Source organism: Rhinoderma darwinii, chromosome 1 (assembly GCF_050947455.1).
Source record: "Rhinoderma darwinii isolate aRhiDar2 chromosome 1, aRhiDar2.hap1, whole genome shotgun sequence".
Lineage (NCBI taxonomy): Eukaryota > Metazoa > Chordata > Amphibia > Anura > Rhinodermatidae > Rhinoderma > Rhinoderma darwinii.
In genome coordinates, this window is record NC_134687.1 from 249,358,483 (window position 1) to 249,430,571 (window position 72,089).

General features: G+C 44.6%; 1 long non-coding RNA gene across 1 annotated transcript; it reads right to left on the reverse strand.

Moving 5' to 3' along the window:
* Window positions 1–5,131: 5,131 nt before the first annotated feature.
* Window positions 5,132–38,738, reverse strand: LOC142740784 (uncharacterized). Its single transcript, XR_012880881.1, has 3 exons — window positions 38,660–38,738; window positions 38,269–38,368; window positions 5,132–5,239 (listed from the first exon to the last, which is right to left on the reverse strand). It is a non-coding gene; the product is annotated as an uncharacterized LOC142740784 (long non-coding RNA).
* Between the last annotated feature and the right edge of the window lie 33,351 nt (window positions 38,739–72,089).

Below are 72,089 nucleotides of genomic sequence, written 5' to 3' on the forward strand. Positions count from 1 at the left end.
TCGCGCCGCTTCCGTTGTTGAAAAGCGCTGATTGATGGGGCAAGTCCTTCTGCCCTGCCAATCAGCGCCTTTCTACAATGCTAGTGGCGTGATGATGTCATTGCGCCGCTTCCGTTGTTGAAAGGTGCTGATTGGCAGTCATTCTGCCCTGCCAATCAGCGCCGTTGTTCAACCCCAGCAGACCTGCTCAGAAGAGAGCAGGCCTGCATTGACACAGGACGGAGTGGGAACGGGATCAAGGTGAGTATGTCAAGTTTTTTCCACATAAAAGTGTGAGTGGCATTATCTACAGGGGGGAGCTATATGTGGAGCACAATCTACAGGGGAGGCTCTATGTAGGACATTATCCACAGGGGGCTATATGTGGGGCACAATCTACAGGGGAGGCTATATGTGGGACACTATCTAAATTGGGGGCTATATGTGGGGCACAATCTACAGGGGAGGCTATATGTGGGACACTATCTACAGGGGAGGCTATATGTGGGACACTATCTACAGGGGGGCTATATGGGGGGCACTATATACAGGGGGCGCTATATGTGGGGAGCTATCTACAGGGGGCTATATGTGGGGCACTATCTACAGGGGGCTCTATGGGGCACTATCTACAGACAGCACTGTGTGTGATTATGTGTGTGTGTGACAGTGTATGGTGCTATTATAATCAAGGACACAATGTATGGTGCTATTATAATCAGGGACACAGTGTATGGTGCTATTATAATTAGATGTGCAGTGTATGGCACTATTCTATTTAGGGGTACAGTGTGTGGCACCATGAGAATTTTGTGTTCATTTATAGGTGCAGAAATTTTTGAAAAGTGAGAAGCTGAAGTCACTTGAGCGGCAAACTGAAGAAATGGGCTGTGGCCGGGAGAAGTCATCATAGAGGTCTGGACCGGAAGGAGAAGAAAAGAGAAAAGAACAACTGGAATCTGAGATCGTCACCGGTGAATTACTTAATGTAAATGTTTATTCTACCTTTAATCAGTACTGTAGTCACTGTATGATCTGCAGCGAGATTATAGGTGTGTGTTTTTTCCCTGTAAAACAGCAACTCCCAGCATATCCTTACCATTGTTCGGTCCATGCTGGGAGCTGTAGTTTTACGCCGTACAAACCTATACGACAGGGGTTGCCTTAAATTCAACTGTATTTGAGATGGTGTTGTATTTATGTACTGAGCTTAGTTCTGGTGTTGTATTTATGTACTTAGCTTGGTTCTGGTGTTGTATATATGTACTGAGCTTTGTTCTGGTGTTGTATATATGTACTGAGCTTTGTTCTGGTGCTTTATGTATGTATTGAGCTTGGTTCTGGAGCTGTATGTATGTACTGAGCTTTGTTCTGGTGCTGTATGTATCTACTGAGCTTTGTTCTGGTGCTGTATATATGTGCTGAGTTTTGTTCTGGTGCTGTATACATGTACTGAGTTTTGTTCTGGTGCTGTTTATATGTATTGAGCTTGATTCTGGTGTTGTATTTATGTACTGAGCTTGGTTCTGGTGTTGTATTTATGTACTGAGCTTGGTTCTGGTGCTGTCTTTGTGTACTGAGCTTTGTTCTGGTGCTGTATATATGTGTTGAGCTTTGTTTTGGTACTGTATATATGTATTAAGCTTTGGCCTGGAGCCGTATATGTCAGAGCTTGGTTCTGAAATTGCTGGGTAGATGGAATTGTTTTCATTTCGTTGTATATTTAATGGGAACCTGTCAGGTAGTTTTAACCCATTACTATGCGGTAATACATGACCTGAAAATATTTTCAAACATTCTCCTGTATGTTTTTTTTCTAAATGCAGCAAAATCTATAAAATCAACTTTTAAAACGGCGCACACTATATGCTAATTACTCATTAAAGGGTCATGGGACGGTGCCACTATCCTGAAGAGTCACATAGTCCTGCCTCCAAACCCAACTTTCCATGTTTGATTGACATCCCCTGGCTGATATACATCACTACCAGTCTCCTCCAACTTTCTCAGATGCGCCATTGCCTTGTACTACTTGGGCCCACACCGTGCAGCGAGGTGTACTATGCCCGGCTGCACCGCGCATGCCAGTACGAGGCAATGGCGCATCCGCAAAAGTTGGAGGAGGCTGCTAGCGATGTAGAACAGCCAGGGGGATGTCAATCAAAATCTGGGGGGGGGGCATTTCAATTTTCGCCTCAGGCTGCAGAAAAACTAGAATCAGCCCTGCCTCACCCTAGTTCCCCTCCCGCCAATTTTTCGTTGCCATCCGAGTCCCCCCCCCCCCCCCCCACGCCGCTTTAACTGCATGGGGCAAAGAAAATTCTGATATATATAAATACATATAGACTTTATATCCCTTTTTGGCACTTCACTAAAGGTAATATACCACTTTTGATTTAAAACAATTGAAGACATGCAGGAGGAAATTTTTAGTTTTTAGGGCAGATTGGTTAATGCCTTATAGTTATTTGTTGTTTTTTTTAAAAAAAACAAAAACCTTCCTCTGGATCAATAGGGATAAAACAAAGTTCTATCATTTACCCATATCCCTTGCCTTTCTCCTAGTTCTTGTTGGACATATGTCTTTTTTCAAACATACTAACTATGTATTTATGTCAACCATTTTAATATGTATAGATCTTTTTTAAAACCACAGCAATAGGTTTTTACATCACTGCGTTCCGAGGGCCATAACTTTTTAATTCAATTTCCTGTCGATGTAACTGCATCAGGACTTATACCTTGGTGGGACGAGTTTTATAATTTTAATGGCATATAATGTATTGTATAACTTTTACAGAAAGAATTTCCGCCGTAGCTGTTTGGGCTTTGTTTTTACGGCATTCGCCGTGCACAATAATTTAGATCTTTTGCTTAATTTTGCGGGTAAGTACGATTACAGCTATATCAAATTTATGTCGTTTTTTTTTATAGTTTTGTTTTAGTTTTACTACTTTTGCACAATAAAAGCACTTTTTGTACAAAAATCATGTTTTCTTGACGCCATATTCCAAGAGCCATAGCTTTTTTATTTTTCCTTTGATGGAGAAGTGTGAGGTTGACGTTTTCATTGGTACCATTTTAGGGGCACATAGGACTTTTTAATTGCATTTTATTTAATTTTTCAGTAGGGAGAATGAACAAAAAACAGCAATTCTGGCATTGTTTTTTTTATAGTTCTTTTACAGTGTTTGGGTTAAATTGAGTTTGTACAACAGATAGTATTCATTGTGAAGAGAAGAGACAAATGCAAAGACAAGCAAAATGCCATTCATAGCTCAGAAAATTCATGTAATACCATTGATAAAAAGATTACAATCTAATTCTTACAAATCATATACGGAGGACAACCTTTTATTTCCATAATTTGCTCATTTTAAATGGTAATTTGATTGTAGCATTGATTTTTCATCATATTTCTTATTACATTGGAATAAGCTTCAATTTTAGATGCTAGGAACAAAATGCGTCCCCATAATTTAAGAGAATTCTCGCAGACTTCTTTTACACATGTACATGTACACAGGCACATAAACCAATTCCTTGTGGTAAACACATGACAACCAGATGGAACTTTTCCATAAGGTTTACAGCTTCAAAGAGCTTTACCTGGGAGCAGCTTTCTGAGTTGTCTGGAGATTCCAAGCAATCATAATTTCTGTTAACATTAAGCAGAATAGTATACTGCTTCTACTAAAGTTACATATATTTGGTGAATGCCACTTTGCTCAGCAGGTCACTTCATGGCTCTTGTTTTTGTCATTAAATCACTGTAAGTGTCACGATCTGTGGGTATGTGGACTCACTGGGCCGTACCGCCGTAGCGATATAGCAGCTGGCCAAACAGGGTACAAAGTCAATGTCTATAGTTCGGATAAGGTACCTGTGGCAATACAGACAGTAGCGATGGTTTACGCCCGGATGGAACTCAGGCAGCAGGCAGACAACAGGTGCGGTGAAACACAACGGGTGTAGTAGGCAACACAACACGACTCCAACACTGTTCAGCACAGGAACACGGTAGCAGGGGAAACAGGATACAGGTAGCAGGAACGGGAACACTGGGAACTGGAAAACACTCAAGGGGCCATTAGCAAATACTAACACGGGTATACACACAAAGTGCAGGCAATGAGGAAAGGGGCAGGGCCCTTCTTATAGTCCAGGGTGATTTAGGCTAATTGGAACATTACTCCTGGTGCGCGCGTTGGCCATTTAAGGCCAGGCACGAGCGTGCGAGCGCACCCTACGGGATGCTGCAGAACAGGACGGAAGTGAGCGCTGGCGTCTCCTGAGGAGGAGATGGGGGCCAGCGCTTGCAGATCCATGGGTGCAGGCCGTCTGGGGAGGAGTAATGCGGACGGTCCGCGCCATGGGTGTTACAGTAAGCATCCGTTCATTAGAGTTCACCTACAACACATCTAGCGGAATATATTAACTTTTCTACGCCACTTTTCTGGCGTAGAAAAGTTTCAAATTACACAAAACTCGCAATTTGCACCAAAAAATTGACTTTTGTGTTGGTTCCACAGCTCTAAAAAGAGGGCGAGACATAGTGGAAAGGACGGGACCACTAACGGTGCAACAATTTTACTACTATTTACACCAGAAAGTGGCGTAAATTATATTGCAAACCTACTCCAGCTCGTAGCTGGAGAGGGTTTGACTTTCTGGCGCACGGACGGCCAGAGATGCATCTTAATAAATTAAGTGCATCTTACTCCAGCGTTCTTTCTATTCATTCTTTAGCTTTAAGTTTCTTTTAAGTTTTTTTGCAGGATTGTTAGCAAGAAAAAGGGTGCATACCCCCAGTTGGAAACCAGGATAAGGGCTCACACACAGGGTCACAGAACCTGTAACCTGCAATGCTGGTGGACAATACCTCCGTACATCTAGAGTGTGATGGAAAATGCCACGTTTCAAATCAGAGACATATGGAGTTACAGTAGAAGCCCTATGTACCTCTAAGGTAGTCCTATTACGAACAAAACATGATTGGAATTGTAGTCCATATCACACATCTACAACGTTGGTAACTTGCACAATTCAAATTGAAAGTCCAGAATACGCTGCCACAGAACAAAAGAGAGGAAAAATGGCTTAACCACCAGATATGCAGATTTGGCACAAATCACTGACATTTATAGGGCTAAGGAGGAATAGTGACCTTATTTGTATCTGAAATATTAGTATTCTGTCTGTGAGGATAGTCTCTGGCAGAATTTCTTTGTTGATGGAATTTAGTTCCCAGAAATTGGTACTGCAAAAGACAAAAAATTTTGTAAATAGTAATATAATGTAATTTGATGAACGTATGATCCAGAAATGACAGACCACACATGGTATTCATTTAATATCACAGTGTGATATACTTTTGTAGTATATTTATGAGGTAATATTACTGCTATTAAAAATAATTTATATAGCACCATGATCGTCCATGGTGCCATACATTTTTAAACATTTACAGGTTATACAATAAAAATAATTAAAAAAACAAAACATGCATGCAGTATGCTATTCACAGTGTAGTACAACAAATGCAGGAACAGTAGGAAATAGAAAGAAAAAAAAGAAGCACACATGATTGACAATTCATGCGTCAATTTTACCATAAAATTAACTAATAAGGCAAAATAACCGACTACTTCATTGTATTGTACTGGAGCAGTATAATGGTGAATCTGCTGCAAATGAGTCATCAACAGATAGAAGTGAAGTCATCAACAGACAGATGTGAAGTCATAAATGGTCACTCCGTCTTTCTCTCTGGTATTAATAAAGTCATGATATGTCAAGGAACTTACTAAACACCCTTTCACAAGCTAACTGAAATCACAAAACATTCAAACATTTCTACTGACTTTAAATATTTAGCTGAGCTGCCAGCCTCTGGAGATGTGTTTCAGAACTGCTAGAAAGGGGACTCGATTTATGGAGTTATTCAGTGGTGAGATGAAGATTTTTAGAAAACATTATATAAATATATATTGATTCTAGTTTTGCCAAGCACTGTATGTACAATAGTTGTAATGTTACATTCTGCTATGACAAGATTTCAAATAAATCAGTGTAGTTAAAAGGAAAATATACATAAAAGACATAATTAACTTAAACAACAGGGTATGAGAAAGGGAAAGCATTGCTAGGGTGCTTATCTAGGGCGATGCCCTGGAAAATGGTTATGTGACCACATGAACCAACTATTTAAATTGAAAATTGATGGCCTATCCTCGGGATAGGCGATCAATAACTGAACGATAATAATAACTGATCAATAACCTCTCGCCGATCGGCTGTTTTGAAGGGGGTGCAGCGATTTACAGTATTGCAGCCTTCTCTCATTCACTTCAACGGCTGCAGTCGGACCACGAGCGATCAGCTATTGATGTACTATCCTAAGTATAGGCCATACATTTTTAGGGACTTCAAAACCCCTTTAAGAAAGTCATAAGACATCTAAAGCTGCAAGAATTTTTTTTAAACTTTAGCCTCGGTGTGAGGGCCTTTTACCATAGCTACAGGAAAGAATGGAATTGTAGTCTAGACACCTAAAAGCTACTAAATCTAGTAACAGTGTGTAATCTATATTTCTACCTATTTATCATCTATCCATCTCTGTTCTATACCTATCTGTTTGTAAATGCTGCGATCAGTCCAAAATCCAGTGTAAATACTGTTGTCAGTCCGCAGTCTAGTGTAGACGCTGCAGTTAGTCCACAGTCTAGTGTAAATGCTGCGGTTAGTCCACTGTCTAATGTAAATGCTGCTGTCAGTCCAAAGTCTAATGTAAATGCTGCAGCCAGTCCACAGTCCAGTGTAAATGCTGTGATCAGTCCACAGTCCGGTGTAAATACTGCACTCAGTCCATAGTCTAGTGTAAACGCTGCAGTTAGTTCATAGTCTAGTGTAAACGCTGCAGTCAGTCCATAGTCTAGTGTAAATGCTGCAGTCAGTCCATAGTCTAGTGTAAACGCTGTAGTTTGTCCACAGCCTAGTGTAAATGCTGCAGCCATTCCACAGTTCAGTGTAAATGCTGTGATCAGTCCACAGTCCAGTGTAAACGCTGTGATCAGTCTCCAATGTATTGTAAACTCTGGGGTCAGTCCATAGTCTAGTGTAAACATTGCAGTCAGTCCATAGTCTAGTGTAAACGCTGCAGATAGGCCAGTCTAGTGTAAACGCTGCAGTTAGGCCAGTCTAGTGTAAATGCTGCAGTGAGTCCATAGTCTAGTGTAAACGATGCAGTTAGCCCACAGTCTAGTGTAAACGCTGCGGTCAGTCCACAGTCTAGAGTAAATGCTGCAGTCAGTCCATAGCCTAGTGTAAATGCTGCAGTTAGTCCACAGTCTAGTGTAAACGCTGTAGTTGGTCAGCTCACAGTCTAGTGTAAATGCTGCAGTCAGTACATAGTCTAGTGTAAACGCTGCAATCAGTCCATAGTCTAGTGTAAATGCTGCAGTTAGTCCATAGTCTAGTCTAAACGCTTCAGTCCGTCCATGGTCTAGTGTAAACGCTGCAATCAGTCCATAGTCTAGTGTAAACGCTGTAGTCTATAGTGTAGTGTAAATGCTGCAGTTAGTCCATAGACTAGTGTAAATGATGCAGTCAGTTCACAGTCTAGTGTAAATGCTGAGGTCAGTCCATAGTGTAGTGTAAACGCTGCAGTTAGTCCACAGTCTAGTGTAAACGTTGTGGTTGGTCAGCTCACAGTCTAGTGTAAATGCTGCAGTCACTCCATAGTCTAGTGTAAACACTGTGGTCAGTCCATAGTCTTGTGTAAACACTGCAGCTAGTCCATAGTCTAGTGTAAACGCTGCAGTTATTCTATAGTCTAGTGTAAACACTGCAGTTAGTCCACGGGCTAGAGTAAATGCTCAGGTCAGTCCATAGTCTAGTGTAAATGCTGCAGCCAGTCCACAGTCCAGTGTAAATGCTGTGATCAGTCCACAGTCCGGTGTAAACACTGCACCCAGCCCATAGTCTAGAGTAAACACTGCAGTCAGTCCATAGTCTAGTGTGAACGCTGAAGTTAGTCCATAGCCTAGTGTAAACACTGCAGTTAGTCCACAGGCTAGAGTAAACGCTCAGATCAGTCCATAGTCTAGTGTAAATGCTGCAGCCAGTCCACAGTCCAGTGTAAATGCTGTGATCAGTCCACAGTCCGGTGTAAACACTGCACTCAGCCCATAGTCTAGAGTAAACACTGCAGTCAGTCCATAGTCTAGTGTAAACGCTGCAGTTAGTTCATAGTCTAGTGTAAACACGCAGTTTGTCCAGTCTAGTATAAACGCTGCAGTTAGGCCAGTCTAGTCTAAACGCTGCAGTCAGTCCATAGTCTAGTGTAAATGCTGCAGTTAGTCCACAGTCTAGTGTAAATGCTGCAGTCACTCCATAGTCTAGTGTAAACGCTATATTTAGTCCACAGTCTAGTGTAAATGCTGCAGCCAGTCCACAGTTCAGTGTAAATGCTGTGATTAGTCCACAGTCCAGTGTAAACGCTGTAATCAGTCTCCAGTGTATTGTAAACTCTGTGGTCAGTCCACAGTCTAGTGTAAACACTCCAGTCAGTCCATAGTCTAGTGTAAACATTGCAGTTAGTCCATAGTCTAGTGTAAACACTGCAGTTACGTCAGTCTAGTGTAAACGCTTCAGTCAGTCCATAGTTTAATGTAAACGATGCAGTTAGTCCACTGTCTAGTGTAAACGCTGCTGTCAGTCCAAAGTCTAATGTAAATGCTGCAGCCAGTCCACAGTCCAGTGTAAATGCTGTGATCAGTCCACAGTCCGGTGTAAACACTGCACTCAGTCCATAGTCTAGTGTAAACGCTGCAGTTAGTTCATAGTCTAGTGTAAATGCTGCAGTCAGTCCATAGTCTAGTGTAAACGCTGCAGATAGGCCAGTCTAGTGTAAACGCTGCAGTTAGGCCAGTCTAGTATAAATGCTGAAGTCAGTCCATAGTCTAGTGTAAACGATGCAGTTAGTCCACAGTCTAGTGTAAACGCTGCGGTCAGTCCACAGTCTAGTGTAAACGCTGTGGTTGGTCAGCTCACAGTCTAGTGTAAATGCTGCAGTCAGTACATAGTCTAGTGTAAATGCTGCAATCAGTCCATAGTGTAGTGTAAATGCTGCAGTTAGTCCATAGTCTAGTCTAAACGCTGCAGTCAGTCCATGGTCTAGTGTAAACGCTGCAATCAGTCCATAGTCTAGTGTAAACGCTGTAGTCTATAGTGTAGTGTAAATGCTGCAGTTAGTCTATGACTAGTGTAAATGCTGCAGTCAGTCCACAGTCCAGTGTAAATGCTGTGATCAGTCCACAGTCCGGTGTAAACACTGCACTCAGCCCATAATCTAGAGTAAACACTGCAGTCAGTCCATAGTCTAGTGTAAACGCTGCAGTTAGTTCATAGTCTAGTGTAAACACGCAGTTTGCCCAGTCTAGTATAAACGCTGCAGTTAGGCCAGTCTAGTGTAAACGCTGCAGTCAGTCCATAGTCTAGTGTAAATGCTGCAGTTAGTCCACAGTCTAGTGTAAATGCTGCAGTCACTCCATAGTCTAGTGTAAACGCTATATTTAGTCCACAGTCTAGTGTAAATGCTGCAGCCAGTCCACAGTTCAGTGTAAATGCTGTGATTAGTCCACAGTTCAGTGTAAACGCTGTGATCAGTCTCCAGTGTATTGTAAACTCTGTGGTCAGTCCTCAGTCTAGTGTAAACACTCCAGTCAGCCCATAGTCTAGAGTAAACACTGCAGTCAGTCCATAGTCTACTGTAAACTCTGCAGTTAGTTCATAGTCTAGTGTAAACACACAGTTTGCCCAGTCTAGTATAAACACTGCAGTTAGGCCAGTCTAGTGTAAACGCTGCAGTCAGTCCATAGTCTAGTGTAAATGCTGCAGTTAGTCCACAGTCTAGTGTAAATGCTGCAGTCACTCCATAGTCTAGTGTAAACGCTATATTTAGTCCACAGTCTAGTGTAAATGCTGCAGCCAGTCCACAGTTCAGTGTAAATGCTGTGATTAGTCCACAGTCCAGTGTAAACGCTGTGATTAGTCTCCAGTGTATTGTAAACTCTGTGGTCAGTCCACAGTCTAGTGTAAACACTCCAGTCAGTCCATAGTCTAATGTAAACATTGCAGTTAGTCCATAGTCTAGTGTAAACACTGCAGTTAGGCCAGTCTAGTCTAAACGCTTCAGTCAGTCCATAGTTTAATGTAAACGATGCAGTTAGTACACTGTCTAGTGTAAACACTGCGGTCAGTCCACAGTCTAGTGTAAATGCTGCAGCCAGTCCATAGTCTAGTGTAAATGCTGCAGTTAGTAAACAGTCTAGTGTAAACACTGTGGTTGGTCAGTACATAGTCTAGTGTAAACACTACAATCAGTCTATAGTCTAGTGTAAATGCTGCAGTTAGTCCATAGTCTAGTGTAAATCCTGCAGTCAGTCCATAGTCTAGTGTAAACACTGCAGCTAGTCTATAGTCTAGTGTAAAGGATGCAGTTAGTAGGCCAGTCTAGTGTAAACGCTGCAGTCAGTCCATAGTCTAGTGTAAATGCTGCAGTTAGTCCATAGTCTAGTGTTAACGCTGCAGTCAGACTATAGTCTAGTGTAAACACTGCAGTTAATCCATAGTCTAGTGTAAACGCTGCAGTTAGTCCATAGTCTAGATTAAACACTGCAGCTAATCCATAGTCTAGTGTAAACACTGCAGTTAGTCCATAGTCTAGTGCAAATGCTGCAGTTAGTCCACAGGCTAGAGTAAACACTGCAGCTAATCCATAGTCTAGTGTAAACTCTGCAGTTAGTCCATTGTCTAGTGTAAACGCTGCAGTTAGTCCACAGGCTAGAGTAAACGCTGAGATCAGTCCATAGTCTAGTGTAAATGCTGCAGTCAGTTCATAGTCTAGTGTAAACGCAGCAGTTAGTCCATAGTCTAGTGTAAGCTATGCAGTCTATAGTCTAGTGTAACGCTGTAGTTACTCCAAAGTCTAGTGTAACGCTGCAGTTAGTCCATAGTCTATTGTAAATGCTGCAGTTAGTCCACAGTCTAGTGTAAACGCTGAGGTTATTCCACAGTCTAGTGTAAATGCTGTAGTCAGTGCATAGTCTAGTGTAACGGTGCAGTTAGCCCACAGTAGGGCTGTGCAATTTTGGCCTAAATCAAAATCATGCTTACTTGAACATGTAACCTCGATCACGATTATTGAACGATTATTTAGGCCACACCTCTATTTGCATGCCACTCCCCTCCATTTGCATGTTACGCCATTGAATTAATATTAATCCCCTGAACCTGCTGTGAATTACTGTATATAATATACACCCTGACACTTCCCCCACACAGTATATTGCCCCCATAGCTGCCCCCACACATTATAATGCCCCTATTCTGCCTCCATACAGTATAATTCCCCTATAGCTGCCCTCCACACAGTATAATGCCTCCATAGCTGCCCCTACCGAATATAATGCCCCCCAAAGCTGCCACCACACAGTATAATGCCCCCCATAACTGCCCCCCACACAGTATAATGCCCCCATAACTGCCCTCTACACAGTATAATGCCACCCATAACTGCCCTCCCCACAGTATAATGCCCCCATAAATGACTTTCACATAGTATAGTGCCCCTATAGCTGCCCTCACACAGTATAATGCCCCCATAGCTGCACCCCAGACAGTATAAAGTCCCCCATAGCTTCCCCATGTTGTATAATGCCCCCACAGCTGCCCCCAATAGTGCCTAATAAAAATAATAAGATACATACTCACCTAACCCCGTTCCAATGACGAGTGGAGGAGATTCCTCTGCTCCTCTGGTTTGTGCAACTCGGCGCAGACAGGCTCGATGACATCACTGCCTCGCGTCCAGTGATACATAGTGAATGGTAGAGCAGGGACCTTACGGTCCACTTCTCTACCATTGGTTTCAACTGTATCTGCCCCTGAACATGCAGATACAGTTTAAATCGGGATAATTAATTGCGCTGAATTTTGATTAAAAATATTTTTCTATTAATTGCCCAGCCCTAGTCCACAGTCTAGTGTAAACGCTGAGGTCATTCCAGTCTAGTGTAAATGCTGCGATCAGTCCACAGTTTAGTGTAAATGCTGCGATCAGTCTACAGTCTAGTATAAATGCTGCAAGCAGTCGAGTGTACATGCTTTCTTGTTGATTTTAAGCAACCCTCCAGTCAAACGTGGAAATTTGACTATACATGACAGATGTATATGCGAAATATCTGATGCCATCCTCATGAATGATCCTGCTGCCGTTCCTGTGTTCTGGTCACCTTTTTCATTTTTTTAAAATGGCCTCCCCAGTTTTAGACTTCCCTGCCAACGTTTATACGTTCTGATCCCGTTTGCATCCTTGCAAAATGGTCACCACAATCTGAGACTTACCTATAAGGAGCGTTCTTAGAATGTCTGAAACAGCCCCCCCCCCCCCCCCCCACTTTACTGCCGTCCGATGGACCAGTGCCACAGTGTTATCAGAGCTCAAGTCAGCAGCGCTTGTCCATCAGAAGGCATTGGAAGGTGGTTTTCTCACAGTTCCTAAGAACGCTTTAAATAAGGAATTCTAAGACTGTAAGGTGCAAATAGAGAACTAGGACGCACGAGCGGCGGCAGGATAATTTCTGAGTAGGGCACCAGCTATGTTGTCTGAACATTTGCCATTTATAGTCAAATTTTCCATTTTGACTGGAAAGTTGCTTTAAATTGGTAGCCAGAAAAATAATAACTTGAATTTAAATTGTTATACTTGGTAGGCAAAAAAACAGGGCCAGTTGTAGACACAACCTGCTAGGGGTTCTGTCGGGAAGAATACAAGGAGTAGACAATAGGTGGCCTGGGGCTCTGGAGGTTAGGGGGGGGGGGACAATAGGTAGCAGGGGCTCTGTGGGTGAGTAGAGGGGCACGTAAAAAAATAATTGCACTGAAGCAGCAGTCTATAGGGAACACAAACAGGCAGCAGTTCAAGCTGCTCCCTGATCTCCCTTCCACAGTCACTCACCAAACATATAGCCACTGAACTATGAAGTCTGCTCAGCACCGCGGAGGAGCCCCTCATTATAGCAGCCACTTCTCCTGATTGTAGGGAGGGATAAAGGAATGCTGAAGACTTTCCCTCCTTCTCTCTTTTCCCCTTTGCTAGCAGCAAGGACCAGTCATACTGTCAGAGCCCCAGCACCTGTGTTCAAATACCACCAGGAGGCAGCATCACTGTGTGATGCTGCCACCTACTGGGCACAATAGTTATCTCTCCTTTAAGACAGGAGAGATAATTATTACAGCTTTCTGAGGCCAGGACTGTGTTTCCCCTTCCCTCCATGCCCCTGTGCAGCTACATGATGTCCGCCCCTGCCCTAGAGTGGTTGGACCACAGGTACAGCCACTGCTCTATTCTATTTAAGGCCTGTTTCAGCTTCTAGTACCTTGCTGCTCCTGCAAGGCACTGATGTTATCAGTCCGAAGCTGCAGTTCTGGTGGAAGCCCCTACTCCTCATTAGTAGTAGAGGCCCTGTGGCACGTCCAATGGGTGCCCTCCCTTTAAGGAGTGTCCAGTTACCAGGATAAGCCATCAATATCTCATTGGCCAGGGTTAGACTCCCGACATCCCACGCTGTTCAGCTGGTTTAAAGTGGTCGCAGCACTTGCACGAGTGCTGCTCTCCCTTCATTTTCTTTACTGCTCATACTGTGAATCGCCAACACACTTGTAGCGGCAGTTCACAGTATTACAGCCTTCTCCCATTGAAGTGAATAGTAGAAGGCTATAATACTGTGAACCTCTACAAGTGTGTCAGCAATTTACAGAGTGAGAAATAAAGGACATGAAGGGGTAGCAGTCCTCGTACAAGCGCTGTGGCCCCTTCAAAACAGCTGATCGGCAGAAGTCCCAGGAGTCAGAAACCAACCAATGAGATATTGATGGCCTATCCTGAGGATAGGTCATCAATTTCTTAGGACTGGAGAACTCGTTAAATCGAGCCATGGGAGTTGGGCCCCGGGCCTATCCTCCACTGTTCTGAGAAGACTTTCCATAAGCTTTTGGAGTGTTTCAATGGTAATTTGTACCCATTTAGCCAAAACAGAACTTGCAAAGTCAGGCACTGCTTTTAACCCTTTCATATATGGACAGTGATGTCAGGGGCTAACTCTAAAAGCGGAATTCCCTGCCTGAGCATCGGCAACGATGTGGCCGGGGATTCTGCTCCAGGAGTAGTGTCTGACTACACTGTCTATATATGGATAGTGACGCCAGGGGCTTCTCCAGTAGCGGAATCCCCGGTCAGAATGTCGGCCAGGGATTCCGCTCCAAGAGAGAGCCCTGTCGTCACTGTCGATATATGGATATTGATGCCAGGGGCTTCTCCACTAGCGGAATCCCCGGTCAGAATGTCGACCAGGGATTCCGCTCCTAGAGAGAGCCCTGTCGTCACTGTCAATATATGGATAGTGAGGCCAGGGGCTTCTCCAGTAGCGGAATCCCCGGTCGTAGTGTCAGCTGGGGATTCCTAGAGAGAGCCCCTGACAGTGGACAGTAACGTCAGGAGCTCTCTCTATAAGCGGAATCCCCGATACAGAGCGATCTGATATCGCGGATTCCGCTCCTAGTGGGAGTTTAGGTGGCGCTACAGGGGGTAGGGGGGTTCGATGGTATCTACAGCAGGGGGGGTGGCTTTCTACAGTGGCACTATTTACAGCGGGGATTTTGAGACGTCAGGGGCTCCCTCTAGAAGGGGAACCTGCAGCCAGAGCGCTGGCCGGGGATTCCGCTCCTAGAGGGAGCTTAAGTGGCGCTATCTACAGGGGCTTTCTATGGGGGTTGTGTGTGGCGCTATCTACAGTGGGGGATGTCTTAAAGCCCCGGCAGACATGAGAGTGCAGCGCTGTTCACATTGAAGCAGCATTGCACTTATTAAACCCCGTTCCAGGCTGCCAACGTTTATATACGTGACAACTGCACGGGACATCGGCAGTTGGAACGTTTATAGCCGTATGGCAGTTGTGAAGGGGTTAAACAGGGCCTGGCTCGGAATCAGCATTCTAATTCATTCCAAATGTGTTTGATGGGGTTGAGGTCAGGGCTCTGTGCAGGCCACTTAAGTTCCTCCACACCAAGCCATGTCTTTATGAACGTCACTTTATGCACAGTGTCATGTTGGAACAGGAAAGAGCCTTTCCCAAACTGTTGCCACAAAGTTGGAAGCATACAATTGTGTAAAATGTGTTTGCATTGCTATAGCATTGACAATATCCATGACTCAAATAAGTCGAGTCGCTTCTCCCCTTATGTAAATCTACCCTCCCAAAGCAGACACTGAAACAGAGTTGGATTTTAATGGCCACAGCAGCCGTTTATTATTTAAATAACAATAACTTTAAATACCATAATTTTTGAATCCCCAAAAAAGGGGATACATCATAACAACAAATAACCCACTGCGACCCTATCAGGGTCATAACATTATAAACCAACCAGAATGACAGGGGCAAGTCCTTGAAGCCACCGATACTTAAAGGCATGGTGTCGCCCAAAAAACATGTTATTTTTTTAAAATTTAAACATTTAGTGTGTGGGTGATAAAACGTTGTTCAAATTTTTTTTTATTTTTTTCGCGAGTCAGGAAATATTATAAATTTTTTCAAATTTATAATACTACCCATTTTTGGTCACTAGATGGAGCTGTTTGGAGCTAGTTCCCAAAATTGCAGCATTGCAACATTGGGTTAAAAGCTATCGCTCTAGTGAGCGCTCAGCATCCCCCCCTCCTTTATCCTGGCTAGTGCCGGGATAAACGAGGGGTTTGAAAGGTTTAACCTGCTACACTGTGCGTCGCCATTTTTTGAGGTAACCCACAGTGTAGTAGGTTTACATGCAGTAGTAAACACACACAAACACTAACATACATTGAAATCGCTTACCTGCTCCTGCCGCCGCGGCCCGTCCGCTCCCTTTGCTGCCGCTGTTCCATGTGCACTTGTCCGGAAGCCGCGACCGGAAGTAGTAATATTACTGTCCGGCCGCGACTTCCGGTCCACAGGAAAATGGCGCCGGACGGCGCCAATTTCGAATAGGACTGTGTGGGAGCGGCGCATGCGCAGTTCCCACACAGACGCCGTACACGGCAGTCAATGGGACGGGAGCCGTTCGCAGTCCCTATGGGACTGTGGCTGCCGTATTCCATGTCTGTGTGTGTCGTTAATCGACACACACAGAAATGGAACAAAAAATGGCAGCCCCCATAGGGAAAAAAAAGTGTGAAAAAAAGAAACAGTAAAACACAAACACACAAATGAAAATAAACGTTTATATTAAGGCACTAACATCTTTAACATATTAATAAAATATTTGTGATGACACTGTTCCTTTAATTTTGGCCATCTGCCCACAAATACCTTACCCCCAGCCGTAACCCGGCCCAGGAGCACCAAATTACCTTTTTGCAGATGACCACCATATATATATAAATATATATAACCCAGCTTTCAAAAGGGGTAACACCCTAAGAAGCCGACAAATTGGGGGTGCATCCCGTGATGCATTCCCCCCCACCACTTTTTACGACCTACTTCAAGGACTCCCCCCCGCAGCTGCAATGACAAAATTTAACCTCCCCCAAATACAAATGTCAATAAGCAAATAAACTTTGACGAGAAGAACCACCATCCGCAGCAACCTCTTGCCGCGGTCAACCGATCCACATCAGGGCGGGCGGGCGGGAACATGTTCCTGCTTCTGTGTCCTGGCGAAGAGAGGGAGAGCACAAACAGGAAACAGGTACATCCCCTTCAATCCCCACCCCTTCTCACTCAAGCCCTCCTGCTGTCCCCCCCCCCCCTTTCCTCTCATAGGCCAGCCAACTCTGTGTCCCTCCCATCTATTTTAGTCATGGAGGCCTTCCCTTATTCCTTTTTTCTTCTTTCAGTACGGCCTCTTCTTGACTCAAATAAGTCGAGTCGCTTCTCCCCTTATGTAAATCTACCCTCCCAAAGCAGACACTGAAACAGAGTTGGATTTTAATGGCCACAGCAGCCGTTTATTATTTAAATAACAATAACTTTAAATACCATAATTTTTGAATCCCCAAAAAAGGGGATACATCATAACAACAAATAACCCACTGCGACCCTATCAGGGTCATAACATTATAAACCAACCAGAATGACAGGGGCAAGTCCTTGAAGCCACCGATACTTAATTTTGGCCATCTGCCCACAAATACCTTACCCCCAGCCGTAACCCGGCCCAGGAGCACCAAATTACCTTTTTGCAGATGACCACCATATATATATAAATATATATAACCCAGCTTTCAAAAGGGGTAACACCCTAAGAAGCCGACAAATTGGAGGTGCATCCCGTGATGCATTCCCCACCACCACTTTTTACGACCTACTTCAAGGACTCCCCCCCGCCAAAGCGAAACAGGCCTTGACCACCTCACGCCTGCGAGCTCCTCCACACTCCCACCGCTCGCTCAATTCCATCGGTCAAAGCCAGACTCCACATATCCATCCCCACCTCATTGAGGTGCACACCGTCCTCTCTCCAGTAGCTGCCTGTCCCAGCCTCCAGATCCCAGTGGCGCACCGCAACCCCACCATTACGCGTCACGAAGCTCGATATGGCCCTATTAGCCTTAATGCGAGCCTTGTTAATTTTTCCCACAGAACGGGCCATCCGCCAGTTCTTCCTAGGGACCATCTCAGACCACACCGTCACCAATTTAGGATAAGTTGCCCATAAGCAGAGCAAATCATGCTTGACGTCCCGTACCAACTCCCGGAAAGGGCGTATACCCAAATCGTTGCCTCCCACATGCAACACCAGTACCTCCGGCGCCCTGTCAAGCAGTACAAAATTGTGAAACTCGGGCAATACCCTGTTCCATGTCATTCCCCGTATACCCATCCACCTCACAACCGCCGCGTCCCGCGGAATCCTGAGCTGTCGACCGTCCGGCCGTACATCCGCGCGAAGGGCACCCCAGTACACAAAAGAATGTCCCATAATCCACACCATGCATGAGTCACGGCCTGCAAAACAAATGAAGAACATACACGCACCACCTCTTGCTGCCGCGTACCATTAATACTCAGGCGGAAACGCACGCACCCGGAACATGCTATACATCAATATATCACAACATGTTCAAGCGCACATAAGAATGGAAACGCGCCGACTCCCAACGCCCTATCCGCTGCACGCCTGCATCATCTAAACCCCATCTCACCGCTCTGCCTGCACCCCGCTAGCCACCAGACACTTTCTGAAAACCGAAATAAACTGATACCGCGACAGAAACGAGCCATCCTCGTGCCGCAGCAACGGCCAGTCTGAGAGATCTAAACCCGCCAAGTACTCCTTGACACACAACACTGGACAAACCGGATTCTTTGGGACCGCCAGCAAAACCACTCGACGTCCTGCCCCTCCTTGGTCCGTTTTGGACCTTCGCAACACTATCTCCACCCTGTCTTCATACAAATCGACATTATCCTGCAACAAGCCCCCCGCTCTCACCGAACTGGGGGAAACCAATTCCCCTACCCGAAAAGCTCCAAAAAAGGCTAACGCAAAAGCCAACCGGAAAAGCTTGCTCTCATACTCTGAACGACACACCTGCCGCACCACCACCTCCAGGGAACACAACAATTGAAATGACACGGGACGCCTCTTATCCCTCACCACTACACCCCGTCTCAGCCCTTTCAATGCCTGGCCCACCAAAAACCGCTTCGTGATATCTGCCAACCCCCGTAACTTACAACCGAAAGCAATGGCCGCCACGAAGCGATTAACCTTAGCGACCGTGCAACCCCGGGCGAACGCATCCCCCAACCAAAACAGCAAGGCCACCATCCTATCATCATCCGAGCACACATCTCCCAAAGATCTCACCCACTCCTCCATTGCCTCCATCCAGCCGCATACGACGACCACGTCGCACTGGCCAGTGAACGTTTAATCAATGCACCTGCCGCCTGGATACCAGCTCCCACAGATGACTGGGACAGTCCACCCCTGTTAACTCCGCGTCCGGGACCAGCTGCCGGAAACGATCCCACTGCGAGCGAGAAAGCGCGTCAGCAATACAATTCTCTACCCCGCCACCACCCATGCATTTAAACTCAAACAGGAAAGCACCAACTGACGCAACAAGCGAACCACTGGAGGGGACGACGCCGAAGTATTATTTATAGCCATCACCACCCCCAAATTGTCGCAATGAAAACGCACTTTTTTGTCCCGGAACCTGTCTCCCCAAATGGTGACCGCCACCACGATGGTAAACAGTTCGAGTAGGGCCAAGTTACGCGTCAGTCCCGCCTCCACCCATGCAACCGGCCATTTTCCCGCGCACCATTGACCTTTAAAGAACGCCCCGAACCCCACCGCCCCAGACGCGTCAGTGAACAATTCCAAATCGAAGCTATCTAACGCCCGGGACATCCAAAGAGAGCGCCCATTATACTGTGCCAGAAAATGGAGCCAGACCTGTAAATCTTCCCTGTGCTCTGCAGCCAGACGAATGAAATGATGGGGTTCCAGAACCCCCGCCGTCGCCGCTGCCAACCGCCGACAAAAAACCCTGCCCATCGGCATGATGCGGCAGGCAAAATTCAACTTCCCCAATAAGGACTGCAATTCACGTAGCGTAATTTTCCTAATCCGACACGCTCGCTCCACTACCAACCGCAAATCCCCCAACTTATCCTCCGGCAATCTGCACTCCATTGCTACGGAGTCGATAGTAATTCCCAAAAAACAAATGGTCGTCACCGGACCCTCAGTTTTTTCCACAGCCAAGGGTACACCGAACTCCCTTGACACCCAATTTACCGTCTCCAACAAATTTGCGCAAACCCCCGAACACGACGGGCCAACGCACAAGAAATCGTCGAGATAGTGAATAACTGATTCCACCCCCGCGACCTCCCTGACTACCCATTCCAAAAAAGAACTAAACACCTCAAAGTACGCGCACGACAACGAACAACCCATGGGAAGGCATCGATCAATGTAATAATCCCCTTCCCAATAACATCCCAACAACCTCTGGCTGTCCGGATGAACCGGCAACAAACGAAACGCCGCTTGAATATCAGTTTTTGCCATCAGAGCCCCTCTTCCGTAACCACGTACCAACGCTACCGCCGCATCAAACGACGTGTAGACCACAGAACAGAGATCCTGGTCAATGCCATCGTTAACCGACGCCCCCTTCGGGAAGGACAAATGCTGAATAAGCCGGAATTTGTTACCTTCTCGTTTTGGAACCACCCCTAACGGTGACACCACCAAACCTGGAACTGGGATCGTGCTAAAGGGGCCCGCCATTCTGCCCAGATCAATCTCCTTCCGGATTTTTTCCGAGACTACCCCCGCATGCTGATATGCCGACTTAAGGTTGCGCTGCGTGAAAGGGACCTCATGCAAAGGGGGCGGAATAATGAAACCGTAACCAAAACCTAAACTAATCAACCGCGCCCCCTCCTTATTGGGGTACCTACTTAGAAAGGGGGCCATCTTTATGAGTTTCACCGGAGTCTCCCCCATAACCAGATGCACCGCTGGCTCCCCCTTGTCGTTTACCCTTCTTAAAACATTTAGACGCTCCATGTGACTGCCCGCTGCAATGTGAACACGCATGCTTGAATTTACACGTCGCTCCAAATTTGCACTGCCCCTCATTGAACTGCCAACACGTCCCAAATTTTGAACCTGAGGCCTGACTACCCCCGCCGGAAGTTCCTGCTGCATTCCCGCTCCCGGGAAAGGACTGCCCCTGCTTATAAAGTGCCGTCACTTTCAACCATAAGGCTATGTCCTTATGGTCCCACCGTATATTCGGCCGCACCGCTTTCCTCTGCCGAAACTGCTCATCGTAACGAAGCCAGGCCTGGCCCCCATAAACCCGATGCGCCTCCCCCACCGCATCCAAATAACAAAACAAGCCGGAACAATTATCTGGCGCCTTTTCCCCAATAACGCTCGCCAAAATTGCAAAAGCCTGCATCCAATTGACGAACGTTTTTGGAATCAACCTGTACCGTCTCTTTTCTTCCTCATCCTTTTTTGTTTCATCCCGCTTCACCTTATCTAAATTAAACTTCTCCAGCGGAAGCAAGGAAAAAATCTCCACATACTCGTCCTTCCAAATCCTTTCCTTTACCTCCTGCTTTAAATGCGCCCCTAACGGGCCCTCATAACAAACATAAAACCTCCCCGCGCGCACGATCATCAAGACGCACCCTATCAACCTCCTTTGGCGAGTCTGTTTGAACCGCCGCCGCCACTGCCACCGCTGCCCCGGCATTCAACCCCCCACCGTTTTGACGAACCGGAGCGCTTCCAACACTGCCCCCCCACACCGCGGCCGGCGCCACACCTGACGATTCTTGGGAAGGGGAACCACCTAGCCGCCCCACTAACACTTTTAAACATCCCACTAACTCCGCCAAACTATCCCCCGCACCCGCCTGTAGCAACGGGACCCCCGACTCCGCCGCGACGCCCACCGCCTCGACACCCTCTACACCGATACCCGACATCAATAAAGCTGGAAATGGTAACGTAGGTGTCAACTCACCAGGCTGCCCAGGGGCTGTGAACCCGTCAGCCGGACCCCCATGTCCACGTGGAGAGGCCCGCCGCTCACCGTCCTCCAATGCTCCGGACTCCCTCTGGCGCTGTCCGCATTGGCAATGTGTGCACGGGGAATTCCGATTTTCGTCTGAGTAAAGGGGGGGTGACATCGCATCATCCAATTGGCCGAGGTCCAGTTCATGCCTCATCCGTCCCGCTGAACCAGCTCCGAGCTGTTCCGTCCCTGGCACTCCAACCACCGACCTCATCCTGCGACCTCTGGTCGTTTCCACCTCGACGACACCATGAGCCGACCCTCTGGCTGGCACATCACCATGCAGGGTCGCCGTTGCCCTTCCGCCACGTGCTGAAGAAGGAGAGGATGTGACCGGAAGTGAAGGCCGCGTCCTCCTCGCCGCTGCCGCCGGGCGCTGCCGCGTTTTGGGATTCCTCCCAGGACCAGACGAAAGAGCAGCGGCAGGCCGCCCTGGGGTCTGGCCTGCAGGGTCCACTGATGGGCTCCTCTTGCGCCGCCGCGCCCGCGGGATGTCTTCAGGACTCAGCCTTGCGGGCGGGCGCGAGCGCCTCGTGCTGCGCGTCACGCCGGGAGTGCCAGCCCTGGCCTGAGTCATGGGGGAAACGGGCTCTCCTCTTCTCCTGCCCGACCCCCTGGTACGCCGGTCCTGTACCTCGGCCTGCTCCAGCAGCCCCGCGACCACCGGCATGACAGAGCGCTCCCCGCTTGCTCCAGCCGACTCTGCTCGCTCCTGGACCGGAGCGCCCGATTGTCCCTGCAGCAGCGTCGCTACTCGTGCTCCGAGCCATCCAGGACCCTGAGAGGCTGCTGCGGCCCGCAACAGCTCCATAGCCTCCTCATCAGACGCAGCAGGGGTAACAAACATGTTCCTGCTTCTGTGTCCTGGCGAAGAGAGGGAGAGCACAAACAGGAAACAGGTACATCCCCTTCAATCCCCACCCCTTCTCACTCAAGCCCTCCTGCTGTCCCCCCCCCCCCTTTCCTCTCATAGGCCAGCCAACTCTGTGTCCCTCCCATCTATTTTAGTCATGGAGGCCTTCCCTTATTCCTTTTTTCTTCTTTCAGTACGGCCTCTTCTCTACTGAAAGTAACAGCCTAATGGGAAACCTGAAAAACCACCTGAGACCATTATCAGTCCACGACCAATTTTAATAGTAGGCACTATGCATCCGACATGTTTGGCATTGCACATAGTAATCTTAGGCTTGTGTGTAGCTGCTCGACCATGGGAACCCATTTCATGAAGCTCCCGGAACATAGTTCTTGTGCTGTTGTCACTTCCTGAGGCAGTTTGGAACTCTGTAGTAAGTGATGCAACAGAGGATAGGTGATTTTAACACGCCACATGATTCAGCACTCGAGTTTGTGTGATCTACCACTTCCTGGCTGAGCTGTTGATACGCCACAAACTGACATGTGGCAAAGGTGGCATCCTATGGCTTCAGCACAATTAGCAATGTTTGTTTATGGAGATAGCATGACTGTTTGCTTGAGGCTAAAATATCTGAACTGATTATTTTAATTGGTATCAACATACTTTTAGCCATATAGTATATGTATCCTATCTATCTATCTATCTATCTATCTATCTATCTATCTATCTATCTATCTATCTACAGGCAGAGGCAAAGGGGCTGAGTCCAGCGCTGAAGAGGGTAAAAAGGAAACTAGTTCCAAGTTTACTAGGTATTCAATTAAAAAGGTCCAATAGGTTGGAGTCCTGGTGTGCAGACGGGAGTAAGTGACGATCCAGTCCTGGAGCCTACGCGTTTCAGACGTTAAGCACGTCCTTAATCATGGCTGTTTAAAGTTTAGATGCTAGGGCCCTGGTTTTTATATGCATGAGTTCCGGTTTGTGCAGCTGGTTGGACTTAATTGCGTGTCAGCTTACGATTAGTCATTGGAACGCACGCCAAAGCGTTTAGAAGTTCTACATGTATAACTGCTATGAAATAGAACATTATTGTAGACTACACTTATGGAAGAATGAGGAGCAAAGCCTGGAGAAAAAGAAACAGTGTGTTTTTGACTGCAGGTTTTTTAATGCGATCAAGAAGTGTTGGGACATCGCTCCTGTGTGTTGCGTAGCGTTAACTCATTTGTTTACATACTAGGTCTTGTGTGTATTATTGGCTAGCCGGATGATCCAATAGGAAGCAAGGGCACCTGACGGGCCTCCTGGAATCAGCTGATGCTCCAGGTCCACTCTTGTTCAAGGTAAGTAGGTATATCGTGGTATCTACAATAATACATATTAAAATTTTTTGGTTTTACAAAGAGTGTATATGAGAAGTGAGCTTTAGATTAGATTTTCACTATGGAGCAACGTGGTATATAAATGTAGATAGAAGACGACATGTAGTTATAACGGGCGACGTCTTATTGAGAAATTGCATTATATTTTCTCAGGATTGTTCATACAGGCGGTTTATTTGGTTTGCGTGTTTTCTGTGCATATTTGTCTGTGGAGAAAACCTCCATTCTTATTGCGTTGCTGTGGGCAGGCATGAACTAGTGTAAACTAAGGATGAATAATGTTTGTAAGTCTATGCAGAGTGTGCTACAATTAAATGTCCGAGGCTGGGAAAAATGTGTATTGAACGGATTAAGTATATGTGATGTTCTAGTTTGTGCATAGTACAAGTAGTCTTGTAGTCAACTAATGATGGAACTATGGATATGTTGAAGTTAATTTGAATTGAAAGATGAGTCAATTAGGGGAGGGCCCTTGGTATCTATGCGCTGGATCGAAGTATAGGTGTAGAGTGCAGGGAGTGTGGGGAAAAAAATGACGAAAATTAAGAAAATAAGGTGAATGTGAGTGAGTGGCTAAAAAAAGTCGTAATATTGTGTCGATTGCATAACAAAAAGCACATGTTATGTATGCAAAAAATATTAGTTGACTTTAGGAACAGACGGAGAGAGATCATTGGCTTGAGACTATTGCTCATAAAGCATTAATTACTGTACGAATAATGGGATGTGTCCTTTGGAATACAGACTAAAGTTTAATACTGGAACATAAGTTCTTTCTTGAGGTTGAGTCCCTGTGGGAACCTTGTTTTTAGTCTGTATATCCAAAAAGCCTCTCGCAGATGAGTTTTGTGTTTTAAGTCGCCTCCTCTTTTGGGGAGATGGATTTTTTCTATGGCGAAACATCGGAACAATTTTACTGATCGATTATGGTGATGGATGAAATGTTTGGAGGCACTAGAAATGTTTAAGATGTTTGCATTTCTTATATAGCTGAGGTGTTCAAGGATCCTAATTTTAAATTTACGGTTCGTGCAGCCTATGTATTTTAGTTGGCATTCTATGCATTCGATGATGTAAATGACAGATTCAGAATTGCAATTGATGTAATTTTGGATAGTATAAGTGTCTAATTGTGTAGAGTCACTGAAAGTTTTTGTAGGGTAAGCATATTGGCATACCTTACAGGGGTGCTGTCCACATTTGTAGAACCCTTTGGTTTCCAACCACGTTGATTTGGTCTCATGTGATGTAAATAGAGATGGTGATAGTGTGCTGCCTATTGATGGAGCTTTTCTTGCTATTATTCTACACCCTTCCTTCAGGATGGACCTCAAGTCGACGTCCTCCATGAGAACAGGTAAGTACCTATCTACTAGATGTTTTATTTCCTCAAACTGGTTACTTTGCTGTAGAACCAAGGTTGGTTGGTTGGACTCTGGTTTGGTCGTTTTGTGCTGTTCTAAAAGAAGGGTTCTTGGTTTTTTAGTAATAATGTCTCGGGCTCTATTGAGGGACCACTGTGGATAGCCTCTATTTCTCAATCTGGTTGTAATACTTTCTTGCTCTATATTAAACTGGTTAGTTGATGTGCAGTTTCTTTTGGCACGATGAAGTTCTCCTACTGGAATGGCTTTAATTGTGTGTCTAGAATGATTACTTGTAGCATGCAAAATGGAGTTGGCTGAAGTGGGTTTCCGGTACGTTTGAGTTGTAATAATTTGACCTATTTTTCCCTCTAGTTCTAGGTCTAAAAAGACTATTGACGTTTTATTGTGGTTGTAGGTAAACTTGAGATTGTAGGGGTTCTGGTTAAGATAGTCGACGAAGTTTGGAATATAATCAATGGGTCCCTTCCATATTAGCAGGAGGTCGTCGATATAACGTCCATACCACTCAATGTTTGTGCCATGAGGGTTGTTGCTAGAAAAAATTTATGATTCCTCCCACCACGCCATTACCAGGTTTGCAATTGATGGGGAGAATTTGGCTCCCATAGAGACGCCTTTCAGTTGGAGAAAAATTTTTCCATCAAATTGGAAGAAATTGTGCTTCATTAGGAACATCAGTACATTTAGGATATAGGTTTGAAAATTTCTATCGTAAGTACTGTGTATCTGGAGGTGACTTTCTAAGGCAGTGTAGGCTACATGATGAGGGATTGATGTGTAGAGTGAGACAACATCGCAGGTTAGCCAGGTATAATCCTCGTTCCACACTTTGTCTTTTAAAGAGATGAGGACATTTTTGGTATCTTTTAGAAAACCTGGAGTTTGCTGAGCCAGAGGTTGTAACAAGGTGTCGAGCCATTCGGATAATTTTTCTAATATGGATCCTATCCCCGAGACTATGGGTCTCATTGGTGGGGGATTAATTAGTTTATGGGTTTTAGGTAAAGCGTGAATTATGGGAGTAATAGGTTGTTCAACATATAGATAATTAAATTGTTTCTGATTGATGAAACCCCCTTGGAGACCTTCGTTCAGTAAACTTTTCATTAAGAATTTTATTTTCACTGTTGGATTTGAGTCAAGTTTTTTGTAACTGTTTTCATCAGATAGCATGTCGAGTATTGATTTTTGATAATCCGATTTGTTCATGATGGCAATTCCTCCGCCTTTATCTGCCATTTTTATCGTAAGTTCTTTGTTGTCCTTCAAGGTCTTCATTGCTTTTTTTAGGCGGTTGGGCATGTTGGGTTTTGGATGGTTAGTTTTAAGTCTATCTGCTATACTTTGTAATTCTTGTTCAATGATAAATTGGAATCGGTCCATGGATTCTGTTCGTGCATTCACGGGATAGAATTTGGAGTTGGAAGTTATAAAATTTGAAGCCATCATGACAGTTTGGTCCGGTCTTTCCGGTTGCAGACTTTCTAAACATGCTAAGGTTCTGAGTTCTTGAAAAGAGAATTCGGACGTGAGTTGATGTTTATGGTTTTGGGAATCCCTGTTGGATTGGCTTGTAAAAGTTGTGGTGGTATTCAAGTCTTCTGTTGTGATGGAATCCTTGAGGAAGTATTTTTTAACGGTTAAATTGCGAATAAATTTGTTTATATCTAGCAATGTATTGAACAGATTGAAGTTGTTGTTGGGGGCGAAATTGAGGCCCAGGGTGAGGACTTCTTCTTGGTCTGCCGAGAGAGGAAAGGATGATAGATTCGTTATGTTGGAATTTAATAGTGCTGGAACTTTCGCGACCGGAGGTGACGGGTTTGTTCTTGATAGGGTCGATTTGTGCTTCCTCCCGCCCCTCCTACCTCGTTTTTTGACGTTTGTGCGATGGCTTCTTGTCTGTGGTAAGGACGAGAAGAAGTTCCAACATGTTCTTCTTCTGATAGGCCTTCTGCAGAGTCGGGTTCCGTGGAACTGAAGCTTACCCTACTCGGTATGTCTCTGTATCGCTTGTATTGTTGGTTGCGTTGTTTTAGAATGGGTCTAGGTCTGGAAAAGTTACGTTCCTTTCGATTCCAGTTATATACTTCGTTGTTCATATAGTCTCGTGTGTCCCGCTGAAACTTTGATTTCTTTGTTTCAGCTATGGAAAGATCTAGTTTGTCGATGTAAGAAGACGTACGTATATCCAGCTGTGAAAAGGAAGGTAAGCTTGAGTAGACATCCAGTTCTTTTTTGATGTCCATTATTTTAATTTCCAGTTCTTTTAGTTTTTGTTCTTCTTGTCTCGTGATGAGGTTCATTAGCTTGATGGAACAGTCAGATAGAGTTTGGTTCCATTCTGTATGAAAGTCTTCAGTGTATATAAAGGAGGGCATTTTCCTCAAACGTAACCCCCAACGTAGGCCTATCAGAAGAAGAACATGTTGGAACTTCTTCTCGTCCTTAATTTCGCCCCCAACAACAACTTCAATCTGTTCAATACATTGCTAGATATAAACAAATTTATTCGCAATTTAACCGTTAAAAAATACTTCCTCAAGGATTCCATCACAACAGAAGACTTGAATACCACCACAACTTTTACAAGCCAATCCAACAGGGATTCCCAAAACCATAAACATCAACTCACGTCCGAATTCTCTTTTCAAGAACTCAGAACCTTAGCATGTTTAGAAAGTCTGCAACCGGAAAGACCGGACCAAACTGTCATGATGGCTTCAAATTTTATAACTTCCAACTCCAAATTCTATCCCGTGAATGCACGAACAGAATCCATGGACCGATTCCAATTTATCATTGAACAAGAATTACAAAGTATAGCAGATAGACTTAAAACTAACCATCCAAAACCCAACATGCCCAACCGCCTAAAAAAAGCAATGAAGACCTTGAAGGACAACAAAGAACTTACGATAAAAATGGCAGATAAAGGCGGAGGAATTGCCATCATGAACAAATCGGATTATCAAAAATCAATACTCGACATGCTATCTGATGAAAACACTTACAAAAAACTTGACTCAAATCCAACAGTGAAAATAAAATTCTTAATGAAAAGTTTACTGAACGAAGGTCTCCAAGGGGGTTTCATCAATCAGAAACAATTTAATTATCTATATGTTGAACAACCTATTACTCCCATAATTCACGCTTTACCTAAAACCCATAAACTAATTAATCCCCCACCAATGAGACCCATAGTCTCGGGGATAGGATCCATATTAGAAAAATTATCCGAATGGCTCGACACCTTGTTACAACCTCTGGCTCAGCAAACTCCAGGTTTTCTAAAAGATACCAAAAATGTCCTCATCTCTTTAAAAGACAAAGTGTGGAACGAGGATTATACCTGGCTAACCTGCGATGTTGTCTCACTCTACACATCAATCCCTCATCATGTAGCCTACACTGCCTTAGAAAGTCACCTCCAGATACACAGTACTTACGATAGAAATTTTCAAACCTATATCCTAAATGTACTGATGTTCCTAATGAAGCACAATTTCTTCCAATTTGATGGAAAAATTTTTCTCCAACTGAAAGGCGTCTCTATGGGAGCCAAATTCTCCCCATCAATTGCAAACCTGGTAATGGCGTGGTGGGAGGAATCATAAATTTTTTCTAGCAACAACCCTCATGGCACAAACATTGAGTGGTATGGACGTTATATCGACGACCTCCTGCTAATATGGAAGGGACCCATTGATTATATTCCAAACTTCGTCGACTATCTTAACCAGAACCCCTACAATCTCAAGTTTACCTACAACCACAATAAAACGTCAATAGTCTTTTTAGACCTAGAACTAGAGGGAAAAATAGGTCAAATTATTACAACTCAAACGTACCGGAAACCCACTTCAGCCAACTCCATTTTGCATGCTACAAGTAATCATTCTAGACACACAATTAAAGCCATTCCAGTAGGAGAACTTCATCGTGCCAAAAGAAACTGCACATCAACTAACCAGTTTAATATAGAGCAAGAAAGTATTACAACCAGATTGAGAAATAGAGGCTATCCACAGTGGTCCCTCAATAGAGCCCGAGACATTATTACTAAAAAACCAAGAACCCTTCTTTTAGAACAGCACAAAACGACCAAACCAGAGTCCAACCAACCAACCTTGGTTCTACAGCAAAGTAACCAGTTTGAGGAAATAAAACATCTAGTAGATAGGTACTTACCTGTTCTCATGGAGGACGTCGACTTGAGGTCCATCCTGAAGGAAGGGTGTAGAATAATAGCAAGAAAAGCTCCATCAATAGGCAGCACACTATCACCATCTCTATTTACATCACATGAGACCAAATCAACGTGGTTGGAAACCAAAGGGTTCTACAAATGTGGACAGCACCCCTGTAAGGTATGCCAATATGCTTACCCTACAAAAACTTTCAGTGACTCTACACAATTAGACACTTATACTATCCAAAATTACATCAATTGCAATTCTGAATCTGTCATTTACATCATCGAATGCATAGAATGCCAACTAAAATACATAGGCTGCACGAACCGTAAATTTAAAATTAGGATCCTTGAACACCTCAGCTATATAAGAAATGCAAACATCTTAAACATTTCTAGTGCCTCCAAACATTTCATCCATCACCATAATCGATCAGTAAAATTGTTCCGATGTTTCGCCATAGAAAAAATCCATCTCCCCAAAAGAGGAGGCGACTTAAAACACAAAACTCATCTGCGAGAGGCTTTTTGGATATACAGACTAAAAACAAGGTTCCCACAGGGACTCAACCTCAAGAAAGAACTTATGTTCCAGTATTAAACTTTAGTCTGTATTCCAAAGGACACATCCCATTATTCGTACAGTAATTAATGCTTTATGAGCAATAGTCTCAAGCCAATGATCTCTCTCCGTCTGTTCCTAAAGTCAACTAATATTTTTTGCATACATAACATGTGCTTTTTGTTATGCAATCGACACAATATTACGACTTTTTTTAGCCACTCACTCACATTCACCTTATTTTCTTAATTTTCGTCATTTTTTTCCCCACACTCCCTGCACTCTACACCTATACTTCGATCCAGCGCATAGATACCAAGGGCCCTCCCCTAATTGACTCATCTTTCAATTCAAATTAACTTCAACATATCCATAGTTCCATCATTAGTTGACTACAAGACTACTTGTACTATGCACAAACTAGAACATCACATATACTTAATCCGTTCAATACACATTTTTCCCAGCCTCGGACATTTAATTGTAGCACACTCTGCATAGACTTACAAACATTATTCATCCTTAGTTTACACTAGTTCATGCCTGCCCACAGCAACGCAATAAGAATGGAGGTTTTCTCCACAGACAAATATGCACAGAAAACACGCAAACCAAATAAACCGCCTGTATGAACAATCCTGAGAAAATATAATGCAATTTCTCAATAAGACGTCGCCCGTTATAACTACATGTCGTCTTCTATCTACATTTATATACCACGTTGCTCCATAGTGAAAATCTAATCTAAAGCTCACTTCTCATATACACTCTTTGTAAAACCAAAAAATTTTAATATGTATTATTGTAGATACCACGATATACCTACTTACCTTGAACAAGAGTGGACCTGGAGCATCAGCTGATTCCAGGAGGCCCGTCAGGTGCCCTTGCTTCCTATTGGATCATCCGGCTAGCCAATAATACACACAAGACCTAGTATGTAAACAAATGAGTTAACGCTACGCAACACACAGGAGCGATGTCCCAACACTTCTTGATCGCATTAAAAAACCTGCAGTCAAAAACACACTGTTTCTTTTTCTCCAGGCTTTGCTCCTCATTCTTCCATAAGTGTAGTCTACAATAATGTTCTATTTCATAGCAGTTATACATGTAGAACTTCTAAACGCTTTGGCCTGCGTTCCAATGACTAATCGTAAGCTGACACGCAATTAAGTCCAACCAGCTGCACAAACCGGAACTCATGCATATAAAAACCAGGGCCCTAGCATCTAAACTTTAAACAGCCATGATTAAGGACGTGCTTAACGTCTGAAACGCGTAGGCTCCAGGACTGGATCGTCACTTACTCCCGTCTGCACACCAGGACTCCAACCTATTGGACCTTTTTAATTGAATACCTAGTAAACTTGGAACTAGTTTCCTTTTTACCCTCTTCAGCGCTGGACTCAGCCCCTTTGCCTCTGCCTGTCTATACCCATCGTGTGCCGACACGAGAGCCCGTGCGATGACCGCGACACATACAGCAAGTGTCAGGTGAGCTGGAGGACTTCTTCTATATACCTTCTATCTATCTATCTATCTATCTATCTATCTATCTATCTATCTATCTATCTATCTATCTATCTATCTATCTATCTATCTATCTATCGGCGTAGCTAAAGGCTCATGGGCCCCGATGCAAAGGTTCTTCTTGGGCCCCACTCCCCCAAACTTCTCATGGCTGATGACCCGCAGTTTTCAGCTGCATTGCTGGGTCTCCTAAGTGATCCAACAATGCAGCACTAGCAGCCAGGAGCGTCACTAAGGACTTAAAACATCAGGGGGAATAGCCCCAAAACATATGCACCCCCCCCCACAAAAAAAATGTGTGTGTATGAATATATATATATATATATATATATATATATACATATATATATAAGACAGCATATCTATAGCACTACGACCCTATAGCTATGGATAGGATTATATACAGCGGCTTATCAGACAGTAGCACACATTATAGGATTAGATACAATGGCTCAACAGACAGTATCACACATGATAGGATTAGATATAGGGCCCAGCAGACAGTATCACACATTATAGGATTAGATATAGGGCCCAGCTCGCTGACATTGCATCTCCAGCGCTGGACCCAGAAAAGGTAAGTATAAGAATTATTTTCCTTTTTGATGTGTTACTAATTATTTTTGTGTGTTTGTGTTTTTTTACAAGTTCGGTTGTTGGACTACTTCAGATTCGAAGACTACTTCGATAACTGCGTTTTTTTTTATTCTCAATAAAATGGATAACGAGGGTTGTGTGGAACTTTTATTTCAATAAAATATTTTATCTATGTCTTTGTTTAAACTTTATAACTACCACCTTAGTAATAGATGCTGGCTGATTGACAACACCCATTACTAAGGGGGGGACTTAATGTTAGACATGAAGAGGTTAACACTAATCCCCATTATTACCCTGGTACCCAGCGCCACCAGGAAGAGCCGGGTACGATCTAGTACCTGACCATCTGTAGCGACAGAGGGGCTCCGGGGCGGCCGCAGGCTGGTATTATTAGGCTGGGAAAGGCCAAAAACTGTGACCCTTCCCACCCTGGTAACACTAGCCTGCTGCTGCTATGTTGTATCTGGCTGGTTATAAAAATGGGGGAACCCCACATCGTGCTGTCCAATTATTTATTTAAAAAAATGATGTGGGGTCTTCCCCATTTTTCATAACCAGCCAGATACAACACAGCAGCAGCAGGCTAGCATTACCAGGTTGGGAAGGGCCACTGTTTTTGGCCTTTCCCAGCCTAATAATACCAGCCTGCGGCCGCCCTAGTGCACAACCATCACTACAGATAGTCGGGTACCGGATCGTACCCGGCTCTTCCTGGCACCGCTGGTGGCGGTAGGTAACGGGGTAATAATGGGGGTTAGTGTTAGCCTTTTCACCGGCTAACACTAAGCCCCGCCTTAGTAATGGACGCTGTCAACCTGTCAGCTGCCATTAAAGTAAAAAAAAAATACAAAGACATAGTAAAAATATATTTATTGAAATAAAACACCCCCACACAACCCTCATTAACCATTTTATTAAGGGATAAGCTGTCGTTTTTAATAATAACATTTTGGTGTACATGCAATGTTTTGATAACATTTTATTTAATTTTTTGTGGGAGATTAGGTGACCAAAAAATAGAGATTCTGGCGTTTACAATATATATTTTTTAAGGCGTTCACCGTGCGGGTTAAATAATGATACATGTATAGTTCAGACTTTTTACGTACGCGGCGATACCAAATATGTTTATTTCTTTATTTTTTTACTATGCTCTAGGGTGAAAATGGGAAAAGGTTTTTTTTTTTACTTTTCATTTTTTTTTTTACATAAAAAAAAACTTTATTTAACTAATTTTTACTTTTTTTATTAGTCCCCCTAGGGGACTTCAACCAGCGATCTAACCAGCGATCACTTGCACAATATACTGCAATACGTGTCAAAAGCGCCTGTAGTTTAAAAATAACTTTACAAAAACACTAGTGTTTTTAAGGGTATGTGCACGCACAAAATAAAAAATGTCTCAAAATACGGAGCCGTTTTTTATTCAAAGTCGCGCTTTCTCGTTTTTCACTGCGTTTTTAACAGACGTTTTTGGAGCTGTTTTTCTATAGAGTCTATGAAAAATGGACCCAAAAACAGCTGAAGAAGTGGCATGCACTTCTTTTTTGTGGCCGTATTTTTCTGTGGCCATTTTTCAAAACGGCCACGTAAAATACGCCACGCCGGCACAGAACGCCATTATCCCAATGGGCAGATGTTTGGAGGCGCTCTGCTTCCGATTTTTCTGCCATTTTTAGCACAGTGTGAACAAGGCCTATGTTTTGGTAAGGCTGTTATCACATTATGTCCTGCCTGTCCATTTATCATATGCGGCGGAAAAGCTCCTGGCGAATACATTAATTAAATGGACACAAAAAACATGCAGTATAATTTTTTTTTTTTTTACGCCACTACATAAAATTGCACATTCCCATCCGAACTGAGGCTTTTTTAACCTCCATCAGGTGTATGGGACTGTTTACCATACGTTCTGGGCGCTTTCCCGGTGAATACATTACACGGATGGGCAGGATGTAATGTGAAATTACCTTTAGGCCTTATTTACACGAGCGTGTTAAACGTCTGTGTGACGGCCGTTGAAATATCGGCCGCCCCACGGACCTTTTCACTGTGGCCGTTCACACAGCCGTTGATTCAACGGACCGTGTGAAGGGTCCGTGAGAAAATAGGACATGTCCTTATTTTTCACGCTTTACGCATCCCTCCATAGACTCATCTATGGGAAATGCGAGACATCGCATCCCGCGCGCCTAGCGCGGATGCACCTCGGGCGTGAAAAACTGCCGCTTTTCACGTCCGAGGTGCGCAACGCTCGTGTAAATAAGGCCTTAGGCTGATTTCACACGGGGAGGAAACGGTGCGTAAAAGTACGCAGCGTGTCCGCCATGTGCGCCGCAGGGAATTTGGGGTGAAAAACCGCACCAAACTATGTGGCAGTTTCTCGCCTGGAATGTCTGCTGCGGAAAACTGCAGCACTTAGACAGCCTGCTCGCACGCCGGCCTCCTGGGATGACCTCTCATCCCAGGAGACCGCTGCAGCACCGGTCACATGGGATGAAGCGTCATCCCAGGAGGCCGGCCCTTTGACATCATCCAGGCCGGCCTGCTGGGATGACGTTTCATCCATGTGACCGCCGCTACAGCCTGTGATTGGCTGCAGCGGAGGTCACATGAGATGAAGCCACATCCCAGGAGGATAAAAGACAGATTCCTAGGTAAGTATAATATATTGTTTGTTTTCTGAGTGCCGTTTTTTGCGGCAGGATCGCTGTGAATCCGCCGCAAAAAAACGTTGCAACTGCTATTTGTTGCGGAATTAACCTCCCATTGAATACAATGGGGAAAACCCGAAACAAATAAGGTGCGTTTACGCAAATACAATGGTCAGTTTTTTACGCTCAGTATTTATGCAGCGTGTGGATGAGATTTGTTTTATCTCATCCACTTTGCTGCTACTGTATTTGTTGCAGATTTTCTGCAATGAATTCGGTTGCGGAAAATCCGCAGTATTTACGCAACGTGTGAACTGGCCCTTACTCCGTTTGCACAAAGGCTATCTTTCGTATAACAGGAAAAACTATTAAAACGGCTGTCCACGTGGGCAATGTTGGTACTTTTTATTACTTCTTATTGAACTCACACTGTAAAGGCCGTAAAAAAAAAAGTTAATAGCCAAAATCGCTTTTTTTTGTCCACATTAGCTCTAAAAAAAAGTTTAATAAAAAATTATCAAAAAGTTGCAAAATATTGTGCCAATAAAAGCTACAGCTCGTCCCGCAAAAAATAAGCCCTCACACCGCTTAGACAAAAATATAAAAAAAGTTATGTCTCTCAGAATGTGGTGAAATGTGTTTTGGTTTTTTTAACAAATAGATTTCTTCTATCAATTTGGTATCACCGTAATCGTATTGAGCCGCAGAATAACGTTAAGTTGTTGTTTTTACTGCACGATGAAAGCCGTGAAATCGAAACCCAAAAAACTATGGAGGAATGACAGTTTTTTTCTAATTTCAGCCCACAAAGATTTTTTTTCAGTTTCCCAGTACATTATATGGTACATTAAATGGTGCCAATAGAAACTACAACTCATGCCGCAAAAAATAACCACCTCCCTATTGACGGAAAAATAAAAAAAATGTGTGGCTCTAGGAAGGAGGGTAGTGGAAAACGTAAATGAAAAAGCAAAAAATGTCTCAGTCCTGAAAGGGTTAAAATAAGAAAGCAGCCCATACTTATCTCTCTATTCCAAGATGTTCCTGCGTTGGGGGCTCCCGTCACCACTGTTCTCAGTTTGTATACAGAGCGGCTGCAGTGGTGACATCATGTCGACAGTACATCACCGCTGCAGCTGCTCTGTATACAAACAGTGAACAGAGGTGACGGGAGCCCCCAGCAGGAACGTTTGGGAGGAGAAAGGTAAGCATAAGTTATTTTTTATTTTAACTTCTCCTCTACTGCTTCAACAGAATTTTTTTTTAAAAAGGCAACAAATGGTAAATGTGCACTATGGAGCAACTGAACAATGTGCCCATCTGTCATTTATTAACAGTGTCGTACAGTGCCACCTTGGTGCCCATTTTCCACTTATTTCCCCTTTAGTGTCCTTATGTTCAGTTCCCCCTTGATGCATATTTGCCATTTACTGCCCCTTTAGTACTCTCTGTCACAGAAGAACAATAAATGGCAAATGGGCATTGAAGGGGCACTTAACAGGACACTAAAGGGGCAATAAGTGGTAAATGGGCACCAAGGTGGCACTGAATCCTCTGTGTATGTTGGAGGAAAGGAGAAGAGGAAAGTGTGTGATCTATTAATATTGAACTTTTATTAATATACATTAAAATTGACAATTGAGCTAAAAATCTAATGGTGCAATTAAGTTTGTGCGAGTGACCCCCAAACTCACATACTCGTTGGCCATATGACCAGTGTAGGAATTTGTGCTTCCTTTTCTTGATGTAAAGTTCTTCACAAATGAACATGGCATAACCGAGACTGATCTGTATCGTAAAAATACAGCTACAAATAGCCTCCTAGATGCCACCAGTGCTCACTCTGTAAACACCATCAAAGGGATTCCAAAAGGGGAATTTCTGCATCTTAGACTAAATTGTTCCACCTTCCAGCTATTTAAAACGAGGGCAGCAGAATTAAAGAACAGACTGTCAGTGAGGAATTATTCTAAAAAAAATCATTAAAAAGGCATACAATTGGGCGCTGAGGACGGAACGTCAGACATTATTAACCCCAAAGGTGAAAGTCGATAGGGGACGAGAACAACCACATTTTATCACGGATTTCCATGAAAATTGGGATGAAATTAACAACATCCTCAAGTGGCAGTGGAAAATTCTGCTCAGTGACCCAATACTTAGGAACATCTTAGGAAATAGAGTATCCTTAGGATATAGGAAGGGTAAGACAACTTTGAATATGCTAATACGGAGCCATTTCTCAAGAGAGAACAGAACCAAGGCAACTCTGAATCCTGGTTTCTACCCCTGCAAAATGTGCAGGGCCTGCAGAATTCTGGTAAAAAGACAGTTCATAGACGCCTATGGAATCATCCATCACATCAGAGACCACATCAAATGTACCACACCTGGGGTGGTTTACTGTCTTTGCCCGTGTGGTCTCAAATATATTGGCAAAACAGTGAGAGAACTACGTATCCATATCAGAGAACACATTAATTCCATAATTAATTATGATAAAAATCTAAGTGAATGCCAGTCAAAAAATAAACCATTCTGCCCGACCCCAATAGCCAGACATTTCAAAATTAAGCACAATTTGAACTGGACTACTCTCAAAGGCTGGGCTATATGTCAAATACGCCTGCCCATTAGAAGGGGAGATTTAGACTTGGCACTCCTTAAAAAAGAGTGAGTGGATTTTCAATTTTAATACAGTCAATCCATTTGGACACAATGAGAACTTTGGGTTTAGCTGTTTTCTTTAACAATAGGTATTGAGGTGAAAATGCCAACTTCACCCCAACTTTCCTATAGATAATTCATATTTATATATAGATTCCAACTTTATATATAATTTCTCCCCGCTCTATATCATAATTCTGTCTCCTCATTAATTTATCTTCTTTTTTGTATACATCTTGTCATGTAATTTTTCTAATTTTGGAAAACATTCATTCATTACTGACCATTTACTTAGCCATGGGTATCTACAACTTAATATTCCTTCATCTAATTTGGTCATCCACTATTTCAATATGACCTTTGTATCAATTCTTATCCCAGGCCTAAGATTGGCTGTCCTGACTGTCAATCAATTCTTGCCCTATTTATAGGGCAGTTTTATGGCGGTCCCCCACCCCTAGAAGAAGCCAGAATGCTGGCGAATTGCGCATCGGGTGCTTAGCACTTTTTATAAATACATGGTGCAATACATGGCCCTAGCTGCACAGCAGAAATTCAATCGGTCACCAGCCTAATATTACTCTATAATCGGAACAACTGACAGCTGTCAGTCGTCCCACTAGCACAACAGTGCAGCTCGTAACACACCCTGCTGTGTCTCATACTAGCAGCTGGGTGTGATCTGTTACTTACCTGCTGCATCGACTGCTGATCGCCGTTGGATAATCCATCGCACGGTCTCCCCCACATTGCTGCTCCGTCCACCTGCGGGAGTAAAGCACGTTTCTTACCTTGCAGGGATAACTCTGTCTTGCAAGGATATCCCGCTCACTTAGCGCTCAATGTCTTGCCGCCCCGCTTCCAGGCACAGCGCACATGCTGGGTCCCGCACTGTCGGGAACAGAGTCTGACGTTTAGATGACTCACTGACAGCGCTGCCCTAGCTGACAGCTGGGTGCCGTTGCACTGTATCAGCCACAGCTTTCTACCACGCTGCTGCTCCGGCACCCAGGAGCACCATCGTGATAGAGTAGTTGGCTGGTACACATTCACACCGTGCTGCTTGCTAACCGCACGGCAGCACACTTATATATAAATGTAAAAATTAAACTTTATAGTGAGACAGCCTGACAGCACAATTGAACGTCTACTATATGTGATACAATTCACATGCTTACTGACCATCCTTGGGGGGTCCCTCATGGCTACTTGTAATGAAGGTAGTTTAAACTTATTCACACTGTGCTGCTTGCCAAGCCTTGGCAGCACAGAACTTCATGTGATTTCCATTGTGACCTAAGCAGGCAGCACAAATTCTAATGTGAATTCACAGCAGCACAAATTCCTACACTGGTCATATGGTCAACGAGTATGTGAGTTTGAGGGTCACTCGCACATACTCAATTGCACCATTGGATTTTTAGCTCAATTGTCAATTTTAATGTATATTAATAAAAGTTAAATATTAATAGATCACACACTTTCCTCTTCTCCTTTCCTCCAACATATATTATACCCAGGTGGTGTACACCAATGTGATCTATCCTCTATACCACTGTGTGATAGGTGTGTACTCCACATAATACTCACTGAATCCTCTGCCCATTTGCCATTTTTAGACCCCCATCAGTGCCCCCATACAACCAAAGCCCACAGTCTGACTGACCTGTTGGGCTTCTTACAGTGCACTGCGCCCGCTAATGCTGCTGGAGCGGAGCCCTGGGGAAATAGCCAGACCAGGAATGCATGGTAAGATAGTCTCCTCCCTGTCTTGCGTCCTGAGTGATGTCATCCGGGGGAGCGGTAGTCGCGGTGCGGGGAAGCCGGTAGTGAGGTCAGTGAGTGACACCTGACCCGCTGGCGCCCCGAACAGTAGCCGCAGAGCGGGAGAAAATCACCCGCTGGCGCGCCCTTACAGCATGGCGGACGGCACCCTGTGCGACCGCACGTGCCGCACGTAGCTAAGGCCAGCCATTATCAAACTGATTGATCTGTTTATTACCAAAAAAATATCCCTATCAAAGGTTTACATAGCCTTAAATTTTGGGCGACATACAAAAGAGAAGTGAAGCTGTGTATTCATAATGGATGTATGTGGCTACATACGTATTTTCCTGTACATATTGCTTTGTCTTGATAATGAAGCACTTACCCGCATCTGTGCCATTATGATGTCATCGTGGACAGAATTCTGTTCTAATACAAAATCAGTCAGAGAGGAAAAAATAAACTGTACTGGAGTGACAGGCAATATCTTCCAAAAAATGGAGGAAAATGTATCCAACTATGTGGCAAACTCGAGTTTGTTCACAAGATAAAAGAACACCTGTCGGGTTGTCATGACAAGCTATTTTTTTTTTGACAGTGACTGGTCATACAACGTCACTTTATCTCCATCAACCCCTATATCAGAGATGTACGTGCCAAGCAACGTGGTACACGATAACAGGTTCCTGCCAGAGTAGAATCCGCTATGTGCACAAAACAATTAATCGCTTAATGTATATATAAAAGGGCAGTGTCCAAAACCATTTATAGGAATAGTAAAGGTTCAATAGTCCCCAAAATAATGTCAGTATTTGTAGAAGAATGGTCGAGTGTACTAAGTCCAATAAAAACCCAACCAAAACTGTAACAAAGCACATGGTATATTGATAAGGAACAGCTCGATTATTAGGGTATATTCACAAGCAGTTTCAAAAACGTCTCAAAATACGGAGCTGTTTTCAAGAGAAAACAGCTCCTGACTTTCAGCCATTTTTTCTGCCACTCACGATTTTCGCTGCGTTTTTCGTGGTGTTTCTTACGTCCGTTTTTGGAGCTTTATTCAATAGAGTCTATGGAAAAGTGTCCTTTTTCGCGGCCGTTATTTTACGCGTAGAAACGCTGTGAAAAACGCTTCATCGGCACAGAACGCAGTTTTCCCTATGAAATCAATGGCCAGATGTTTGGAGGCGTTCTGCTTCCAATTTTTTTGGCCATTTTCCGGGCGTTTAAGGCCCGAAAAACGGCCGAAAATAGGCATTGTGAACATACCCTTAGAGATCCTGACAAAAAAAAAAATATCATGCCCATATCACGGTACAGAATTAGGAATGTAACAGCTGTATGTGGCAGGAAATAGTCATAAGAAAAAGGAAATACTGTAATGGCAGGAAGGAGGTGAAGGGAAAGTGAGCCCTAATCTACCCAGCGCCCTGTCCCTGCCTACTTGCAACGACCCGCCCTAGGCGACAGGGTACAACTGGGCGGCGGTCCCTACGCTGTCTAAGTGCACGGGAGAACAAACAGGGAACACGCAAGGGAAGGGGCAGTAGCCACGGAACGCCGCGAGGAAACGGAGCGGTGAACGAGTAGTCAGGACCAGGATGAAGTGGAGTATACCAAAGTGAGCACGGAGAAGGAAGCAAGCCAGGGGCAAAGCAAAGCAGGTTAAGCGGAACTGCAGCAAGGCACAAGCACGGCAGAAGCAGGCTGGAGAAAGCAGCAGTGAGGCCAGGAATCCAGAAGAATTACAAGCACTGAGGAAGAGAGCACGGCAGGAAATAAAGGACAGGGGGCGGAGCTAACTCCGACTGACCAGGCCGCGATAGGCTCTCCCACTCCTGAGCCTGCCACCCTGGTTGGTGGGAGATGGTGTCAGTCGAACAGGTCTGGCCTCAGGTGTGGATTGATTAATCCCAGGAGTATACCTAGACGTAGTACCTGGCAGATCCCTAACAGTACTCCCCCTTTTATGAGGGGCCACCGGACCCTTACTAAGAGGACCCGGTTTAGTAGGGAAGAGAAGGTGGAACCTCCTGATCAATACCCCAGCGTGAACATCACGGGCAGGTACCCAAGTCCTCTCCTCCGGCCCATATCCTCTCCAATGGACCAGGTACTGGAGGGAGCCCTGGACCATCCTACTGTCCATAATCTTGGCCACCTCGAATTCCACCCCCTCAGGGGTGAGAACGGGAACAGGAGGTTTCCTCGAGGGGGACCAGGACGGGGAGCAGCGTTTAAGGAGGGAGGCATGGAAGACATCATGTATGCGAAAGGATGGGGGCAGCTCCAGACGGAAGGATACAGGGTTGAGGACTTCAATGATCTTATAAGGTCCAATAAATCGGGGAGCAAACTTCCTGGACGGGACCTTAAGGCGCAAGTTCCTGGATGACAACCAGACCAAATCCCCGACGACAAACCGGGGGTTAGCAGAACGTCTACTATCCGCCTGAATCTTTTGTGCGCTCTGGGACACCTCTAGGTTCTTCTGAACCTGGGCCCAGACAGTGCACAGTTCCCGATGAACATCCTCTACCTCAGGATTATTGGAACAACCAGGGGAAACGGAGGAGAACCTTGGGTTAAACCCGAAATTACAGAAAATGGGGAGACCCCTGACGAGTTACTGACCCGGTTATTCAGGGAAAATTCAGCAAGGGGAAGGAATGAGACCCAATCGAATTGACAGTCAGAGATGAAACACCTTAAATATTGTTCCAGGGATTGGTTAGTCCTTTCCGTTTGGCCATTAGTTTCGGGATGGAAGGCGGAGGAGAAGGACAGATCAATCTCCAACTTTTTACAAAAAGCTCTCCAAAATAAGGAAACAAATTGTACCCCTCTGTCAGAAACGATATTGACTGGGGCCCCATGGAGACGCAGGATGTGTTTCACAAACAAAGAAGCTAACGTCTTGGCGTTAGGTAGCTTCTAAAGGGGCACAAAGTGGCACATCTTGCTGAAGCGGTCTACTACCACCCACACCACCGACTTGCCCTGAGATGGAGGCAAATCGGTGATAAAATCCATGGAGATATGGGTCCAAGGTCTCTGGGGAATGGGCAAGGAACGTAGTAGGCCCGCAGGTCGGGACCTAGGGGTTTTGGACCTAGCGCAAACCTCACAAGCGGCGACGTAAGCCCTAACGTCTTTAGGCAACCCAGGCCACCAATAGTTTCTGGTAATGAGGTGTTTGGTGCCCAAGATGCCAGGATGACCAGATAGAGCGGAGTCATGGTTTTCCCTGAGTACCCTTAGCCGGTATTGCAGGGGAACAAACAGTTTGTCCCCAGGGACGTTCCCGGGAGCTGCACCCTGATGAGCCGCGATATCAGAAGCTAAATCAGAATCGGTGGCAGAAACGATTATACCAGGGGGTAAAATACAAGCAGGATCCTTCTCGGAAGGAGGATTGGCCATGAAACTACGTGACAGAGCATCAGCCTTAATATTCTTGGACCCAGCCCTATAGGTAACCAAGAAATTAAATCTGGTAAAGAATAGTGCCCACCGAGCTTGTCTAGGATTAAGCCTCCGGGCCGATTCTAGGAAAACCAGATTCTTGTGATCCGTAAGGACCATTACCTGGTGTCTGGCCCCCTCCAGGAAGTGCCGCCACTCTTCAAAAGCCCATTTAATGGCTAGAAGTTCGCGGTTGCCAATATCATAGTTACTCTCCGTGGGCGAAAACTTGCTAGAAATGTAAGCACAGGGGCGGAGATGGGTGAGGGAGCTGGTACCCTGGGACAAGACGGCCCCCACTCCCACCTCGGATGCGTCAACCTCCACAATAAATGGCTCCTCTTGGTTGGGCTGAATCAGCACGGGGGCCGAGATAAAGCACTTCTTGAGGGTCTCAAAGGCCTGGACGGCCTCAAGGGGCCAATGGAGGACATCAGCACCCTTGCGAGTAAGGTCCGTAAGAGGCTTAGCGACGACCGAGAAGTTGGCAATAAATCTCCTGTAATAGTTGGCGAACCCTAAAAAACACTGTAACGCCTTAAGGGAGGCAGGTTGGACCCATTCCGCCACAGCCTGAACCTTGGCAGGGTCCATGCGGAATTCATGAGGAGTGAGGATTTGCCCTAAAAATGGTATCTCCTGTACCCCAAAGACACATTTTTCAGTCTTAGCAAACAGATTATTCTCCCGAAGGACCTGGAGCACCTTCCTGACATGCTCCAAGTGGGAGGACCAGTCCTTGGAAAACACCAGTATGTCATCAAGGTACACAACAAGAAAATTACCCAGGTAATCTCTCAGGATTTCATTAATACAATTCTGGAAGACAGCAGGGGCATTACACAACCCAAAGGGCATGACCAGGTATTCGAAATGACCCTCGGGTGTGTTGAACGCAGTTTTCCACTCATCCCCCTCTTTGATGCGGATAAGGTTATATGCCCCCCGTAGATCGAACTTAGAAAACCATTGGGCTCCCTGAACCTGATTAAAAAGATCCGGAATCAAAGGAAGTGGGTACTGGTTCCTTACGGTGACCTTATTCAGGTTACGATAATCAATGCACGGCCTAAGACCACCATCCTTCTTCCCCACGAAGAAGAAGCCAGCACCTACGGGAGAAGTCGAGGGGCGAATGAAACCCTTGGCCAGGCATTCTTGGATATACACCCTCATAGCTTCACGTTCAGGACATGAAAGATTAAATATCCTACCCTTAGGAAGCTTGGCACCAGGCACCAAATCGATGGCGCAATCGTAATCTCTATGGGGGGGCAACACCTCGGAGGCCTCCTTAGAAAACACATCGGCGAAGTCCTGAACAAACTCAGGAAGCGTGTTTACCTCCTCCCGGGGAGAAATAGAGTTAACAGAAAGACATGACATAAGACATTCACTACCCCATTTGGTGAGATCCCCAGTATTCCAATCAAACGTGGGATTATGCAACTGCAACCAGGGAAGACCTAATACCAGATCAGACGATAATCCCTGCATCACCAGTACAGAGCACTGCTCCAAATGCATGGAGCCAACCAGGAGTTCAAAAACAGGAGTATGCTGAGTAAAATAACCATTAGCAAGGGGAGTAGAGTCGATACCTACTACAGGGATAGGATAAGGTAAATCAATAAAAGGCATCTTTAGAGACATAGCAAATTCCACAGACATGATATTAGCAGATGAGCCAGAATCCACGAAAGCACTGCCCGTGGCAGACCGGCCAGCAAACGAGACCTGAAAGGGAAGCAAAATTTTATTACGTTTCACATTAACGGGAAATACCTGTGCGCCCAAGTGACCTCCCCGATGATCACTTAGGCGCGGAAGTTTTCCGGCTTCTTATTCTTGCGCCTGGGACAGGTGTTCAGTAGATGCTTGTCGTCCCCACAGTAGAAGCAGAGACCATTCATTCTGCGAAACTCCCTACGTTGTCGAGGGGACATGGAGGCCCCGAGTTGCATAGGTACCTCCGAGTCCTCCGTGGAGGGGAGAGGAGACGGGACCTCGGGGGGGATCGCAGAAAAGTCAGAGGGGAGCACATTGAAGCGTTCAAGCTGACGTTCCCTGAGACGTCGGTCAAGTCGTACTGCTAGGGCCATAACCTGGTCAAGGGAGTCAGAAGAGGGGTAGCTAACAAGCAGATCCTTCAGGGCGTCAGATAATCCTAACCTAAACTGGCACCTTAGGGCCGGGTCGTTCCACCGAGAAGCTACGCACCACTTTCTAAAATCAGAACAGTATTCCTCAACCGGTCTCCTACCCTGACGTAAGGTCACCAGCTGACTCTCGGCTAAAGCAGTCCTGTCAGTCTCGTCGTAAATGAGTCCGAGGGCAGAGAAAAAACGATCAACAGAGGAAAGTTCAGGGGCGTCAGGAGCCAAGGAGAAGGCCCACTCTTGGGGCCCTTCCTGGAGTCGGGATATGATGATACCCACCCGCTGGTTCTCGGAACCTGAGGAGTGGGGTTTTAGGCGGAAATACAGTCTGCAACTCTCCCGGAAGGAGAGAAACGTCTTACGGTCCCCTGAGAACCGGTCAGGTAACTTGAGGTCGGGTTCTAGAGGTAAGGTGAGGGGTACTACTAAGGCAGCGTCACCCTGGTTGACCCTCTGGGCCAGGGCCTGGACCTGTAGTGAGAGGCCCTGCATCTGCTGGGTCAGGGTCTCAAGGGGGTCCATGATAGCGTCAGCGTAGGAGAAATGGTAGACTAGGTAAGGGCTTGTAATTATGTAATGGCAGGAAGGAGGTGAAGGGAAAGTGAGCCCTAATCTACACACCGCCCTGTCCCTTCCTACTTGCAACGACCCGCCCTAGGCGACGGGGTACAACTGGGCGGCGGTCCCTACGCTGTCTAAGTGCACGGGAGAACAAACAGGGAACACGCAAGGGAAGGGGCAGTAGCCACGGAACGCCGCGAGGAAACGGAGCGGTGAACGAGTAGTCAGGACCAGGATGAAGTGGAGTATACCAAAGTGAGCACGGAGAAGGAAGCAAGCCAGGGGCAAAGCAAAGCAGGTTAAGCGGAACTGCAGCAAGGCACAAGCACGGCAGAAGCAGGCTGGAGAAAGCAGCAGTGAGGCCAGGAATCCAGAAGAATTACAAGCACTGAGGAAGAGAGCACGGCAGGTAATAAAGGACAGGGGGCGGAGCTAACTCCGACTGACCAGGCCGCGATAGGCTCTCCCACTCCTGAGCCTGCCACCCTGGTTGGTGGGAGATGGTGTCAGTCGAACAGGTCTGGCCTCAGGTGTGGATTGATTAATCCCAGGAGTATACCTAGACGTAGTACCTGGCAGATCCCTAACAAATACATCCTCAATTTATTCTTGTAATAATTGCTATAATGCATTACTTTTCACCAATACTTGGGCCGCGCGTGTTGGATTTATGTACTAATAAATGCAATGCCCACATTTTTTTTATATCAAGAACACTTGTGGGTGTTCTAAATAGACAGATGTGCGCTCCTGCACAATAAACTGTCTTAAGAAAAATAATATTAATTTGTGAGTGATCAAGTCCAAGATTTATTTGTCCAAAAATTATATAATAGAAATGTATTTGTGAAAGATTGAGTCCTGGATTTAATTGTCCAAGAATTTTAGAATAATAAAAATGAATTTGTGAGTGATCAAGTCCTGGAATTAATTGTCCAAGAATTGTATAAAAAATCATAAGGGGTAAAATTTGTTTTACAGTCTGAAAAAAATACCCTTTACTACCTCCACATGAGAATCTCTCTCCCTTGGAAAGTCCAGAAACGAAACAAAAAATATGCATAAATGAAATGTATTCCCTAAAAAGAACCCCCCCCCCCTTTTTGGTGTTCCCTAAATGTTCTATAAAATTTATAATTAGAAACAGTGTGATATGTCTCAAAATAGCAAAAGTTGCACAGGCCTGGTTTTGAAGGACACATGGGGCAGTAAAACCGGGTATCCCTCCTCCTTCCATGTTTACTGCAAACACAGCATCTCTTTTGGGGGTATCTTTGATTCTCATTGGCAGGGACGGCGTGAGGGAAGGGGCAATAAGTGAGCCTTTGGACATCCTATGACTCAAAGGATTCTCCACGTGCGGGGGAGTCAAATAGGAGGTGCTCAATAATTTTTTCCTGGTACTGCAGAAAACTGAGCATTCCTTGGGTTTTGTACAGCACATAGCTGTTATAAGTAGCCATCTGTATGAGGTCCTAGTCTTACGTTTTACTAAGTAAGGTTTTAGAACCTGGTCAGATGGATCGACCCCCCCCCCCCCCATTAATTTATTATAATCCACCACACAGACCAGTTTCCTCTTACCAGAGGTAGCTCCACTCTCTCTTACTGCCACTGTGGTGTCCTCCTGCACGGTGGTTAGCATGTAAACCTCTTTTTTGTCACTCCACTTGACAGCAAGCAACTGGTCACTTGCAAATGATAGTGACAAATCCCTTCCTAAACGCCTGGACACCAGTTGTTGTGGGAAGCCGTTTCTATTTTTTCATACCGTCCCACAAGCCCCTGTTCTAGCATCATGGTGGTACTTATACACCAGTATAATATTTGTCCGTGTACACGTGGTACCCTTTTTGCAGGAATGGCACCATGAGTTCCCAGACAATTTTACCACTAATGCCAATATCTTCTGGGCAGCCTAGGGAATTAAGGTTGCAGTCCCTGCCCACATAAATAAAAAACCAGAGTTGTAGCCAGTTGTGCCCTCGCACAACTTATACAGTTGAAACACTGTTTCGGACTCTTTTGTAGGGGATCAATTGGCGAAAAGATAGACGGCCCTTCAAGCTCATAAGAGACTCGTCTACATATAATTGTTGGCCTGGGGTATATACATTTATAAATTACTCTCTTAGGAGGGAGATAAGGGGGTCTCAATTTTTTTAACTGATCATAGCCTGGGACACTTTTTGGGGGGATTTGGAAATTATCAAAAAATGCAAGAAACGCGTTATGGTTTCATAGCGTATTTGGGCCATAACGGCTGCAAAAACAGGGGTGCTGTGGATAGCACTGGTATCCCAATTAATGTTTTTGTTTTTATTTTTTTACCAACCACATGTTTAGGATAAGTCGTAATTTTTTTTTATTTCTGAGACAGTTGTGCGGATCCATGCTCTGGCATAGCAAGACCTGGGATTTTCTGTCACAAATTGCCTGGCATATAAATTTGTCTGCTGGACAATTAATTCCAGGACCTGATCTTCTATGAACAATTTAAAAAAATCATAGGGATTAAAATTTGCGACATCTGTGATGATGCCTGGAGTCGCTATAAATGGCGAAATTTGGGGGGAGAAAGAAACTGTAGAATCCCACATTGCGGGATGGACTGCCCTGCTCCAAACGGTACAACGGTGACAGCTGCGTCCACCACTGGGGGGTCCAGTGGCAGAAACAGAACTTGTGTCGATTTCTGAACAAAGTTCAGCCTCTGATGCAGTGTCCTTATCGCTACCTAAACAGCTGGAGCAAAGCAAGGTGTACGCCTGCTCTGCAGTGAACATTGTGCAATTTACAGTGAAGGAAATAAGTATTTGATCCCTTGCTGATTTTGTACGTTTGCCCACTGTCAAAGACATGAACAGTCTAGAATTTTTAGGCTAGGTTAATTTTACCAGTGAGAGATAGATTATATAAAATAAAAAAACAGAAAATCACATTGTCAAAATTATATATATTTATTTGCATTGTGCACAGAGAAATAAGTATTTAATCCCTTTGGCAAACAAGACTTAATACTTGGTGGCAAAACCCTTGTTGGCAAGCACAGCAGTCAGACGTTTTTTGTAGTTGATGATGAGGTTTGCACACGTTAGATGGAATTTTGGCCCACTCCTCTTTGCAGATCATCTGTAAATCATTAAGATTTCGAGGCTGGCGCTTGGCAACTCGGATCTTCAGCTCCCTCCATAAGTTTTCGATGGGATTAAGGTCTGGAGACTGGCTATGCCACTCCATGACCTTAATGTGCTTCTTTTTGAGCCACTCCTTTGTTGCCTTGGCTGTATGTTTCGGGTCATTGTCGTGCTGGAAGACCCAGCCACGAGCCATTTTTAATGTCCTGGTGGAGGGAAGGAGGTTGTCACTCAGGATTTGACGGTACATGGCTCCATCCATTCTCCCATTGATGCGGTGTAGTAGTCCTGTGCTCTTAGCAGAGAAACACCCCCAAAACATAATGTTTCCACCTCTATGCTTGACAGTGGGGACAGTGTTCTTTGGGTCATAGGCAGCATTTCTCTTCCTCCAAACACGGCGAGTTGAGTTAATGCCAAAGAGCTAAATTTTAGTCTCATCTGACCACAGCACCTTCTCCCAATCGCTCTCAGAATCATCCAGATGTTCATTTGCAAACTTCAGACGGGCCTGTACATGTGCCTTCTTGAGCAGGGGGACCTTGCGGGCACTGCAGGATTTTAATCCATTACGGCGTAATGTGTTACCAATGGTTTTCTTGGTGACTGTGGTCCCAGCTGCCTTGAGATCATTAAGAAGTTCCCCCCGTGTAGTTTTTGGCTGAGCTCTCACCTTCCTCAGGATCAAGAATACCCCACGAGGTGAGATTTTTGCATGGAGCCCCAGATCGATGTCGATTGACAGTCATTTTGTATGTCTTCCATTTTCTTACTATTGCACCAACAGTTGTCTCCTTCCCACCCAGCATCTTACTTATGGTTTTGTAGTCCATTCCAGCCTTGTGCAGGTCTATGATCTTTTCCCTGACATCCTTAGGGTATGTTCACACGAGGGCGTCCGTAACGGCTAAAATTACGGGGATGTTTCAGCCTGAAAACATCCTTGTAATTTCAGCCGTAACGGCATGTGCAGGCGCTTGAATGCCGCGTCCATTACGGACGTAATTGGCGCTGCTATTCATTGAAGTCAATGAATAACGGCTCCAATTACGGCCAAAGAAGTGACAGGTCACTTCTTTGACGCGGGCTTCTATTTACGTGCCGTCATTTGACAGCGGCGCGTAAATTACGCCTCGTGTGAACAGACAAACGTCTGCCCATTGCTTTCCATGGGCAGATGTTTGTCAGCGCTATTGAGGCGCTATTTTCGGACGTAATTCGGGGGAAAAACGCCCGAATTACGTCCATAATTAGTGCGTGTGAACATACCCTTAGAAAGCTCTTTGGTCTTGCCCATGTTGTAGAGGTTAGAGTCAGACTGATTAATTGAGTCTGTGGACAGGAGTCTTTTATACAGGTGGCCATTTAAGACAGCTGTCTTTAATCCAGGCACCAAGTTGATTTGGAGTGTGTAACTGGTCTGGAGGAGGCTGAACTCTTAATGGTTGGTAGGGGATCAAATACTTATTTCTCTGTGCACAATGCAAATAAATATATATAATTTTGACTATGTGATCTTCAGTTTTTTTTTTATATAATCTATCTCTCACTGGTAAAATTAACCTAGCCTAAAAATTCTAGACTGTTCATGACTTTGACAGTGGGCAAACTTACAAAATCAGCAGGGATCAAATACTTATTTCCTTCACTGTATGTCTGCTATACTAATAAACTAATGAACTTATTATTTTTTATTTATTTTCTTTAATTATTTTTTATTTTATTTTTTTTATGACGAACACAAAAACAAAAAAATAATACGGTAAACCGCAGGTAATAGCCACTATTATAAAAGCGTAATAATAAAAAAAAAGATCACGGAGATCATGGGTGATTATGGGTAATGTGGTGTGTGGCTGTCTGGCAGCACAACATTTGAACGTAGTATCTCTCTCTCCTCTCACAAAACAACTACAGTGAGAGGAGAGAAAGAACCAGCACTAATCCTGTGCTGTATTTACTAAATATGTGATTATGGTCACTGTGATAGGTATATCACAGTGACCATATGTTCAGGGACGAATAATAATGGTCCCTGATCCATTACTATTCACAAGCAGACTCTGCTGTGCATTTACTGCACATGCGTGCAGCGTGCACCATATTGTTTTTCCTGGAAGGGGGGGGGCCGCGGGAGGTGGGTTGTGATCGTTACCTGCGGGGGCCCAATATGTAGTTTTTTTTTGGTGAGACGAAAAAAAAACGTATTTTTACTTTTTACAGTATTTTAATGTTAATCACCAGTATTTGTTGCTTTATTTTGATGCAGTGCCATAAAAAGGCATATGCATCAGAATAAAGCTCGTAAGTGACCGCCGTAAAATGGGCAATGGGGGGGTCACTAACGGGTTAATGCATATAGGGGAATAAAGGTACTTCAGCTGTTATTCAAATCTATCTACTCTTTAAATTGAAGAAGTAGTGTGCATATATATATATATTTATATATATATATATATATATATATATATATATACAGTCCAGATACAAATGAACACTGCACTCCAACATACCTATATATCAGGCCATGTGCTCGTTACCAGGGGATGAATCAATTCCCCGAATTGAATATAAAGCAACCATAGAACATAGTAACGACACCAGGACTTCAGAGTAGATGAAACAGGGTGGGTTTATTCACCTCAAGTGAGCGACGTTTCGGTCAACACAGACCCTTTCTCAAGCTAACAGAAAGGTTCTCTGTTGAACCGAAACGTCGCTCACTTGAGGTGAATAAATCCACCCTGTTTCATCTACTCTGAAGTCCTGGTGCCGTTACTATGTTCTGTGGTTGCTTCACACACACACATATATATATATATATATATATATATATATATATATATATATATATATATATATATATATATATATGTATTGATATATAATAGTGTTTACAACACAATAGCGAACAGGTCTAGGTTATTGAACAGAAAGGTAGATAAGTACAAGAGCTGAGCTAGAAGACACTAAGCAGGTCACGAAGATCAATTAGTGACCAGGCACAGGGTAATTATCTCCAGCCCCTATTAAATTTCTCTAAAGTGGATGAAATTAGATGAAATTGGAGAGAACATTTCTGCAAAATAGGGATGTTCAATATTTTGTAATTGGCCAGAAACATGTAAATTAAGTTGTACACTTAAATATTATGGCTGGCTGAAATCAGACTAGCGCCTGGAAAATATAATTTTTAAACCTTTTCCTAACTTCCTGTTAAAGGAAAATTTATAATTATATCTGTAACAGATAAAATGCTGCACAAAAATAATAAAATATACCTTTACGCTCCATAGATGCATAGACAGCAATACTCTTATGCCAACTACTTGAGATGAGAACTATACTGTCTATTGGCTATTCACATACAGTAGACACCCTGCTAGTTTGTAAGGAAGTTTTGCTCTTTTAGTGTGCCCTAAAACTTTTCCTCTTTCAATTGTGGTTGTCCTTGAAGGCTTAGTATATTAAGGAATCTATTGCTGTACATATGTATGACAATATACATACAAAAAGGGCAGATCGGATGGACCTGTAGGTTCTATTGTGCCTTTAAATTCTGTGTTTCTATGTATATTATTTTTCTTAGTTGGTCAAAATTTTGGCTATAAACCCTCACAATTTTATAAAGGCCGATACCCTATGTAATTACAAATTGCTCCATTTACTAACATTTTAACAATTTAGTGATACAGATGTAACCATCTTTAAAGAGGCTCTGTCACCACATTATAAGTGCCCTATCTCCTATATAAGAAGATCGGCGCTATAATGTAGGTGACAGCAGTGCTTTTTATTTAGAAAAACGATCTATTTTAAACCACTTTATGAGCGATGTTTAGCTTTATGCTAATGAGTTTCTTAATGCCCAAGTGGGCGTGTTTTACATTAGACCAAGTGGACGCTGTACAGAGGAGACTATGACGCTGACCAATCAGCGTCATGCACTTCTCTCCATTCATTTACACTGCACTAGCGATATAGTTATATCGCTATGTGCAGCTTCATACACAAACACTAACATTACTGTAGTGTCCTGATAATGAATATACATCACTACCAGCCTGAACGTGATGTTTATTCAGAATCTTGACACTTCTGAATCTTTTCTGTGAGATTCCAGCAAGGCAAGTGTAATCTCGTTTGAAATGACAGGTTACATCGTAATCTCGCGAGATTACGCTTGTCTTGCTCGAATCTCACAGAAAAGATTCAGAAGTGTCAGGATTCTGAATACACATCACATCCTGGCTGGTAGTGATGTATATTCATTATCAGGATAATACAGTAATGTTAGTGTTTGTGTATATGGCTACACATAGCGATATAACTATATCGCTAGTGCAGTGTAAATGAATGGAGAGAAGTGTAAAGTAAAATCACGCCCACTTGGTCATTAAGAAGCTCATTTGCATAAAGCTAAAAATCTCTCATAAAGTGGTTTAAAATAGATCGTTTTTTTAAATAAAAAGCATTACTGTCACCTACATTATAGCGCCAATCTCCTTATGTAGGAGATAGGGCACTTATAATGTGGTGACAGAGTCTCTTGATTCTGATAACTTGCTGCAGCGTGATATCACACAACAAAAGCCGTTGAAAAGTCATTGAAAAAGTCAAGATAAGAGATATAGCCATTGTTTATTTAATGCGTTTTAAGTCAAGGTAAAGACGGCTACATCTGTAAGTATTTAGTGTACCAGGTCATCTTGATATTATTAACATCCTTGAATTACTCATCCAAAATTTTGAATGAGGAGCCATCTATCCTAAGGCCAGCCCTGATGGGAAATATTGGAGAAAGTATGAGGAATTCGGTAAGAATCTTAGAGGTTGGATTATAATACAATGGCAGCGAGCAGTAGCATACCTAGCGGGGGGCAGTGGCCCTGAGCCCCTAAACTTGTGGGGCCCACTGAGATGGTGGAGCCTGCTGCTCCGCCACTCTCACCGCACGCTTGGCATGTCTGTTAGAGCACGCTTCTGACACTGCCCGCCAGGAGAAGAAGAAACCTGCGTGTGAGGAGACAGTGAGAAAGCACCCCTCCCCAAAGGATCCAGTTATGATAGGGATAGAGCTGCTTTAAACAGTGATAATGGGAGTTTATACAGGGGGCAGTGGCCCTGGGCCCCTAAACTTGTGGGGCCCACAGAGATGGTGGGGCCTGCTGCTCCGCCACTCTCACCGCACGCTGGGCATGTCTGTTAGAGCACGCTTCTGATACTGCCCACCAGGAGAAGAAGAAACCTGCATGTGAGGAGACACTGAGAAAGCACCTCTCCCCAAAGGATCCAGTTATGATAGGGATAGGGCTGCTTTAAACAGTGATAATGGGACTTTATACAGGGAAGATGGCTGGACTACCCATCGTCCCTGTATAAAACCCCTATTGTAATGTCGGGGTAGGGAGACAGACAGGTCAGCCCTAATCTACTCGCCACTCAGTCCCTGCCTATTTGCAACGACCCGCCCTAGGCAACGGGGTACAACTGGGCGACGGTCCCTACACTCAATAGGTGCACGACAGACAAACAGACAAGGGTACAAAGAAGCCAGGGAAATGGGGAAGCTGCCCACGGGGACACCGTGAGCAACAAGCGAAGTGAACGAGCCGAGTCAAACCAGGAGATGAGCGAGGTACAAAAACACAGAGCAGAAGAGTGGTCAGTAAAGCCAAGGTCAATCACAAGCAGAGGATCAGTAGTTCAAGAAGCTGCAGCAGGGCCAGGAAACCAGCAGAGAAGAATCACAAGCAAAGGAGGAACAGGAAAGGCAGGTATAAATAGACAGAGGGCGGGAGCTAGCTCCGTCTGGCCAGGCTGTGATAGGCTCTCCCACTCCTAAGCCTGCCATCCTGGGTGGTGGAAGATGGAGTCAGTCTCACAGACATAGAAGCAGGTGCAGACTGATTAACTATGGGCGTCGACACAGAAGTTGTGTCTGGCAGAACCTTTACACCCATCATCCCTGTATATGCCAGCCATCATTCCTGTTTATAACCCCTATCATCCTTGTATATACCAGCCAGGCTGGGGTTATATACAGCTGATGGGAGTTATATACAGTGATGATAGCTGGTATGTACAGTGATGATGGCTGGTATATACAAGAATGCTAGCTGGTATATACAGGGATGATGGGGATTATATACATGGATGATGGGGGGTTATATACATGGATGATGGGGGTTATATACAGTGATGATGGCTGGTTTATACAGATATGATGTCTGATATATACAGGGAGGATGGGGGTTATATACAGGGAAGATGGGGTTATATATGGGGATGATAGCTGGAGCAGCCATCATCCATGTGTATATAACCCCCATCATCCCTGTGCATAACCCTCTATCATCCCTGTATATACCAGCCATCATCCCTGTATATACCAGCCATTATCCCTGTATATAACCCTATCATCCCTGTATATAACCCCATCATTCCTCTTTATAAGCCGCATCATCCCTGTATATACCAGCCATCAGCCCTCTATATAACCCCCATCATACCTGTATATAATGCCAACATCCCTGTATATAACAGCCACCTTCCCTGTATATAACCCCTATCATCCCTGTATATACCAGCCTGGTTGGTATATACAGGACTGATGAAGGTTATATACAGGGATGATGGCTGGTATATACAGGGATGATGGGGGTTATATACAGGTATGATGGGCGGTTATATACAGCGATGATGGGCGGTTATATACAGGGATAATGGCGCTACACATCCCCTATCATCCCTGTATATACCAGCCATTATCCCTGTATATAACCCCCATCATCCCAGTATATAACCTCCATAATCCCTTGATATACCAAGCAGGCTGGTATATACAGGGATGATAGGGGTTATATACAGGGATGATGGCTGGTATATACAGGGCTGATGACTGGTATATACAGCGATAATGGGGGTTATATATTCTTTCATTCACTTTCAGAGAGGTCTGCAACACTTTCTAATGCAAACCCCTCTGTCAGAGAAAAGATTAATCTTCAGTAAGAATGGATAATATAGCAGCATATGCTCATTTAGAATGATATCTACTAAAATTAGAATGAGCCTCCTCAGTTGTAAACATGCGTTGGGGGGGCCCACTAGGTTGGGGCCAGTCAGATGTTCCCCTCCCCCTGTGCTAAACCCCTAGCTACGCCTCTGGCAGCAAGGTAACCCCACAAGAACAGACGTATTCAGCTGTCAGGAGCATGTTCTAGAGCAGTATCAAGAGAATACTGTCTGGAATTCTGGAGAGCTTTTGAAGAGAGCCTGTGGTTGCCAGAGCTTTAGAAATTTGTCATGGTCACCAAAATGCTCTGCCGACAACCCTTCCATTCTATGTAAATTGGACATCTCCCACTCCTATTCGGACAGAGTATGTATATCCATTGAACACCAATGGCATGGTATGACAAAAAGTGTTGCAGTCAAACAAAACCTCAATAGGCTTGTTTTTCTGTAAGCCAATAGATCCCAGTAGTATAGAAAGAAAAACTATTTGTGGGGAATTATCAGCACTCTTTCCTTTATTTGGCGCTATGTAGACAAGATTTTATCCCAAAAAAATTAGATCTTATAACATACTCACTGAGCATTGTAGCCCTCTCATTTCCACAGCGCCGACAGGAATCCGGTACCATCGGGTAGATTGTGTGATGTCGTGTCGGTATCAGTTTCACTGGGTCAGAACTTTATAATTCTTTTGCTGAGTTTTACAAGCTACAGAAAGATTGGGTGTGAAGATTAATACCTATTGCCTATTCAGGGGGGTGATTGCAATTTTCAACTCCTGTTCCCAGATACGTATAAAACTTGGTTTCCCCTAGCTTATTCCTTTCACCAAAAGGTTGTAAAGAAGGGAGATCATGTGTGCAGGCGGCAATTTAAACAAGTATACATGTATATATATCTATATACACTGTATAACTATTAGCAGAGTTACCTGGCTTCGCACGGGTCTCAATAAAGTAAACCTTTTACTATAAATTACATACAATTTTATTGTAAAAGGTTGGCAGTGTCGCATCTCATCAACCTGGAGACGGACTTGGGTCTGCTGGAGAGTCTCTGATGCTTGTCTGTCTCGCATAGACTGCAGTCGTGCCTCAGTTTGCTGGGGAGTTTCAGCAGCTCACTGTTGACTGTGACATATCTTGTCAACCTGGAGATGGGCTTGGGTCTGTTAAGATGTTTCAGCCGCTCAGGTAACAGCCATGCACTTTGCTGCAGGAATCTTTTGTCCAAGTGCAGGGTTCCTTTTTGGAGGCATGACTGGACTGAAAGGGGTTCAATTTATGATAATGTTAAGGATCTGCCAGGCACAGCTTCTGTATCCACGCCCATAGGTAATCAGTCTGCACCTGCTTCTATGTCTGTGAGACTGACTCCATCTTCCACCACTCAGGATGGCAGGCTGAGGAGTGGGAGAGCCTATCCCAGCCTGGCCAGACGGAGCTAGCTCCCGCCCTCTGTCTATTTATACCTGCCTTTCCTGTTCCTCCTTGCTTGTGATTCTTCTCATTTTGTTTCCTGGCCCTGCTGCAGCTTCTTGTACCATTTGACCCTGCTTCATATTGACCCTGGCTTACTGACTACTCTCCTGCTCTGCGTTTGGTACACTCCTGGTTTGACTCGGCTCGTTCACCTCTCTTGTTGCTCACGGTGTTGCCGTGGGCAACTGCCCCTTTTCCCTTGCTTCTGTGTACCAGTAATAGTGGGGGTAGAGAAACGGACAAGTGAGCCATAATCTACCCGCCACTCTGTCCCTGCCTACTTGCAACGACCCGCCCTAGGCATCGGGGTACAACTGGGCGGCCGTCCCTACGCTCAGTAAGTGCACGAGACAAACAGACAAGGGAACACTAAGCAAAGGGAAAGGGGCAGTTGCCCACGGCAACACCGTGAGCAACAAGAGTGGTGAACGAGCCGAGTCAAACCAGGAGTGCACGAGGTACCAAACGCAGAGCAGGAGAGTAGTCAGTAAGCCAGGGTCAGTATGGAGCAGGATCAAATAATTAGAAGCTGTAGCTGGGCCAGGAAACCACTCGAGAAGAATCACAAGCAAAGGAGGAACAGGAAAGGCAGGTATAAATAGACAGAGGGCGGGAGCTAGCTCCGTCTGGCCAGGCTGTGATAGGTTCTCCCACGCCTAAGCCTGCCATCCTGAGTGGTGGAAGATGGAGTCAGTCTCAGAGACATAGACTCAGGTGCAGACTGATTACCTATACACAGAAGCTGTGCCTGGCAGATCCTTTACAGTACCCCCCCCCCCTTTTATGACGGGCCACCGGACCCTTACTAAGTGGACCTGGTTTATTGGGGAAACGAAGGTGGAACTTCCTGACCAATACCCCAGCGTGAACATCCCGAGTCCTCTCCTCAGGCCCGTATCCTCTCCAATGGACCAGGTACTGGAGGGAGCCTTGGACCATCTTGCTGTCCACAATCTTGGCCACCTCGAATTCCACCCCCTCAGGGGTGAGAACGGGAACAGGAGGTTTCATCGAGGGAGCCAAGGACGGGGAGCAGCATTTAAGGAGGGAGGCATGAAACACGTTGTGTATTCGAAAAGATGGGGGCAACTCCAGTCGGAAGGAGACAGGATTGAGGACTTCAATGACCTTATACGGCCCAATAAACCGGGGAGCAAACTTCTTGGACGGGACCTTAAGGCGCAAGTTCCTAGACGATAACCACACCAGATCCCCGACCATAAACAAGGGGTTAGCAGAACGTCTTCTATCAGCCTGAGTCTTTTGTATGCTCTGGGACGCCTCTAGGTTCTTCTGAACCTGGTCCCAGACTGTGCACAGTTCCCGATGAACGACCTCTACCTCGGGATTGTTGGAACTACCAGGTGAAATGGTGGAGAACCGTGGATTAAACCCAAAATTACATAAAAAGGGGGAGACCCCTGACGAGTTACTGACCCGGTTATTAAGGGAAAATTCGGCGAGGGGAATGAATGAGACCCAATCAAATTGACAGACAGAGATAAAACACCTTAAATATTGTTCTAGAGATTGATTAGTCCTCTCAGTTTGGCCATTAGTTTCAGGATGGAAGGCAGAGGAGAAGGACAAATCAATCTCCAACTTTTTACAGAAGGCTCTCCAAAACAATGAAACAAATTGTACCCCTCTGTCCGAAACAATATTGAAAGGGACCCCATGGAGACGCAGGATGTGTTTGACAAACAAGGTTGCTAACGTCTTGGCGTTGGGTAGTTTCTTGATGGGCACAAAGTGGCACATCTTACTGAAGCGGTCTACTACCACCCACACCACCAACTTGCCTTGAGATGGAGGCAAATCGGTGATAAAATCCATGGAGATATGGGTCCAAGGTCTCTGGGGAATGGGCAAAGAACGTAGTAAGCCCGCTGGTCGGGACCTGGGAGTCTTGGACCTAGCACAAACCTCACAAGCGGCGACGTAGGCCTTAACGTCTTTAGGCAACCCAGGCCACCAATAGTTTCTGGCAATGAGGTGTTTGGTACCCAGGATGCCTGGATGACCAGATAGTGCAGAGTCATGATTTTCCCTAAGTACCCTTAGCCGGTATTGCAGGGGAACAAACAGCTTGTCCTCAGGAAGGTTCCCGGGAGCTGAACCTTGATCAGCCGCAATTTCAGAGACTAAATCAGAATCAATAGAAGAAATGATTATACCAGGAGGCAAAATACAAGCAGGATCTTCCTCCGAAGGAGGGCTGGCCATGAAGCTACGCGACAGTGCATCGGCCTTAATATTTTTAGACCCAGCCCTATAGGTAACCAAAAAGTTTAATCTGGTAAAAAATAGCGCCCATCAAGCTTGTCTCGGGTTTAGCCTCCGGGCAGATTCTAGGAAAACCAGATTCTTGTGGTCGGTAAGGACCGTTACCTGGTGCCTAGCCACCTCCAGGAAGTGGCGCCACTCTTCAAATGCCAATTTAATGGCTAAGAGTTCGCGGTTGCCAATATCATAGTTACTGTCAGTGGGCGAAAACTTCCTGGAGAAGTAGGCACAGGGACGGAGATGGGTGAGGGACCTGGTACCCTGGGACAAGACAGCCCCCACTCCCACCTCGGATGCGTCAACCTCCACGATAAATGGCTCCATTTGGTTGGGCTGAACCAGCACCGGGGCCTAGATAAAGCACTTCTTAAGGACCTCAAAAGCCTGGACAGCCTCAGGAGGCCAGTGGAGGAGATCAGCACCTTTGCGAGTGAGGTCCGTAAGAGGCTTAGCGATGACAGAGAAGTTAGCAATAAATCTCCTGTAATAATTAATGAACCCCAAAAAACACTGTAACGCCTTCAGGGAGGCAGGTTGGACCCATTCCGCCACAGCCTGGACCTTGGCGGGGTCCATGCGGAATTCATGAGGAGTGAGGATTTGACCCAAAAATGGTATCTCCTGTACCCCAAACACACATTTTTCGGTTTTCGCAAACAGTTTGTTTTCCCGAAGGACCTGGAGCACCTTCCTGACATGCTCAATGTGGGAGGACCAGTCCTTGGAAAACACCAGTATGTCATCAAGGTACATTACAAGAAATACCCCCAGGTAATCTCTCAAAATCTCATTTATGAAATTCTGGAAGACCGCAAGAGCATTACACAACCCAAAGGGCATGACGAAGTATTCGAAATGACCTTCGGGCGTGTTAAACGCAGTCTTCCACTCATCCCCCTCTTTGATGCGGATAAGGTTATACGCCCCTCGTAGATCAAAATTAGAGAACCATTGGGCCCCCTGAACTTGATTAAAGAGATCAGGAATCAAAGGAAGGGGATACTGGTTCCTTACAGTGACCTTATTCAAGTTACGGTAGTCAATGCATGGCCTAAGACCACCATCCTTCTTCCCTACGAAGAAGAAGAAGCCAGCACCTACCGGAGAAGTAGAGGGGCGAATGTAACCCTTGGCCAGGCATTCCTGGATATACTCTCTCATGGCTTCACGTTCGGGACAAGAAAGATTAAATATCCTACCCTTAGGAAGCTTAGCTCCTGGTACCAATTCGATAGCGCAATCGTATTCTCTATGAGGAGGTAACACTTCGGAGGCCTCCTTAGAGAAAACATCAGCGAAGTCCTGAACAAACTCAGGTAGCGTGTTCATCTCCTCAGGGGGAGAAATAGAATTAACAGAAAAACATGACGTCAAGCATTCATTACCCCATTTGGTAGTATTCCAGTCAAACGTGGGATTATGCAACTGCAACTAGGGAAGGCCTAAAACCAAATCGGACGATAATCCCTGCATCAACAGTACGGAGCACTGCTCCAAATGCATGGAGCCAACAAGGGGTTTGAAAACAGGGGTATGCTGTGTAAAATAACCATTAGCAAGAGGAGTGGAGTCGATACCCACTACCGGGACAGGTTTAGGCAAATCAATCAAAGGCATAGTTAGAGACATAGCAAATTCCAAAGACATTATATTAGCAGAAGACCCTGAATCCACGAAGGCACTGCCGGTAGCAGACCTACCACCAAAAGAGACCTGAAAGGGAAGCAAGATTTTATTACGTTTCATATTTACGGGAAATACCTGTGCGCCCAAGTGACCTCCCCGATGATCACTTAGGCGCGGAAGTTTTCCGGCTGCTTATTCTTACGCCTAGGACAGGTATTCACTTGATGCTTGTCATCCCCACAATAGAAGCAGAGACCATTCTTCCTACGGAACTCTCTACGTTGTCGGGGGGACACGGAGGCCCCGAGTTGCATAGGTACCTCCGAGTCTTCCGTGGAAGAGCGAAGCAACGGGACCTCGGGAGGCATCATGGGGGAGTCAGAGGGGAAAACACAAAAACGTTCAAGCTGTCGTTCCCTGAGACGTCGGTCAAGTCGTACCGCTAAAGCCATAACCTGGTCTAGGGAGTCAAAAGAGGGATAGCTAACTAGCAGGTCTTTCAGGGCGTTCGACAGACCCAACCTAAACTGGCACCTTAAGGCAGGGTCATTCCTCCGAGAAGCTACGCACCACTTCCTAAAGTCAGAGCAATACTCCTCAACAGGTCTCTTACCCTGACGTAAGGTCACCAGCTGATTCTCGGCAAAGACAGTGGTGGGAGTGGGGGCTGTCTTGTCCCAGGGTACCAGGTCCCTCACCCATCTCCGTCCCTGTGCCTACTTCTCCAGGAAGTTTTCGCCCACTACGTTCTTTGCCCATTCCCCAGAGACCTTGGACCCATATCTCCATGGATTTTATCACCGATTTGCCTCCATCTCAAGGCAAGTCGGTGGTGTGGGTTGTAGTAGACCGCTTCAGTAGGATGTGCCACTTTGTGCCCCTCAAAAAACTACCCAATGCTAAGACGTTAGCTACCTTGTTTGTCAAACACATCCTGCGTCTCCATGGGGTCCCTGTTAATATTGTTTCTGACAGAGGGGTACAATTTGTTTCTTTGTTTTGGAGAGCCTTCTGTAAAAAGTTGGAGATTGATCTGTCCTTCTCCTCTGCCTTCCATCCTGAAACTAATGGCCAAACTGAGAGGACTAATCAGTCTCTAGAACAATATTTAAGGTGTTTTATCTCTGACTGTCAATATGATTGGGTGTCATTCATTCCCCTCGCCGAATTTTCCCTTAATAACCGGGTCAGTAACTCGTCAGGGGTCTCCCCCTTTTTCTGTAATTTTGGGTTTAATCCACGGTTCTCCTCCATTTCACTTGGTAGTTCCAACAATCCCGAGGTAGAGGTCGTTCATCGGGAACTGTGCCCAGTTTAGGCCCAGGTTCAGAAGTACCTAGAGGCATCCCAGAGCATACAAAAAACTCAGGCAGATAGAAGACGTTCTGCTAACCCCTTGTTTATGGTCGGGGATCTGGTGTGGCTATCGTCAAAGAACTTGCGCCTTAAAGTCCTGGTTTGATTCGGCTCGTTCACCTCTCTTGTTGCTCACGGTGTTGCCGTGGGCAACTGTCCCTTTTCCCTTGCTTTTCTGTACCCTTGTCTGTTTGTCTGTCGTGCACTTATTGAGCGTAGGGACCGTCGCCCAGTTGTACCCCTTCGCCTAGGGTGGGTCGTTGCAAGTAGGCAGGGACTGAGTGGCGGTTAGATTAGGGCTCACTTGTCTGTTTCCTCACCCCCATCATTACAGATAATGCTGAAATCCAGTAAAGGTACGGTGTAGTATAGGTAAAGTCAAGGGCGGGTTATAATGAGGGCAATCTGGGAAAGTGCGCGGGGCCCGAGGCTGGAAGGAGGCCCAGTTCGCCCGGTTCTCCCGTATCGGCTGTTACATTTACAGCCGGTTCAGAGAACCGGAGTGAAGCGGGACCTCTCACCCAAATATATCTGCATCCTTAGGATGCGGATACAATTGCTTACTGTAGCCCTGGCGAGACAGGGAACTATCCGTTCCCTTCCTCCCATTCGGCGCTTCACTAATGACATAGTCGGCTCGATGATGTCATCACGCCGACTGCGCCATAACGCTGGATGACCAGTCCTGCGTCGAAGGAAGAAGAAGCGGGAACTGGGACAGGTGTGAATGTTTTTTTGGTTCTGGGCAGCGTCGAGGGTAAAAGATGCAGGGGGCATTATCTACAGAGGACATTGTGAGTGGCGCTATCTACAGGGGTCATTATCTACTTAGGGCATTGTAACTGGCACAATCTACAGGGGACGTTATCTAAATAGGGCATTGTAACTGGCGCAATCTACAGGGGACGTTATCTACATAGTGCATTGTAACTGGCAGAATCTACAGGGGACATTATCTGCAGAGGGCATTTTAACTAGTGCTATCTACAGGGGACATTATCTAAAAAGGGCATTGTAACTGGCGCTATCTACAGGGGGCATTTTCTACAGAGGGCATTGTAACTGGCACTATCTACAGGGGGCATTGTGGCTGTCGCTATCTACAGGGGGCATTATTAGTATGTGTGGTGTTTTACTTTACAGTGTTTGACACAATTTAATTCAGGGGCACAGTGTATAATACTATCATATTCAGGAGTACAGTGTATAATACTATTATATTCAGGGCACAGTGTATAGTACTATTATATTCAGGGGCACAGTTTATGATACAATTATATTTAGAATCATAGAGTGTGGCATCATGAGAAATTTAATCTTCATTTATAGATGTGGAAATGTTGGAAAAGTGAGGAACTGAAGAAATCTGAGCTGCAAACTGCAGAAATGGGCCATGCCAGGAAGAAGTCTGGACCGGATGGAGATAAAAAGAGAAAAAGAACGAAAAATAATCTGAGACATCACCTGTGAGTCACTCAATGTAAATGTTTATTCTCCCTGTGACTGATCAGTAGTGTAGTCACTTTATGATCTGCAGCGAGATGACGGATGGTAGCATTCTTTTTTGTTAAATAGCAACTCCCAGAATAACCTAACCATTGTTCAGGCTATACTGGGAGCTGTTGTTTTATGTCATACAAATTTATACAGCATGGGTTAAACTGAATTTGCAAATGATCTCTGTACTGAACTGTATTTGTTCTGGGGCTATATATATGTACTGAGCTCGGTTCCGTTGCTGCATATATGTACTGAGCTTGGTTCTGGGTCTGTATATTTGTACTGAGCTTGGTTCTGGGGCTGTATATATGTACTGAGCTTGGTTCTGGTGTGATATACAGCGAAGGAAATAAGTATTTGATCCCTTGCTGATTTTGTAAGTTTGCCCACTGTCAAAGACATGAACAGTCTAGAATTTTTAGGCTAGGTTAATTTTACCATTGAGAGATAGATTATATTAAAAAAAAAAACAAAAACAGAAAATCACATTGACAAAATTATATATATTTATTTGCATTATGCACAGAGAAATAAGTATTTGATCCCCTACCAACCATTAAGAGTTCAGCCTCCTCCAGACCAGTTACACGCTCCAAATCAACTTGGTGCCTGCATTAAAGACAGCTGTCTTAAATGGTCACCTGTATAAAAGTCCACAGACTCAATTAATCAGTCTGACTCTAACCTCTACAACATGGGCAAGACCAAAGAGCTTTCTAAGGATGTCACGGACAAGATCATAGACCTGCACAAGGCTGGAATGGGCTACAAAACCATAAGTAAGACGCTGGGTGAGAAGGAGACAACTGTTGGTGCAATAGTAAGAAAATGGAAGACATACAAAATGACTGTCAATCGACATCGATCTGGGGCTCCATGCAAAATGTCACCTCGTGGGGTATCCTTGATCCTGAGGAAGGTGAGAGCTCAGCCGAAAACTACACGGGGGGAACTTGTTAATGATCTCAAGGCAGCTGGGACCACAGTCACCAAGAAAACCATTGGTAACACATTACGCCGTAATGGATTAAAATCCTGCAGTGCCCGCAAGGTCCCCCTGCTCAAGTAGGCACATGTACAGGCCCGTCTGAAGTTTGCAAATGAACATCTGGATGATTCTGAGAGTGATTGGGAGAAGGTGCTGTGGTCAGATGAGACTAAAATTGAGCTCTTTGGCATTAACTCAACTCGCTGTGTTTGGAGGAAGAGAAATGCTGCCTATGACCCAAAGAAAACCGTCCCCACTGTCAAGCATGGAGGTGGAAACATTATGTTTTGGGGGTGTTTCTCTGCTAAGGGCACAGGACTACTTCACCGCATCAATGGGAGAATGAATGAAGCCATATACCGTCAAATCCTGAGTGACAACCTCCTTCCCTCCACCAGGACATTAAAAATGGCTCGTGGCTGGGTCTTCCAGCACGACAATGACCCGAAACATACAGCCAAGGCAACAAAGAAGTGGCTCAAAAAGAACCACATTAAGGTCATGGAGTGGCCTAGCCAGTCTCCAGACCTTAATCCCATAGAAAACTTATGGAGGGAGCTGAAGATCCGAGTTGCCAAGCGACTGCCTCGAAATCTTAATGATTTACAGATGATCTGCAAAGAGGATGGGGGCAAAATTCCATCTAACATGTGTGCAAACCTCATCATCAACTACAAAAAACGTCTGTCTGCTGTGCTTGCCAACAAGGGTTTTGCCACCAAGTATTAAGTTTTGTTTGCCAAAGGGATCAAATACTTATTCTCTGTGCACAATGCAAATAAATATATACAATATTGAAAATATGTTTTTCTTTTTTTTTTTTTACATAATCTATCTCTCTGGTAATATTAACCTATCCGTAAAATTCTAGACTGTTCATGTCTTTGACAGTGGGCAAACTTACAAAATCAGCAAGGGATCAAATACTTATTTCCTTCACTGTATGTACTGAGCTTTGTTCTGGCGATGTATTTATGTTACTGAGCTTGGTTCTGGGTCTGAGAAGGTAAATATATACAGTAAAAACTAAACCCAAAAAACCATGGAGGAATCTCAGTTTTTTCCAATTCACCCATTATATGGTACTTTAAATGGTGCCAATAAAAACTACAACTCCTCCTGCAAAAAAATAATCCTTCACACACCACTCCATTGACGCAAAAATAAAAAAGTTATAAAGCTCCTGACCACTTTAGTGTCTCAAAATATTCTTCTTTCTCTCTTCTGTATGGCTCATTCTGCTTTTACAGCGAATTCAAAACCGTGCCAGATCTGTGACCACCTAAACAGAAATATGCAAATATATACGGTACAGCGTCTTCAAAGTTCTGTCTTCAGAGCTGGGGGGGGCAGACATAAAAAAGTGCCCGGGGCCCATGGTACCCTTAATCCGCCCCTGTGTACAGTCCATTCACAGAGATTTAAGAAAGATGGCTGGATTGTTATTGAAACCCGGTGTAAAACTGCAACGGTCACAGGGTATGTGAACCCACTAGGCCGCTCCGCCGTAGCGGAGAGGCAACTGACCAGGTCACAGTCTATACAAAAGTCTATAGTGGTTAGTAACACTTGGGTACCTGAACTAGTCCATACAGTGGCTGTGGCTTCAGCATGGATGGAGGTCGGTTCAGCAGGTAGTGCCAGACGTGGCGGGCAGTATCCGATGTGGCAGAAGACACTGGACGTGGCAGAAGACACTAGACGTGGCAGAAGACACTGGACGTGGCAGCGACAGCAGGTGCAGTAGACACGACTAGTAGGCACAGGAACAAGAACAGCACGAGATACAGGAACAGGTAACAGGGCACGGGTAACAACTGGAACGGGAAACACTAAGGGACCATTTTGACGCTACAAAAACTCTATGAATGAAGAACCTGTGTGCTTCTATTGGCTAATACGGCTCATCTGATTTGATATAAAGGAAGACCTTTGATGTGAAAGCCAGTGATATTTTTTTGTGAATATGTTGAGAATAGTAGGCCCTAGAGAGCTGAAACCTAGTCTAACACCTTCGAAAATGCTTGATTTACTTATGTGCCAAATTTGGTGCAGATTGGCCCAATTGTTTGGCCGTGCATAAAGAACAGACAACAGAAATTAATTTTCAAAAATTAATATACAAAAAATATATAATAATTACTATAAGAAAAGTTATAATGTTATAAATCCCCAGTGTACACGGTCAAAGGCCTTTTCCACATTCACGGATAGCAGGCAGGGAAGAAGTAACCAGTGTGTTGATTTGGAAATCAGGAGAAAAGTTTTAGTAGTGTTGTCCCTTTTCCTCTCCTCCCCGTACAAACCCCACCTGGTCCATATGTATGACCGAAGGAAGAGAGGTGCAAGACGATTGGCCAGTGTTTTGGAAAATAATTTTAGAACTAAGTTGATGAATGACATAGGCCTGTAGTTGTATGAGAAAGATGGGTCTTTGCTTCATTTCGGTAAAACACTGACGTGTGCTGCTAGGAAATTAAATACAAATGAGGAGTTGCACGAAATAGAAATGAGTACTTTTGTGAGAAAAGTGTTCCTCTTGGTTTTCCACTGAGCCCCATCTAACGTAGGAGGAGCCGTGTCAGCTATATAGTCATCTATACAATCAGAAAGGGATAGTACTTGTCTACCAATTGACCGTTGATATCATAAAGCTTAGCAATGCTGGTTATGCTAGCATTGTGTTTTGTCTGCATCCTGCCGGGAGGTGTTATACCAGCCTCTATGAGGGTTTTACGAAAAAGAATAAACATTGTATATTTTTATCTAACCTGAGTTGTCTTCACCTGCTTCATCACCAGCTGAAGTAGTTTCTATACGAACACCCGATGTTCCAGTCCTGAGGCTTTGCACACTGTGGGCTCCTTTTTACTCTGCAGTGATATGCTGCTATATGTCTTACAATTGAGTTGTGCCGACCATCTTGCACAAACCCAGTAGGTGAGTGTATCACTACCTTCTGTTTTACGCTGTAGTATCTACGTTATTTACCTTAGAGGTTTTTTGTTTTTTTTCCCTCTACCTAGTTTTGATTAGGTCAGCTAGGGTGGAACATTGAAATTACAACACCAAGAAGGAAAAGTTTTGGAATTGTGGAAATCACAGGATCAAGAGATATGTTAATAATATGCAAATTATAAAAAAAATGGAAACAAAATATTCCAAACATCTTGATTTATTCAGTTTTTATTCAGTATCCAGTATGAGCGCCACGTGCAGAAATAGCTTATTAATGTTTATCTGAGGAATGTTATGCCACACCGAATGAATTTGAACATGATTAACTGCTTTGCAATTGCCGACCAATGACGTCCCAGATGTGCTCGATGGGAGACAAGTCCGGAGATGCTTCAGGCAGGGGCGTAGCTAAAGGCCCATAGGCCCCTGATGCAAAGGTCCTTCTTGGCCCCCCCAACTTATTCTCATGGCCGATGGCCTGAGGCTTTTAGCTGCATCGCTGGGTCTCCTAAGTGACCCAATGATGCAGCACTAGCAAAAATAAATAAAAATATGTGTGTGCATGTATGTATGATTGTGTGTGTGTGTGTGTGTGTGTGTGTGTATATATATATATATATATATATATATATAGATACCAGCATAGAACGTAGTAACGGCACCAGGACTTCAAGACAGATGAAAAACAGTGTGGATTTATTCACCTCAAGGAATAACAGCAACGTTTCGGTTCAACAGGAACCTTTCTCAAGCCATCACAAACTAACAATGGTGTCAAGTATAAATAGGGGGAGCATACATTATACAGCAATCAAGCTAATAAAAGTACAATTCCCATTGAATTCATGTGAATAAAAGATTCATAACACACTAAACACAGTGTTGCAAAAGTGTATATCTTTTATCTGTAAAGCGCCACATATAGGAAATATGTCAAATATGACAGTAGTGTACATACGCCATAAAAAGCGACAATAAGGGCAATTAGGATGATTGGGAAGGAGGCAGGGGCCAATTATAATTAAGTGAGGATCAATAAACTTACAGTTAGTAGTCCCATAGTAGTGTCCACATAGCCAGCGTGTACAGTCCGCGCGCTTCAACTGCGCATGCTCCAAGATGGTGTCCACACCGGATATTCAATCCGGTGGAACGCATCAAACGGGATTTTTCTGTACGGTCTTTGTTCTCTTTGGTGTAGTTTGTGGTACATGTATATAAAAATTCTTTGAGTCTTATTTTGACTCTGTATTTATATGTGATTTTTTAACTGTTTGTATATCCTTTGTATATTTAGGAATAACTGTTTGTTCATTCTTTCACTTTCAGATACACAATTTTCTTACAAGCACTGTGAAGGATGATGGAAGGTAGCAGAGGCTTTTTGCGTGGGGATCGTTGATTCTTCATTTGAATTGTTCAACTTGATGCCTTTTATGTATTGTCCTACATAGACCATAGCGATACAGTGACAAATTGTTTGTTTTGTCTTTTTGTAACATTGAACTACAGCCCTGATTAAAGTTTATCCATAACCTCAATTTTATTCTCCATTTGAACGATCAAAGTGTAGACTAATTTTTGTATATTTAATATATGTGGCGCATATGTGTGGAATATGATTGTCCCCTTTTGTGGGACACTTCACATCTCTATTTAGGATGTTTTGTATTGTCATGAGTCCTCTTAATTGCTCCCAAAGTGACTATAGTCACATTATATGGTCTTTACATTTGATCGTTCCCAAAATCTGAGGTTTCATAATGTATGGGGTTTTGGATAGATGGTTTGTTATGTGGAATATGGGCATTAGGCTGCAAAATCCATCGGTTTTGGTGAAGGATGCATTCATTTCCTATCTAAACTTTTGGATCCAGCCCTATCGCTAAAATTATATGTCTATGTTATTTATATAAATACCTTGACTTGTCTCGAGACTGGTGCATGCGCAGTGAGATTGGAACGCAAGTTCCGTTTCCGCGCATGCGCAGTCACGACCGCTCTGTTTGATGCGTTCCACGGATTGAATATCCGGTGTGGACGCCATCTTGGAGCATGCGCAGTTGAAGTGCGCGGACTGTACACGCTGGCTATGTGGACACTACTATGGGACTACTAACTGTAAGTTTATTGATCCTCACTTAATTATAATTGGCCCCTGCCTCCTTCCCAATCATCCTAATTGCCCTTATTGTCGCTTTTTATGGCGTATGTACACTACTGTCATATTTGACATATTGCCTATATGTGGCGCTTTACAGATAAAAGATATACACTTTTGCAACACTGTGTTTAGTGTGTTATGAATCTTTTATTCACATGAATTCAATGGGAATTGTACTTTTATTAGCTTGATTGCTGTATAATGTATGCTCCCCCTATTTATACTTGACACCATTGTTAGTTTGTGATGGCTTGAGAAAGGTTCCTGTTGAACCGAAACGTTGCTGTTATTCCTTGAGGTGAATAAATCCATCCTGTTTTTCATCCGTCTTGAAGTCCTGGTGCCGTTACTACGTTCTATGCTGGTATCTAACTAAAAAGAAGGGAAATTGATTCATCCCCTGGTGACGAGCACATGGCCTGATTTTCTTGATGTGTGGAGTGCTGTGTTTCTTTGCCCTTGGATTGTATGTATATATATATATATATATATATATATATATATGAGACAGCATATATATGGCTCAGCCCCAGGGAAAGTAAGCATAATAATTGCTTTGCTTTTTTATGTGTTACAAATTTTTTATGTGTTTGTGCTTTTTATAGGTTCGGTTGTTGGACTACTCCGCATTAGAGGACTACTTCGATAATGGCTTTTTTTTTATTTTCAATAAAATGGTTAACGAGGGTTGTGTGTGTGTGGGGTGGTTTATTTTAACAAAAATTTTTTTCTATGTTTTTGTAATTTTTCTTAACCTTAATTACTACCGCCTTAGTAATGCTCGCTGGCTGATTGACAGCGTCCATTACTAATGTGGGGCTTAATGTTAGTCAGTGAAAAGGCTAACACTAACCCCCATTATTACCAGGGGTACCGGGAAGAGCCGGGTGTGATCCAGTACCCGACCATGTGTAGTGACGGACGGGCACCGGGGCAGCCATAGGCTGGTATTATTAGACTGGGAAAGGCCAGAAACCTTGGCTCTTCCCATCCTGGTAATGCTAGCCTGTTGCTGCTATTTTGTATCTGGCCAGTTATGAAAAATGGGGGGGACCCCACATCGTTTTTTCTAATTATTATTTTTTTTTTAATTATATGGGCTCCCCCCTATTTTTAAATGGCAGCCAGATACAACATAGGAACAGCATGCTAGAATTACCAGGGTGGGAAGGCCCACTGTTTTTTGGCATTCCCAGCCTAATAATGCCAACCTGCGGCCGCCCCAATACCCAACCATCACTGCAGACTATATAAGATTACTGTCTGCTGGAGCCCTGTATCTAAGCCTATCACATGGTAGAATTAGCTACAAGGCCTATGTGTGATCCTGTCTGATGGGCTCTGTATCGAAGCCTACCACATGTTAGGCTTAGTTACAGGGCCCCAGCACACAGTTATGCTATACTTACCCTCCTCTTCAGCTCCGGGCGCAGCATATGTCTTGACGCCATCCAGCTTTGCGACGTCGTGCGTGGTGCACAGCGTCGTGACGTCATGATGCAGGAAGACGTCAGGACCTCCACTGCGCTTGGGAACGAGGAGGGTAAGCTGCACATATAGCACCTACATACAGCACTACCCCCTGTAGATACTGCTCCACATATAGTCCCCACCCCCTGTAGATAGTGCTGCACATATAGCCCTCCCTGTAGATAGTGCTCCTCATATAGCCCCCACATAAAGCAACCTGTAGATAGCCACAGCCCCCTGTAGATAGTGCTCCACATATAACCCCCACCACTTGTAGATAGTATTGCAGATATAGCCCCCTGTAGATACTTCTCCTCATATAGACCCACATACAGCCCTACTCCCTGAAGATATTGCTGCACATATAGCCCCCACATACAGCCCTAACCCCCTTTAGATAGTGTTGCACATATAGCCCTCACATACAGCCCTACCCCCTGTAGATAGTGCTGCACATATAGCCCCCACATATAACCCAACCACCTGTAGATAGTGCTGCACATATAGCCCCCACATACAGCCCTAGCCCCTGTAAATAGTGCTGCACATATAGCCCCTCACACTTTTAGCAACAAAAAAAAACTTGACATGCTCATTTAAACCCGTTCCCGTGCAGTCTTCTTGCAATGCATGTCTGCTGGCGCTGAGTGGCAGAACAAATCATTCTGCCCGTC